Genomic DNA, 72,089 nt, shown 5'->3' on the forward strand with positions numbered 1-72,089 from the left:
AAAGTTAACGTATCTACATTGGTAAGGCTTTGACAGGTAACACATGCATATGCTGTATTCCAGCCCTGAAACTGAAAACCTTGAAAAACACCTGCAGACATACAAGCTAAAACTTGATGAGGAAGAAGTTAGCCAATGCTCATTACAGTGTTGTGACTGTCAGGCCTCACAGCCCATGCTAAAACATAGTAGGGCTGAGGGACCCTGTGGTCTAATACTGCACTCCTAAGGAGGACAGAAGAAAAAGTGACATAGTCCACTGTATCTGAGTTAAGAAAGGCTCTCACCATATTAGTTTGTTATTGACAAAGATGTCAGTTGGTCAAAACTTGTAGACCCCAGATTTTGTGGAACAGCTAACTATGACAGCGCTCAAAAGAAAAAAAAAATTAGGAAGAGCACAGTGTTCAATAGACTCTACTTACTATTACTGTGTGTTTTAGATGGTGAATTGCTATTGTTTGTAAGATGAAACAAACTGCTGGGGGGAAAAGAGGGTTTTATTTTTATGTTCTATATCTCTTTTCAAGGCTATTGTTAACGGATGGAGGCAACCAAGAACCATACTGTGAGGTATTGTGTGGCTGTGCTGTAAAATAAAAATTGAATTTGAATTCTTATAATACAAGAGATGAAAGGCATTACTGTGTTGATTTCTACATCAACTCCCGTAGTAATGAACAGTGGCAGTCCAGGCCCACTCACCAAACAAAGAATTGGGTTTGCATGATGAAGTGCTTCTTTCAAGAGAAAGAAAAATCAGATACGAGATTTTTACTTTCCAGTGCCACAGGACATTCGGTGTCTTACTAGTTCAACAGGTTTTACTCTCAGCTGCTTGTCAGGACCTGCATATTGCCTCCATTTTGTTTGGTAACTGTTTATAATTTAACCTGGGATCGGTCTCTTTTATTTGCAAATGGTCTCTGCCTTCTTCAATTTACAGTACTCTCCATAATTACATGTCTGTGAGTGTGTGTGATAATGCTTTATTTACCCATAGAATTATATCTTGCCAGCACAGAACTGTTCATCCATAACAACAGCAATGTCTGTGCGGTTTTTGTGAGGATGTCACTAAGGACCCTGAAAAATACCCCATGGTCAGTTTCTATGGGTTTCAGAATGCATGTGAGAGGCCAGGAGTCAAATCTTGGGCTTGCACATATTGTTTTATTCCAGTTGAGATCAACGGCAGATAGAGGTTTGGCCCCAGGTGTTTAAAGCCTTTCCTTCCTTTTTAACTACAGCTTGCCTTATCGGCCCCAAACTGTTTCAAGCTTGTCAGCTTTTAACTGTGGGAAACCGAGTGAGCAACCGACTGAAGCCCTGCCTGCTCATGGGAAGCTGCTGCTGCTGCTTTGAATGTGTGTCCATGCCGCTTGCGCCTCCGCTCTGCTTCCTTCTTGCAATACCCGTCAGCAGCAGATGTCTGCCAGAAAAGTCACCCCATCTTTAGAGCACCAAAACCACTTGGTAGATGCATGACAGCATTTGAGCTGAGGCGCCCAGGCTTTGGCATTTCTTTCTCAGCTGCTAAAAGCTTTCTTTGGAGCCTTCATCTATTTAATTTGTACCTTTATTTATTTATTACTGAGCTGTCTATGAGCAACTGGAAGAGACAAATCTCATTCTCCTGAGATTTTCAAACTTTTACAAAGTTTTAAGACAGAAGGTTCTGCAAGCCATAATCTTTCCTTTTTATATTTGTTTTAATTAATTCCTCATTTAGTATTTAATGTTAAAAATTCTCCCCTATAAAATCATTGTTCCAGTGGCATGTTTGCCCCAAACATTAATTCATTCATGTTTGTAGTATAGCTTTAGACAATGTGGAGGATTTTCAGTTCTTCTGTTATTTCTTCCACTTGATAATACTGAAGTAGCATCATTAGCACACTTTGGTCCTTCTTTTCCTACTACCTGCACTGACAAAATCAAGCACCCTAAAAATGTGTAAGGCCCCTGAAAAACAGGAATGGCTTAAAAAAGTAAGATATGTTTCTGTGTTTACAGGGGTGGGGTTGATATTTTAGAGTTTATCCTCACCACATTTTCAAGTTTTATTTATGCAATGCATGCTAGAAACCTTTTCTTTTCTAATGAGAGCTGAAATTCTCATGTCACTTAACTCCAGCAGTCATGAGTTTAAACCAATAAAAACCTCAATAAAAACCTCAATATGAAATTCTGACAACTGTCAGCAGCTCTCAAAGGTCAACAAGCAGAATTTTTCCTTAAAGACACATTAAAACCAAAGGACAATTCCTTTTATAGTTTATATTCAGGTTTGCCTTTTCCATTAAATAAAACACAAAACTGTCTTTTTGTAGCCTAGTGCTCCTAAATTTTAAAGATCTTCATCAAGGCAGGTTTAGTGTAATCCTGTCCTCTAGTCTGCCTTAGTCTCTTAGTTTATAGAGGAGTCTTCTGATTTGGTCAGATCTGGTCATTCCGATTTGGTATGTAATTTCTGTATTTCTGTACGAGTCATTTCTCCTGAGTATTACATGCTATTCTTTCAGTAAGAAAATATCTTTTTCTCTTCTCCTGTGCCCATTTACAGGTTAGAATGTTATAGTATTAAATAAAATGTCTGCTGTCCACAAGCATTATGTTTGCAACGTCACGCTGTACTAGGGGGATTCAGAGAGGTAATCACGTACTCAGACATCCACAGTAGTGTTTCTAGTTTACCACCACGAGTAGAAGCATTCATGTGTTGTAAACACGACCATGTCCCACCAAACTAACACAGGACACGAGGGGTAAGGAAAAGGATACAGTTTGATCTGGCTAAGATTGAAACCACCACAGTATTATTTCTTTGCAGAGTCATAATGCAATGCCTTTTTCTGTTCTTTCAGTAGGAAGACTGAAAGACTTGTGACCTTCTTGGGCTGTGTTTAATCATTCACATTTTAGAAAAGAGATTTTGGATTTTTTCCTTTGGTAAGGGCCTTTTCTAATTACCTGAGAACACAAATTCTACTCTGCCTTAGGAATGTTTAATGTTCCAGCTTGGAAAGCAAATTAAAGAAGAGATCCAAAGATGTAAAACTCACATTGGATAACAACAAAGAAAACAAATTCTTATAATACAAAATAAAGCCAGGGCATGAAGAAAGATAACAACACAGAAATATTGAGACTCACGTGATGCCAAATTATCAGCCACACTGCCCGCTCAACCAGAGACCCAATATAATGGCTCTTCACGGAAAGGACCAGAATTAATGTATATACAGCTCAACCCTCTGAAATACAGTGGTTGAAACAAATATAATTACGTAGGTAGAGGTTGCAGTAAGCCAACTCAAGCATCAAAAAAATTAAGGTAAAGAAAAAAAAAAGCTTGACACTTGACATGTCACTAAGGAGTGAGAAACTCTCTACAATATAGCAGTTCTCTGTACATGGAAACCTCACCTTCAGCGATCTTTATAGTCTATATGGTGTATATTATTTACATCTGATCACTCAGTTTAGTAAAACAAAAAAGCACCATCTGCCCAACCGCACTTTCCTTCCAGGAAATTGAAATGAGAACGGATGTTGTCTTTCGTGCTTATTTTCATTCTTTTTCATGTTTAACTCTTAGTACAGTCGGTATATGCTCAAAAAGAAATGTAAAGCAACATACTCCTTAGCCACTCTTTCACAGTACACACAAAAAAGGACAAAAAAAAAGGCACAGAAAGCATCAAAAAATCCAACCTGAAATAGATTCCCATACACAATTACGGCAATTAGAACAAGGGGACACTCATTGCCTATGCTCCTTGGCAGCTGTTTTTTCCTATAACAAATACAGACAGGCAGATAGAAAACAACAGCACAGGAGAACAGTCAATTAATCAGGGAGTTATCACTCCTTTGAACAAGATACATGCTCTACCTTTGAGATTTTAATTGTTAGAGGTAGCAGAGAACCCCATCTTCCCCATCTTTTCTTCAATTCCACAAATAAGCAGTGTTGTGTGCTTATGTACTTAAGTGCATATGTCCAAAAGGTGAAGAAGAAAGGCTTCCAGTTATATTTTAATATATATGCATGGTAGTATGGTTACATAGACCAAGCTGTTATAGTAGAATTTTTACTGCAATTCTCAGAAAATTCTTCAACATCTGCCTTTCCTTTTTTTTTTTCTTTTTTTTTTTAATGTTGTTATTCCTTGTGTAGTTAAAATTAAGGAGCAATGTGCCTATCAGGCATAAATAGTCAGGCTGCAGTCATATTCTCGAGGGAACGCTGTTCTTCCCATACTCATTTTACAGAAAGAGTCTGTATATATGCAGTTTAATCCTCAGTTTTGTCTGATCATCTGTGAGTGCCTGTGAAGTAAGGAGGAAGGATGATGAATTGCCTCTACACTCCTCACCACTCTGGGGTAGACAGAGACTAGATTTGGCACCCGGTTTAAATGAGGATACCCACAAATTTACTGAAAACTATGCAATAACTACAGCAGCTTACTCACGATTTGCTGCTCCACTGACTCACCAGCTGGCATGCTTTGCCTTTAATTGAGCCTCCACTCATGTTGGACATGACCTCGTCTTCACTAGAGGTTGAGGTTTTCACCTCTACTTGCCTACGTATTAAGTACACCTCCTAGTGGCTGTGGGATGGGAACCCAGAAATGGCTTAAGACCCAGCACAGAGTGAACAATAGCTGTGAAACAATGGGCATCTCCTGCCCCTCACCCTTCTGGATTGTCCACTTTTTTCTTGTGATAACATCTGATAGATGGTAAAGTTCAAGTTGCCATTCTCACTGTTTTTAGGGATTGGTTTCAATACCAAAAATGACCAACTAAAATGAGTATTCTAATTGCAGTCTCAAAAAGATTTGCACTGAACCCAAAAATTTCTCCCAGTAGTGGGACAGGAGGCCTTATTTGAGAACATGGTTCATTGGGTAGTCTGGCCTGCAAAAATTTGGGTTCAGGGCCTGTTTTGTCACAGCCATCCTCTATGTCACCAGACAATCCTTTTAAGGATTTTTTTTGCCTAAATGGTACAACACAGGTCCTGAAGAAATGCTTCAAGAAAACAAAAAGCCAAATATATTAACACAGGAACAAAACTGTATGCCCAAACCTAAAATCTATTTGGAAAATTTAAGTTCCTAAGTACTTTTGAGATGTAGGCTTCTAGGCCTTCATTTCCCATGTCTAAAATACAGATAATAGATGCTCTTCCTTACCCAGATGGCCTAAGGATATTCATTAATCACATTAAGATTGTGAGGTGCTCAGCTACTATAAATAGAAGGGTTGCATGAGCTCCAAGATGGTGGTTACCTAGGAGATACATGGATCAACACATATCTCTTTTGCCTTGCCATTCCTTGGGGATGGTATGGCCATGCTTTAACTGATCAGCAACTCCAGGTTTATTTACTGCTTTGGCCAGCACCAAAACCACAAATAGAACATGGCTACAGGAGAGGTAAAAGCTGTGTCTTCTACTTTGATGATTTCATCCCCTCCTCTCTTTTCCAGCAGTTTAGTAAGTTTCAACTCTGCATTATCAATTAATAGACTTTAAAATGCCTTTTTGGAAATTTTAACATTTTTATTTTTAATTAGAGTAGAGCAAAACAAAAAGCCTGCAAAACTACCTACTTCTGTGCTTCTCTTTAGCTCAGTGATAAACTACTCTGCTCATTTAAATCACTTTTGTGTAAAAAAAACAATGAACGCTAAGTGCTTTGCATGTGAAAGACCTCCTTGATGGAGAAGGAGCACACCAGAGAAGAGCAGAGGATGGAACTGCCTGTCTAATTGGAATGTACCACTGCACTGAGAATTGCTCACATCTATGGTATAGACCCTGAGCTGCTAACAGATATCCTTCTTTAGCTACAAGACTGTGCTTTTGGAGTAAAGAAGATCACAACTCCATCTGTACTGTTGCTGTGATGTACTGAGTGGGAGTTGTGTACAGGACAGTGAGAACTGTGAAGTTCGAAAGTGGCCATGGATTTATTATAAAGAGAACTCGAGCTGTTTGTTGGTTTGATGTTTTGGTGGGGGTTTTTTTGGGTTTGGTTTTTTTTTTTTGGAAAGCCTATGTTGAATGAAGCTTTTAAAGTTTTTGGTGTGTTTGGTTGAATATCTGCGAAATTGTATTCCATTTTCACCACCATTTTTACTTCTGCTAAACAGAAGCCCAATGACAAAAAAAACATGAAATGTGGCTTTTTTGGTGATATTTCTGACTAGAAAGGGAAAAATCTGGTGAGAAAGACCCATAATATGAGATTTTTTTATGCCAGTATTGCAAACCAATTTGGTATTGTTGCTCATTCCAGCCCTAAACTCTTCCTTTTGAAGCCTGACTAGTGTTGTTCCTAAAAGCAAAGGTAGATCCTAAAGAAATTCATTGAGACAGTCTGAAACTCCTTAGCTGAATTTTGTGGATGTTTCTAATGGAGACATTCAGAGAATCAAAGCCATTCTGAATGTTGATGAGGATTCGGACCTGGTTCCAATGTGATTTGCTCCTTATCGAAGAATGTAAGAAAGCACTTCTGGGCCACACCAGCAGCCTGTCCAGCCCAGCACTCTGTCCCCAGGCACAGAAGCCAGCATTGCTGTTTAGGAAAATCCCACAAACCTGGCTGCATTCTGCAATCCAGTCCCATCCACGGTGATTGGATTAAGGCTATTAGAGGGTGCACCTTAACTTAATCCTTTTAGCATCCCTTTATGGACCTGTGGTCCATGATAAAACAGCCAGATTTAAAGCCCCTTACAAAATGAAGTCCTCTAGGGGAAACACTGACAAGCTCCTTTAGTCTGTTAGCACTGTTGGGTGCTGCTTTAACAAAGGAACTCCAGTCGCACTGTGAAGCAAGAGCAATGCATGACTGCGATATCACTGTCATGTGAATGAGCTGTCCCAGTACTGCAGAGTCTGCTCTTTACTGTACGCAGAGACACATCAATACTGAATATAGTGTGTTAGCAAAACAGAATGGAAATCTTTTAGGTGAAGAATGGCTTCACTGATTGCTCTGCTCTACCAGAATGGGGTGTGTTTTCAGGCATTCTGATAAATGTGTGCTATTTTTCAGCCATTCAGTGTGAAATGCTGTAGGTTTCATATAAACTTTTATTGCTCACCACAGGCATGGAAGGATTGATTACATTGTTTGGGGATTTCCTAACTTCTGAGACAGCCTCTTTAGCCAGCCTTAACAGTGTAAGGAGGGAACAAAATGCTATGGTGCTGCTCCGTAGCCTGCTTTCTACCTTTGTATTTTTAGGATCAGCCCATCTGGTTTGGAACAGAGTAGGCAACAGCCAGCCTCATCCACATACCTTGTAAACATCTCCTATGCCTGAGGGCAGCTGGATTGTTAGTGTTGAGTATGTCAGTGTCCTACTACAGCTATAAGCAATAAGGGACAGAATTTAAGGTTTATTTCAAGTTACTTGTTAAGCTTTTGTCTAGCTGTGACCATTGCTGAAAAGGAAGCAAAATATTCACCTTGGAGTTGGGGTGCTCTTGGTATGTGAAGAAAATTTTGTTGCATCTGTGATGAAATCTACATAATGTAGGGGGAGCAAACAGCAGATAGTAATTTTCTCAAGCAAGCAGCATAATATGTTTGGGTGGGGGCCCCCCTGAATGGGCCAAACTCATGATGAGTCCTGACACCAAACTCTGAGTGGATTTGTGAAAAAAACTTTAGGGCTTTTAAAGCAGTTAGCAGATACCCCTCTCTCCAATTCTGGCTTAATGAACTAGTGAGGTTTCACCCACTCCTGAGAAGGCCTTTTGTATTTTCAGACTTAAGGATTACCAACACTCAGTTTTACCAGTTGTCAGGTCAGCCATTGAGCTGGGTATTTTGCTTTTCTTTTTATTAATTTTTGTTTTATCTGTGGGAACAAATAAAAAAAAAATAGTATGATCTAAAGTCTTGTGTTTTCTACTAGGACTAGTTATAGCCCTCACAAAGCCCCTGACCTGGATTTCAACTAACTTCTATCTTGAATCTATTCCAACTGTGCTATAGTTTCATGCAGGATTCTTGTCACCAGTATTCACTGTCTAAGTGGTGCCCTATTCTGTTCCTGATTACTGGACAAATGTCAGGAATATCTCCTGTAAAATGAATGTTGCTTTCATTGGTAAAAATCAAGTAAAAGGAGACTGGCGCCCTAGGCATTATGAACAATACAGGCTTTCAATAAATAAATAATTCAATTCAATTAAAACAAATGTCTGCCCTGATGTACCATAGTTTCTAATTTTTCTAATAAGCATTCTTGGGAGGTGTTTATGGGAAGTGATCCTCAATTAAAGCTTCAAGGAATGTTCTGCAAGAAAGCAGAACTTGTGGTGCCATCTTACTTTCATGTCAGGAAAGAGTCATGCAAAGCAGTTTCAAGAGAACTCCAGCTTGGAATAAGCCTTCAGGGTTTGTGCTGTGTGTGGAAAATGTTGGCTTGGGCAATGGGTATATATGGGAACCTGCTTCCTGGAAAGGTTCTGCTTAAAAAGAGATGATGGGGAAAGAACAAGATAAGGAACTAGGGAATGATGCAAATCCAGTGCTACCATGTCTACAGGTGGCCTTAGTTAGCCATGTGCAAAGATGCAGATGCACTAAAGTTGTTCATAGCAGCCTTGGCTAGCTCTGTGCTCTCCCAGACTCCTGTCAGGGAAGCTACAGATGCAGACACAGCCCAGTAGACAGCAACAAGCGGAGCCAACTGGCTCTGCAACTGCCTATTTAAGTCCCTGAGCCTAATGTTTCCTACTGGCTAGTTGCCTCTGGAGGTTTAGACACAGCCTCTGTGCACAGACATGGGCATAGAGTTTATCTCTGTCTACTGGCCTGGGAACAGGATTTTCTTCATACATTCCTGGCATCTTTATTACGTTCAGACTGAATCCTATACCCCTAACTCAATCCAAAAAGCAGGGGGAGAATATGACTCAACAGACTTGCATTAAAAACCCCTGGGGGAGGTTCACCGTTCTGTTTTTCTGCCTGAGCAGATATGTGGGAGGGCAACAATGTGTTGAAAAGTGAGAACATTTAGGGACAGAATCTTCCCAAGACTGAGTGCTCACACTGCCTACCAAAGCGGCTTGAGGGCAGAATCCGTCCCTTAAATATTGTCAGACATCTGAGCAAACAAAACAGTTTAGCTCAAACTGCCTCCGTTTTTTGTGCTCAGAAAGTGCTTAAAGATGTCAATATTTGAAAGTAAAACCTGGATGAGTGATCTGATCCTTACCCTCCCTTCCCTTTGAGGAGAGATTTATGGTCTCGCCTGAAACCAGCCATCAACTCAAACTGAGATTCACATGGTGCAAACTAGACCTGGACTGAAGCCTCAAAACTCAGATCTGGATCTAGATTTCAAATGGTGAGACTGGGACCAGGATAACAACCCACCTAACCAAACCCACATAAATCCATATCTCTCCCACATTTTTTCAAAACTCGCCAATACAGCAGATTGATTTCAGCTTATAGAAATGAATTTGAGCATTTTTCATGAGAGATTAATTTAACCTTGTCCCATCACTACTTACTCATCACACATTGTCTTACCCAGGTGTATGATCCTCTCTACAGAAGTTCTTCATAAAACCATAAAGGAAGTAGATCATCTGTATGATGTGCAGTGTGCTACAGCCAGCAAAAAGGGAAAAGAAGAAAGAGAAAGAAAGCAGAGATGCAAAGCAACCAGTGCTATTTCTTGCCATACAAAAGGTTGCCAAGTACTTTTCATTTACATAGATGACTTAATGATGATTGTATGATATTTAAAATTACTTCCACCCACCAGAGATGCATTAAAACTTTTATCAATATGTCTCCTTTACTATCTATTTGACTGTAAAAATGCAGAGATCATTGGGGAAACAAAAGAGCTTGCTGCCAGTCACCAAAAATCAACTCTGTGACCTTTCTAGATTAAAAAAAAAAAAAAAGAGGCAACAAAACCCTTTCTACTAGTATCAACATGATTTAAATTTACATGAACAAATAAGCTGTTTCACACAATGGAAACAAGTAATAAACTAGGACGAGAACTGTGACCAATCTGGGACCTCTTAAAGACCCCTCTGGACCTGGCAGGAGTCTGCTTTTTCTATCTCAGGGAGAACCCCCCGCACTGGTCTAATTACCTTTTTAAATTCATATCTAGAACCACAGGCTGCCTCATGGGATTAAGCACAGTATGCTTTGCAAATTGAAAATAAGATAGCTGTTAGGAACATATACTTGCCTCTATGATTACAGGAACAAACAATGGCAAAACATTAATTTACATCTATTATAATGGTGAAACAAAGCCCAGTATTTTCTTCATGTTATAAGCAAGAGGTAAATTTGCAAAGGTGAGATTCTAAAAGGTGTAGGCTCTAATGAGGAAGATTCTCTTGCAGAGCAGGTAACTGGCAGGGTGACATCAGCTCAAAGTTATGAGGATTCAGTATATCATTAAATTTATTTACCATAAAATGGATTGAGGTTTTTTTAAATAGTAGAACTATTCATAGGGAGACAAAGTTTGTATGTATCTGTGGGGTGGAAGGCATTTGTGTGGGGTGAAACAGTGCAGAGCGGTCGCAACAGTAATCCAGTCATGCCTGGGTCTAGGATTTTTAAAGGTGTTTTATCTGGTAGAAATGAATACAGCATTTACAAATTGAAAATAACTCTGTAAACTCAGATAAGATTGTCTTGGTAATATTTTACCAAGGAAGCAGCTCACCACTGCTTACTTTCAATTAGCCATCTAAATCACAGCCTATACAAAAAGCAATCCCTGCTGCCTTGCAATAAAAAAAAAAAAAAAAAGAAAGTTAGACTAGTTCCTAAGAGTTTTGATTCATGTTGCTGAATATGGAAGATCTGTAATCTTCTCCTTGGAGTCTATAGTCTAATGTAACTGCTTGAAAGTACTTTCCTTCTGCTGCTGGCAAAGATATTTTTTTCTGAAATGAATGGTGATTCATTATAGATAACCCTTCCCGATTAATTTTGTTTTGACTTTAACTTCTGAATAAGAATATAAGCAGTAAAGTAGCTTCTCCCCAGATAGTAACTATGCTGTTATTTTTGGACCATATTGTAGCTGATGTTGAGAAAAGCCTAAATTTAGAAGGGGAAAAAAAAGTTGATTGTCATCAGAAGTTTTAGCTGTAAGATAAAAGTGGCATTTTATTATTATTACTTGTCTGTGATGAATAATAAATAAGCAAGTTCCTTGGAATCAGTATTCAACTTCACTAGCTTCTGTCTACATAATCCACAGGACTAACACTCTCGGAGGGCTGGCAGGTCAAGCTGAAGAAGTTTAATTTGTGTCTACACATTTCCAGTGATCCACAGGTAAATTTGCTGGCAAATTTGAGGAGACCAAGTACGATGGCACAGGAGCCCTTGCTATGGTGGTGACGTTGTGATGATCTGAGGCTGCGTGCAAATAAACATGTTGACAATTTCAATGACATGAAAAGATAGTTAAGAGCCTGAAAAATAAACATAGTTGTCAATCCCTATATGTAGAGTTTTTTCAGCAGCTAAATCTGATTCATGGCTTTGTCAGTAAATCAGGCTGCCTTCCTTCTCTCTGCATATTTTTGACTAAGATTCTGTTTATGTTTGCCAGTATTTCAATTTTCTTGTGAGCTTTTTCTCATTTCTGTTGAGAAGCATTTAACCTGACCTTGCTGGCTGAATACTGACTTGAACCCATCTCCTGTTTTGTTGTGGGGTTTTCTTTTTTCTTTCTTTTGGACAGTGATTTTTTAAGACAGGGATGATGTCCAGACCATCTGATATGTCTGTTACCAGCAAAGATCCACCAGCTTCACCCACAAGGAGGAGTTTTCTTTCAAAGAAATATTAAAATTAAAAATTAACTGTGTGCCATTACACAATATTTATAACATCGTGTATATAAAGGCTTTTGGAAAGCTGGATGCTATCATATACACCTGAATGATTTTACTTGCCCTCATAAAAGGATGAACGGTGCATGCACCTCCCTGAAAGCAGTTAGCCCCAGGCAGGAAAGGAGTTTTTCACTCTCCATCATTCTCTTCTGTTTAATACAGATTTACTACTAGGTAAGCACATGCCCAGCGTTTTAAAGCTGGTAGAGTTCTTCTGAAGTCAAGGGGGTTGAAGTACTTTGGGATTACTCCATGCTGAAAAGTCAGGTTGATGTTTCACTGTCTTGTTGAAGAAAGATCTAATTATTGAAGCATAATTTGACAAGCAATTCGGTCACTTAGGACAAGGATGTGCCTACCATTTTTGTCTATGTTTGTCTATGGAATTTTTTGTTGCTTTATTTTATTTTTACATAAAAGATTATTTACAGTGATGAAATGGATATTTTAGCCTTAAACAAAATAGATTTTACCTAAATCTTTAGACTAAAAAAGAATCCAAAGTCCACAAAACTAAAAATTCCACTCCATCTGTGCTTTCCTTAGGATTTTGGCCTACCTGCATCATTTTGTTGCATCTTCTGCTGCAGGGGAACACATTGCTCAGCCTATGTTTGTAGTTTCTCCTCCTGCAAAGAAGCTCAGAACATCTGAAATATTACTGTGACACCTGCAGTGCAGCTTGCAATGTTTTACTCACTAGCACTGCCCATTTTCAGCCACAGTCATTGATCACAAGCAGTAGCAGTAAAGGGTCCAGTGTGAGCTAGAGGCAGGCTTCATCTGACCCTAACACATATGCATTGCTGCTTGCTCCCTACATTTCTTGTACAGTGCATGAGAACATTTTATAAAATCAGTGACAGTCAGGGGGAGCACCTGTAAAAATGCAGTAACAATTTATTTTATAAAGAATTTTTGGGAGCGTCATGAAAGACAGCAGCCTGTGAGCTGCAGGTGTTTGGGGGAAAAAAAAAAAGCCAAGTGTTCACTTATAGTATACACAGAGCTATGCCTGAATAACAGTTGATAAAATACTGGGAGGAACTAGGACTGATGAGTTGACCCAGGCTATTGCATTTGTAATATTTTTTCTTATGGACCAATCTGATTTCAGCTAATTTTTAATTTTTTTTAAGAGAACAGTTATTTGCTTTACAGTAAAATAGAAGCAGAATATTCTACATAAACCATAAGCTGAGCTATAGCACAGGCATCCAGCTGTGATCTTCCCTGTACCTGAGCAACGTCTCAGCAAACTCCCGTGTGTGTCTGGGTATGTATATGTATATATATGGACAGATTTGTACCAACTCCGCATTGTTACACTCGACTTACTCTTTTTTTTTAATTATGTAAAAAAATCACATTAAGCTGAATCTAATTACTGCAATGTATATTAGAAGCAGGGCACCATCAAAATTTTATTTAAATTAATCAGGTTTTGATTTAAGATATTAAATTCAAATTAATCATGTAAAAATGGAAATGATCCTTGACGTGCTTCCAGCTGTGACTTCAGTCTGTTTTCTCGTGTGAGTCACTTTCGGGATGTCTTGGGGGGAACATTACGAAAATTCACGCCGGTGCTATTTCAATTAGAGTTATTTAGCAGGACAGATGTAAAGAATACGGTATAATTAAGAAGGAGCTGATGACATGGCTACAGATTTTCAGGATCAAAAAAAAAAACTGTTAGTGAAAATTGACGACTGGTCATGTAGTCCAAGTTCAAATATGCTGGGGTTAAGCACTCATTAATGATGGAATGAGGTCTTTAGATAGACCGTTGGACTCCTTCTCTGGAGCAATCTGCAGAATTCTGCCCTGGAAATAACTTTGAAGCTTCATTAGCAAGCAGATGATACCTGATGATATAATTTTAAAATTCTTAAAATAATTTTCCTCCCCCTGGTGCCTAATCTTTTCTGGCCAGCTAACTTCAAAGGCCTTCAGAAAAACCTGGAAGTGGCATATAAATGCCCATATAAGCACACATGCACACAGAGATATGTGTATGCATACACTCAAAGCATTGTTAAACTCATGATGAATACGAGCTGCCAGGAATACTGTAATTTCTTCTAGCACTCTTTGAGCAGAATTAGAGTCTGTGCTACCTGCACGCTTCCTGACTGAAACCAATAAAGAGGATGGGGGCTTTCCCAAACAGAGACCTGACTTCATGTTTATTTATAACACTTTATATCATCAGTATTTCCATTGTGAAAAGTGAACTGCATGTTGTTGCTTTATTCAAGACTAGGGTGACACTAACATTTTTTCTCATGTGCACTGCTATACTATGCAGCATAAACTTTGGAAGGTATTTTACAAATTCTTTTACCTGAAACTAAATCTCTCAGGTAGAGCTCTCAGATTTTCCTACATGAAAAAAGATCAGAGAGACTACAATCCATTCCTTCTTGTAGTCATAGATCTCCTGAAAATATGTGTATTTAAACATGTTTCTTATGGTTGCTATCCAGGGCTCTCAGTATCTGTTCCCCTCCTACTGAGTAATAGTAAAAGCCAAGTTAAATTTAAAAAATGCACAGTACATACTGTACACCCATAATTATAGATTAAATATTGATCTCCATGGTGGGGTTTTGTGGGTTTTTTTCCATATCTCCTGCAATCTTTCTCTTCCCTTAGTCATGTCCCATTGTCACTTCCCTCTGCAAAGAAACATACAACTGAAAATACTTTCTACAACCAAACCCATTGGTTTTAACTAAAAAAAACCCACATGTAGTGAATGATAATAAAATAATTTAAATATCAAGTTCTGTATATCTGGCAACATTTTCAGGAGCAGATCTTAGAATTTGTAGCTTTATTTGCATGTTTGGGGATGCTGTACATGACAGCAAGGAGCCGTACCTGGAGGAGGAGCGATGCACCGGACCAAGAATGGCTGGCTATCCACAGCAGAAGGATATATAGCTATGGATATTTAAAAGCATATTACACTTACCATGGCTTTACTCATTATGCAGATTTCAAGGCAGGAAACTGTCTGCAAAATAGATATACAGTGGGAATATACTTTTTTGTTATTGTGGTAGTTGATCATGTTTTCATTACAGTTGGAGGAATAATATGATTCATTGATGGTTTCTGCTTCCCACTCATAAGATATAAACCTACATAATGATTGTTCTTTAATAGTATTTAAAGATATTTTTAAAACAAACTGTGTGGGAGTTTAACATAATAATGGTTTCAGTTTTTCAGGAAACACTTTTTGGAGAAGTGTATGACTGTTTAAATATTAAAAATGGCTCCTCATAAGAAACATGAATGTAGCAAGTAATTTGTGAGAAAGGATGTGATAAAAATATGCTCAATTTATGCATTTGTCCTTTTATTTATTTATTTATTTTTAATTTTGGCATAACAGCTGGAAAGAACATTTTTTTCCGTGGGCTAATCTGTTGCCTGGATGACTGAAATGCATTTTCCCATGAGACATACACAGGTTCATTTCCCATCTGGGTTTTTTCCCCCTCATGTTTCCTTGCTTGCCCCACCTCCTCTCCTCCAGGACCAGAGCTTATTAATAACAAACCATAGATTTCCATTGATATAACTCCACACACATCTAAGAGGTTATACCAAGCACAGCAGATTAGCACAAGAATGTTTGTTTACCCCTTTATCAGTCTTCCATCTAGGCCTGGGTGGGTGGGTTCCATGAACAACAGGGACTCATTTGTAGGATGAAGACACAGAGTTCAAGCTGGCTTCTCTGGCCAGTTAAGAACTGGGGTTGATGATCTCAGGAGGGAAAGCTCTGATTCCTGTTGAGTCCCTGAGAGGAAGGTAGTTGGGGAGCACAGAGGTGGTATGAGATGAGCACAGAAGTCCTCAGGGCAGTGGAGTCCCCATCCTTACCAGGGGATCTCGACCTTGTCTATATGGTAAGCATCGTATCCTTACTGATGCAGTCGGCACAGTCACACAGCCATTAAAAACGTGGCATTTGTCAGAGATATATTATACTTTGCCAGCAGTGTGGTGAGTACTGAGAGTCCAGACTGTAGGGAAGTTGTGTTTTAATGGGACTTTATCTGTCAATGCTCAATCCACACATCTTCCATGTATTTCTAGTGCTGTTCCAGGGTATTTGAGTAACTTTTCTCAGACATATGTGAAAGAAAGTCCATAGGAGGAATATGCCTTTCTTGTCTCTTTCAAGCCTAGAAACTTTGTAGCAGCAAAGGACTCTGTATTTCTCAGTGCATTCTGTACTCAGGCTCAGTTAAGCCTAGAACCAGTAATGTATACAAATAATATTGGTAATAAACAGCATTATTTCTGTACCTCTCCAAATTATCATGATTGCAACATCTTTATGGAAGCTCTGGAAATATTTCACAGATGAGGACTTTCTAAATCAGAGAGTAATTCAGCAGCTTGTCTGTCAACTTTAGATCAGTCTATAAGAGGGCATGGCTTAGATGTCTTAATTTTTGGAGTTACCTCTTAATTTTAAAACTATCATTATTAAAATGTGTTGGTTTAGCACATTTTTACTTTATTTATTTGTCTTTAGTCAAAAATCTATAAGCTACTGGATATTTCTTATTGGTTTATAACAATGTGACAGGTAAAACATAAGCTGCAAGGTGTCATGGGACTGGATCTGATATGAAACCTGGTTAGTATATAAAAAATTACATATGAAAGTTTGGTCTTTTTCAGCTAGAGCCTTCATTCTGTGGATGTGTTGAGGTGTTTCTCTCTAGAGGCCATTGCCAGAGGCACTTGACCTGGCTCAGCAGGAAAATCTGGTGTTCTGGGAGAATTCTTCTGAGAAAAATAGGTGCTGTAAAGGTGAAACCAATATTCTTACCAGTCCTGACCTTTTGGAGGCAGTTTTGTGCAGCACATTCCTTCTAAGGTAAGAAAGAAACTGAACATAACATGCAGGAGCAGACATGCTAATTTTCAAACTGCTTTTCCAGGCAACTGAACATGTCCCATGGGTTCCACCTAGGAGTTGAATGTTTATGGCTAACTTTGGAAAAATCTTTTTTAGGCTACTGAGGGATGAATATGCCTTTATAAATGTGTATTTTAGTGGTCCTGCAAAGCTCCCTCTACGAACTAATTAAAGAAATTTTCAGAGAAAAGGTCCTCACTTACCAGCTGTGAACACAGTGCCAATGGAAGAGCCTGGATGCGTCAGCAAAAAGGAAGCAATGGGCTAATTACATTGAAAGAAACCTGCACATTCAGCACACCTTAGCCATGTCTGCATGGAAAATTGACATAGCACAGTGCCCCAGCCACCCAAAATACTGAGCTTGATCGTTAATTACAAATCAGGTCCCTAATTCCAGCCCACTCTGCTCTAAGGAACAATAAGTATTGACACAGAGTAGAAGTCAATGCTGCAAGCCTTTCCACCATGGACAGCTAAACAGGCAATGTAGCCAATTTTTCAGGTTTCATCAGAAATCATGCCATTTTTGGAGCTGTTACTAACACCTGTAGGATTAAAAGGAACAAAACCTATTTTATTTTATTTTATTTTATTTTATTTTATTTTATTTTATTTTATTTTATTTTATTTTATTTTATTTTATTTTATTTGCATTTCTAGCTCTCCTGTTTGACAAAACAGGGAAAAATGAACCCTTAAAGATTCAGTACAATATCTTTTTTTAAGCCACTGTTTAAGATAAGCTTTAGAAATAATGTTATTTTACACCAGATTTTGGATTTTTAAATTTGGATGGCTGGAACTGTTGGACATAATATCTGAATGCAGTTCACACTCTTAGATCAGAGAATAAGTGTGGTACTGTATAAACATGAAAATTGCATTTAGGTGCCTTTAGATCTGATTCATGTAATTTATGTTAAATAGAAACTAAGAAAAAAATGTTGATGACCAAAAATGCTACATTACTATGCACATGAAAAGGTAAAAATCTTCAGATACTGTAAACTATATGACATAATTCCAACCTAGATGAAAGTACAAAACTAAACCCAATTTAATTCTGGAATACTCTTATTCATGAGAACACTTTGAGTACAATAGAATTGCACAGGATTTAGTTCTAGTATTGAGCTTTTTCAGACTAGAAAATCCCAAAGTGTACTCAAGTAACATTAGTAGACACTAATTCAGATGAGTCTTTAACAAGTTACTTCTTCAGTTTTTATGTTCCTTCAGATTTTTGGCCCTGATAGCAGGTAATTATGGAAACACTGCTAATCCTAATTTCTTACTGTAGGGGGAGAGATATATGAAATTCTTACTCTTTTAGGCAACTGTGAAGGGGGGTTAAGCAATCATTTGGAGCTGAAAAATGCAAGCAGATCGTGGGAAAAAAGGGATATCCTCTAGACTGCAAATAGTGACATGGAAAAGGGAAGCTTGGCTAGACTTACACAAACACATCAATGAAGGCAGATCATTGTATCTGTGCAGGGAAGCAACCACAATCAGAGCTTCAGTCTGAACTCGGAAATCTGTATTAATTTGCCCTCTAGATCAGAAATCACAAGGAATCATTTTCTTTTCTTCTTTCTTGTCTTTTTTACAGTACAGACCACGTGGTCTTTGAATTGTAAAAATCACCCATGTGTAATTTAAATTCATGCTAGTTTAGGCTCTGCTCCACTTTATTTTTAAAGATAATAATTCCTTGTCAGCTTCAAACTAAATATTGCAAGTCTTACCATTTTGCTGTGCAAAAGACACATCTCTAGAGTTGTTTTTTTTTTTTTTTCTGGATTTCCCATCCTTCCATTTCTGATGTGTTTACATGAGGATATTTTTAGGACATTATATTTTCCTAGTTTAGTAGCAGCACAGTCCTGTGAATAGCTTCACAATTCATTGGAACTCTACAGTATCTTAACCTGAGACTGCAGACTCCTAATTATAAACTAAGTATAAACTGCAGCCTTGTCAGAGTGATTTTATTATCCTGATTGCATCAATTTCAACCCTTTATGAGACTGCGTTATTTGGGACATCAGGAATCCAACAACTGAAAACAAGCAGAAGACAGCTGCTTTCAGCTCACAGAAGTCTCTGGATATATTTAGCAATTTAGTCTTCAAAGTAAGCTGTTTTGCTGGTACTATTGTAAGATGCATCACTTCTCAGTAGGGCCCACATGTTTGCCTTAATCTGATAGGGTTCTTCTTTTTGTTCTTAACCTACTTCCTTTCTGAGAGAGGTAAGGGAACTTTAGCAGCAGCAGTCAGTAGCAAATGAAGTGGGAGGAAGCAAAGAATAAAAAATAGGCTGGGATTTATAAAAAGAATGTAAAAATCTGTGATTATATAATGATGTACAGAAGATGCCAGCTACCAAAGAAAGCTATGGCATCACTGTTAACTTAGTGAGCTCCAAACTTCTCACTTGTCTGACATAAAGGCAGCTTCTGAAGTAGTTTGAAACCTGTAATCTTTAAGCTACAGGTTGAGAAATGATCCCAAGTACTCCAAGGCCAAACTGAAGAAAGCAAGCCTATTATCTGAGGTAAAGTTAACAACGCCAAGTTAAGTTTTATTTAGCCTCCTTGAATTAGAAAATGAAATTAGAAAACATGTAGATGTAGAGGTCAATGTGGAATGTGCCCTGGAGTTTTTTGAATTAAGAAAATAAACTAATGAAAAGTATTAACCAAAAGAATTAGTTGTGAATCAATGCTAAGTGGTGACTGAATTCTTACAGCAAACAAATTCAAACACCTAATGGTTGTTAGCAGGGGAAGCTGTCCTGATCTACAAAAAATGGATTTTTTTTTTTTCAGGTAAAACAATAAGAGGTAAAAAGCAGACCTGTATCTTTAACCAATTTCCCTGTTGCTTTGCAAGGACAGACTGTGGCAGCTGTGACCACTCGCTCCCCATCCTCCTGTTTTTCAGTGATGTGAAGCCAGTAGGGCTGCTGCACTGGGAGCCCTCCCGGCCACAGGTGAGGAGCCTCGCCATCTGCAATACTCAGTAGGCCAATCAAGCTGGCCCTGCGTGAGGTAAGATGGATAGTCTCCCCGTGTGCCCTGAGCTCCCTCTGAAATTTCAGCAGATCAATGTCACTGTGGCTTTTAATTACCCCTCTGCTTCATCATTATTTCATGGACTTTAATATGCCCTGCAGGACACAGCATCGCAGAGTATGGGTAAACAACCACCAAGCCTCGGTGCCTCTTGAGGTGCTACAGTCCCCCCCAGAGGGAAATGTCACAGTGTCGGACTCATTTCCCTGGGTAAGCTGACCTCAGGGTTTCCAGGCTGATTTCACCCTGAGCTGAGACACAAGGGCAGGCACTCATGCTGGGCTGAGAGCTCTTACATTTCATGTTAAAACTTGTTGCTGCCACCATGCGCAGGCAGAGATCAGTGGCCAGAGGGGCTTTTTGCACTTGGCCCTTGTTTTCTGAGGAGGAAACCAATCTATCCTCGCAGACCCCTAAGCATTTGAGCACAGTATAGCTCAGGCCCCACCTGTGGAAGACTCCGAAGGCATTCTGAGAGGTGCTCAAGCACAAACACAAGTATTCAGGGCCTTGCAAAATGAAACACATCCTGAAAGCTACCTGCAGCTCAGTCTGTTGGAGGGGTTGTTTTGACATGTTGGCAATCGTATCTGAGGGGTGCAGGGTGGGTTTAAAGAGAGAATACCCCCCTGTAACCTCTTGCTCTTCTCAACACCTGGTTATGAACAGTGCCATGTAAGATTTGGGCAGTTTTAGCTTATTGGTTATAGTTTGTTAACCAATCAGGTCATCAGGGAGACTGCACTTGTCTGGATGTGGGGAATAGAACTAAGGTGGGAGGAGGGATATATGATGAAAAATATCCAGTTTTGATTGTAATTCTTTAGAAAGCTAATTGCCTGAACCCACAGTTTTTGAGCACTGAAGAATGTTGATATCACTTTTGATGACTATTGGGGGAAAAATTAAAAAGCTGCAGCCTTTGCTAGATGACCGCCACAGTGCTTGCAATGTAGCATGCAGCAGCTTTCTGCTGTACAGCACTGAGCTCTGTGCATCAGCAGTGCAAATTCACCCTGAGGGGAAAGATCCACCTTCTCAGACCATCAACCCCAGCCTAGAAGCAATGCAGAGGGAAGGGGAGCAGAGGGAGACAGAAGAGACAAGGCAAACCACAGGTGTACAGTCTGTAAAAGCGAACAGACCTCAGAGAGAGCTGCCTGCAGCTCTCTGCATCAATCATTCATGGTACTTCCTCCCTGGCAGTGGAGAGAGGAGAGACTGTGACAGAGATGATGCTTCAACATATAAGTAACTGTAAGCACATGAGCAGTAGTCTTATTGGGAGTGCTCCAGTGTGGGTTTCCCAAGTACACATCACTGTTCCTGATCACCGCTCCTGCTGCTGGGTGCTCCTATGGACAGTGACATATGGCAGGGGAGGTGCTGCCCTCCCTTGTTCCTCAGACTAGCAATGGCAGTGCACAGTTGGCTGAAGTTCATGTAGAGGTGCCATGGTAGAAAATAGGTCTCAAAGCGTACTACTGATCAGGGGAGGGGTTTCCTTCCTCTCATGTCTTTCTATCCATCCTGCTGCATTCAAGAGATGGGTACAGCCACCAATTCAACAGACCTGTGACCAAGCATGGGAGCAGGTATTATGATGATGGCACTAATGTGAATGGGACCTCCCTGGTTAAATTTGTATCTGCCTAAGTGTAATAAAGCAGTATCTTTGTTAACAGGATGGAGTGGTTCTGATTCAGCTGTTGGACATACCATGCACAGGTTAATATACTCTTTTTCAGGGCAAGATGATATGAGCAGAATAAACTTTTATCAGCAAAAATTTAATCCAAGCCTTGACACTGGGACACTGTGCCCTTTCTTTCCCTCAAAATTTACTAGTTGAACAGACACCCTCTGACCTTCTTCCCTTGCTAAAAGCAATATCTGCCCTTGGGTAGTTGGCACCATCTGACATTGCTATGTGGAAAGCTGTGATAGGGACTAATATGAGAGTGGGATAAGTGAATTCCATATTCCTATTAGGAAAGGAAAAAATGAATATGTTTAGACTTTCTGAGAGAAAGGGACCGCCATTAATTATAGATACCTGAGGTGGATCTAACTTAATTTTACTGATACCAGGAGAATAAAACCAGGTAAAGATGGGATGACCTAGATGAACAGAGCAGGGAGTGGCTTTATGCTAATTGGGATGAGAGTATGTAGGCTAAAATTATCAAGTGAGGGCAGCTTAATTTTTTTTTTTTTGGAGAGGAGGTATTAATTAATGTGTTGTGGGCAGCACAAGTCGTTGACTCATTAAAGCCCTGTGTATCTGGCACTCGTTCCCAGAATGAAGATAACACATGCAGTGGACTTGTTCCACTGGGACTGCACATAAGGCTTTGATAACCACCGCCTGTTAGGATGAGATGTAGCCATGGTTAGACAGATAACTCCAAGAACCAGATCAAACTGTACTGCCCAAATCTGTGTCTCAGATACTTATCAACCATATCCCTCCATGTGGACCAGAAGTTATGCATATTTAAATTCAAGCTTCAAGCTGCTTTGATTGGATGTGAAGGTTCCTCATCCATGGGAATATATTGTCATGTTTTTCCCGGGTAATTAAAATCAAGTGGTCAGTTTAATGAAGACTGAGATATTGAGTTTGCTTTACTTTCAACTATTCTCATTTGAATTCTTGTTTAAATAAAAATGGGGCCATGGCTTTTTGTTTAACAGAAAAAAGAACTCTGAGGTTCCCAAAAGGACTGTCAGTAGCTTCACATTTTCTGAAAATTTGGCCTCTTATGGTTTTCTCCTACAAATATGAACTGCCTTTTAAAGTATCTTGGCAAGAGGCCATTTGCCAGCTTTGATCTGACTACTGATATGTAATTTAAACACACCCAAAGGTATAAAGCAGTTGGCCACTTCAGACAAGCTTTGCAAATGAAACTAAAACTACTGACAGCATTTTTAACTCTGAACTATGTATGTTGGGAGAGGAGGAGTCAGTAGGTAAAGGGCCATTGCCAACAAACACATTTTTGGAGGAAAATGTTGAAACTTGGATTTGAAGGACCACCAGAAAAAAGCAGACCTGAGAAAATAATCTGAATGTACAGTCAACTGTGACTCTGCTACAGGCTTTGAGTTCCCTGAGGGTTGCATCAGACAAAGTCAGTGAGAGTACTTTTATGAGAAAAGAAGGAAAAAGAATAAGAACAGGTATATATTTCCCTTCCTATCTCTTTCTTCCTCTTTCGTGGTGGATTATCTGCAAATGATTTGTGTTCCACTAAAAATGCATTGCAAAATTCTCCTGGTGTAGCAGGTTAATGCACAGCTGCTCTGTACCACCAAACACCACATCTCTTTGAGGCACGTGGAGGAGCCCCAGTCACACACAGGATCCAGCAAGCACTAGGGCTGCTGGAGAAGACAGCAGCTGCGTGTACACCCATGTTTTGAGAGCACTGTGGCTTGCATTGCAGCTTGAGCTCAGGAAGCACAGGTTTGGTTGCTTTCAGATGAAATTAAGCCAGAAATTGTACTCTAGAAGGACATCTAATGTACTCCACTTCTTGATGGGCATCTAGTCCATGGGATCATACTAGAACAAGTTTAAGTAACCCCATCAAAAGACATACAGCGTAGACATGGGGTGCTCAGCACCAATTGTTTCACTCTACATATTTACTCCTATGAGTCAACATATTGCAAATACACTCTAAGATAAAAAGACACATTGAGAGATGCTGTTAAAAATGTATATTGAAAGAACTCTATTTCCACAGGCATGTTATTATTTATAATTTGCACCGAAGCACTGTGTAGCAACCCCAAATCCCTCACTATGCAAGGTGCTCTACTAACAGAACAGGAAGATGGTCCCTTCCTCTAAAGAATTAAACCCTGGAAATAGTTTAGGATGGAGCTTTGCCTCCTGCTCCAGCCCACCGCATTCCTGGGTGATGTCCTGGCATAAGAAAGCTGTAAATTCAGTCATGCAATTTAGCTCTGGGAAGGAGGTGGGAAGAGGGAGAGGAGTGTAAGATTTCACAATGTTCACTTTTCCTTGTGTCTTTGCTGGGTTGAAATGGATGGAAAATACCCAATAGCCAGCAGAAAGTAAAGGCCGGGGCAATACAGTACTGAACCAGTATGTCGGTGATTTATGAACTTCTTGGGACACTGTGAGGAACTCCTTGGGACAAGTGAGTGACAGATTATCTGCTCACCTTTGGGATAGCTCATTTGCTTTTGTTCAAGCAGCATTTTTTCATTAGAACTGCAGGTCCTAATATTTCTCTGCTGAACTGAGCTACCTTACTGCTAAATAAATATGTCAGTCAGCAATGACACAAGCTGGCATCTTTGGTGGGAGGTATCTGTCTCGCTCCAAAGTGGAGTCTGAGGAGAGGGACGGTGGACATTTGGGAGGCAGCGATCCTACTGCAAATCAGAGAGCAAGTCAAACTGATAATGGGAATATACTGCAGAGCTATCTGGGGCTCCATTTGCCTTCATAGTGATGGAGCTGTGATTTCCGACTCCATGTAGTACTTTCCTAACTACTTTTTGCTTAAAGTTTGGAGAATTTTATGGTTCCCTCACTGGTGGTTAGTCCTTGGGCCTTCTCAGCCTTAAAAGCTGCATTATTCTTTTTCAGAAAAAAATCCCCACATATAAAGCAGCTTATATTGTTCCCTTTCACAGACATATTTGTCTTGATCCTTTAGTTGTTTATTTTGTGAGACAATCCCTTATGCTTTAGACATCTGACTTTATGTGACTGGACTGAGAGGATGGTGCAGGAGAAAACTGTGGAGCATGGTCTGGCATGCTCTGTCTGGGTCTAACAACCACTTCCACTAGTTATATTTTTATATTGTTTTAATTTGTACCATCGAGACAATAAAGTTAATGCCCACAGCAGAAATGGGAAGGATACACAGCAGCTAATATTGCCAGTTTCTTTGGAAAGAGTGTTTCAGAAATCACAATTCTACTGACTGACTTCAATGTGAATTAACAGTGAATATTCACAGCCAGGCATATTTTGTGAGCACAGAAACAAAATATGGGGATTAAAGCCCCGTACCCTATCTGACCTTGCAAAGCATCCAGTAACAGCAGTGAGGAAGAGCAAGAAAACATATTTCTTTCCCCAATACTGATTGCCTCAGTCTTGCCCTCCTAATAAGCATTTAAATAATGTAAATGTGAAGGGTGGTGCAGGAGAGAGAAGGGGGGGTGCACACAAACCTTTCTGACTTTTCTTTTTCCCCCTGAACACTGATGCCATTGCATAATTATATGGGTTGGCTTGAAAGAATGAAACCCAGTTCAAAATGTATGAGTTCATTTTTATGTTCTACTGAGAAAATTTATTCAGTGTGACTGCTCAGTAGCGAGAGCAGTAAAACACCTTAATCCCTGGTTGAAGAAAGGTAATACCTTGACAGATGTGTGCCTCCTACTTTCCTTGCGGCCATGTTTCAACAACAAACCTTTATTTCTGCTTCTCGGCTGTAGCAGGAAAAAAAAAAATGAGAGGAGCAATAAAGCAGTCAGACAAATCTCAGGAGCCAGGCGGCAATGCAATAGTAATGACAGATTTTTAATGTGGCAGGAGAGATTGACAGGAAAATGTCTTCAGAGCAAACGCACGCCAGATGGAATGAAAACGGTTTATTGGAGTATGGAGGTGCTGCTGAACTGAATAGAGGGCGGGTTTAAGGTGGGTGTTTTATCTGCTTCAAGTAAACAACAACAACCAAAAAAAAAAATCCAAACCCCAAAAAACCAACCTAAAAAAAACATTTTCCCACACCAAGGTATTGCCTTCGACCCGTCTTTGCACCAAGGGATCTTTTTTTTGTTTGTTTGTTTGTTTCTTTTTCCACAGTGCTGCACCAGAGAAAAACTTTAAAGTCAAAAGTTCAGTCATTACATGCACTACACAAAAGGAGAAGGCAAACTGGATTGGTCTGAGGTTTTTTTATTGTTTGCCTCTTTTCTCTCCTCTCCCCCCTTCCTCCTTAATCTAAAGGAATTTCTTGCTCAGTACGAACTGATAAAGATGTTTTGATGTGCTTTTAGATAAATCAGAATGATTTTTTTCCAAAAAGAGAAACAAAACAAAAAAAAATTCCAGCTGATTGAGTAGCTATCAAATCCAGGACAGATGAAGAAGCCTGCACTAAAAATCCTATAAAAGCCAATATAGCTGTTTCTATATCAAGAAGAACAACATCATTGTGTCTTTTTCAACTGAATAAACTTATACTTGCATGCTCTTAGTAATGATAATAAAGTCAAATTCAGCCCTACATCTCACATGAAAATGTAGCTCTGAAATATTTCATACCCCCATACAGAGCAAAGGCAGGGAAACAGCCATAAACGGGAAGAAACAGCACAAAAGAAAGGAAGAAAATACAACTCTAAACTGTGAATCTCTGTGACACCTTTTCATTATCAGCCTAGTCAATGAAGAATGCTACTAAGGAAAGGACAGAGTCATATTATTGAAACATGCTGGTTTTGGGTTTTTTGAAGGATGCACTTGTATAGTCTCTGTGGGTAGCTTTTTTATTTCACTACAGTTGCCATTATTAACACTCTGTAATTATATTTTATGTTCAGGGCTTGGATTAAGTGTTCTGCATGTATCATGTACATCTACACTGCTCTTTTTAGAGTTTATTCATGGCATTTTTGCCTTTTGCAAACACATCAGAAAGAAGTCACTGAGTTACCTCTTTTATTTGTATTATACTTTAAAACAAAACAAAACAACCTTTTTTGTCTTTGACAACCTGCTTCTTTTTTTGCTAAAGAATATTTATTTAGACAGTAAAAAGATGTTATGGTTCTTTCCACTAGTGGAAGTGTATGCACTGAATATGCTCCAATGTGATTTGTAGAAAATGGGGAAAATGCTCTGGAAAAGTAAGCAGAGAGTTTTGCCATGTCATTTCATCTGATAACTACAATACTCTGATAACAAAGCTTTAGGCAAAATGCTTAACACCAACAGGAAAAGTAACTGACAAAGCCTTTAATGATCCATTTATAGTTTATATTTTATAGATTTACTGATTAGTTTAAATACATGTTTTACATTTTTTTGTCATATTTTGTCCTATTTAGAATCCTGCTCTAAAGTTCTATTTAAGTCTCTTTTGTATTAGTCCTGGCTGAGCTATAAAGATATCTTGTGTAATTCTTATGGTGTTTGGGGTTTTGCTTCAGTTTCCTTAGCTTTTGGCCAAATATTGGCATACGGGCTATTCACCACAATGCAAGAGAAAACATTATTACATTTTAAAAATATGCCCTTAACTGGCTAAGTCATTTTTCAATATAAAGAACAACACAATGCTAAAGATAGTAAAGAAAAACATAGCAAATATTTATACTGCTGAAATTATCCTATTTCTTTGCACTCAAATGTAACTTGATTATCGGTGAACTTAACTTTTTCTAGTTGGGTTGAAGCTCTTTTGTAAGTCAGTCCTGCAAAAGATATCAGTTCAGTAGGAAGTGCATTTTAGAAAACAAGAAAGCCAAAGCCATTTTTCAGTTTATTTTAGTATCTGTTTTACTGTTTTAAAATACCCTCCCCCCCAATGCAAATTAAACTCAGAATGAAAAATAAAGCATTGTTGAATATAAAACTCGACACAACAGGATGGGATGGCTGCCATTCTGTCCTTAAACCACCTTTTTGCAATGCACATAATACAGAATATTAATCACTGTTCTAGGGCTGTGGCAGTATCCAGAGACACAATGACAAGTTAGGGACAGAACAACCAGCCTAACTGTGAATGGCATTATTTTATGCTGCACCAGAATGCTCATATCATTTAAAAATAGATTTTACTCTGTCATCAGCTTCATTCTAGTATCACTAGTAAACTGCAGTAGGTATAAAAGCTGCTATGGAAATTGTACAAACATAGACACCAAAGTTGCTATCGGTGGTGTATGATAGCTGGAGTTTTCATTTCAGAAGACACTAAATACTGACTTTCAACCTCAAATTGTATTCATTAGTAGCTTGATTTTTTTTTCTTTTTTATTCCTAAAATCATACCAAGTATATCAGCATGCTCTCATGCACCCCCACACTGTGGAATTTTGATAATGTATGTCCTAACCGCTTAATTGATTGATTAGCTTACTGCAGCTTTCTGAGGCACCAAATTTATCTTTAATAGCCGGAGTCAGGCACGGCAGGCAATCGAGGGGGGGGTCCCTTGGCGTCGATTTGCTCTTAACTGGAAAGTCATTACCACTTAATACATGTAGATTGTGTTGAAAGAAAATTATGTGTAATGAAATGAGGGAAAAATTAGTGGAGTGTTATGGGCGAAAGCAGATGTTACGGAGGAATTATGCTAGCAGAGATAATCACCTTCGCTAGCATTGTGTGTGCTGGGGTGTTAACTCAGGGAGAGAGTTGGTGAGAGAGCTAAATAAATGCATTGATTTACACAGATTCACTTTTCAAACTACAGTATATGACTGGCACACACATCTAAAAACACATACATACATATACACACGCATACAGATATGCTCAGGGCTCAACTTTTATATTTCTGGTGCTCACACCCCTTTATAAGCTATTTTCCAGCTACTCACACTATATTCAGAAGTCCTAGCTGGAAGCACAGGGAAGTAGCTGTTGATTTGCATAGTATCATGAAGATGAGAATAATATCCAAGGGCAGAAGTACTCATATAAGCATTAAGACGAGACCTTGTATGCTTCAAACTCTGGACAACCTCTCCGGAGAGAAAACTGATTAATACAAGAGAGGTCTTCGAGGGTAGCACCTGACATTTTAGAAGCTGTAAAAATGAAATAAATAGCAGAGATAGTTGCAAAAAATTATAGAGACAGAGTGAGTTGTCCCTTTACTTAAATAGCCTGTAAATAAAGGAGGTAGAAGAAAAAAAAAAGATGGTATCTTTCTTTTTAATGTAAGTTGGGAGCATGTTTTAAGGTAGTTTTTTGCAGACAGGCAATAATGAAAACATTCAAAATCAGGCCAGGGGAGAGAAGAGAGATGCCACAGATTTTATTTTGAACACATTTTAGAACTCTGTAAATTAATCTTTCACCTGTGGGCATCTCCCTGTCCTTTTCCAGCTATGACTGATATATATGCTTGATTATATTTCTTATATCCAGGCATGCAAGGTCACTATTAATTTTTATCTTGGCTTTATCTATTTCATATAATATGTGTTTGGATTTAGAATTATCTCTGCTTTATCACCCATTTCATAATAAAAAATGTGGTCTCAGGAAGATATTAGTTTGCAGATTTTACTATCGAAACCATTGATAATTAGGGTTTCCTCATATATCGTTCTGTTCCTTCGCTACTAAATGAGGCTTTTATGACTATAGTTATTGCCGGTGATAATAATACAAATTTTAAAAATTAAAAAAGAAAAAAAGACTCAAGGTCTTGTATTCCCAGTGTTACTGTTCAGAGATAGGAGGTTAGCAAGAGGACTGTCAATTTCCTTGTCACTGTATTAATGAGTCAAAGAAATGCAGCCAGCCCCTCATGAATCAATTGGAAAACTATGATGAATGTTTCAATAATTAAGAGAATAATTAAATTGCTGAATGTAGGATGGCCGTAAATGAAATAGCTGTTGTAATGGCAGCATATTGCTGTTTATAAATACAAAGAGCTACATTTAAATAATGCTGAGTCCAACTTCGATTTATCAGTCTGTCTTATCACTTTCTGACTGCCTGTGGGCCCGATCCTGAAAAAGCCCACCCCAAACAGAACGTACTTTGCGCCTCAGCCCTGTGCGCAGTGGCAGTACTCGTACACGCCGAGCTAAGCTCTTGCAGAAATCTGCTGCTGAATCAGAGCCTCTCTGTGTACCTACATGTCTCTCTACCTGCACACAGTAACATGGCCACCATTGTGGTGCTTCAGTGATAAGCAGCTAAACTTAAACAGATAACGAAGCCAGTGAATTCACAGTTAAAGCTCACACTCTGATGTAACACGCATGATGCTTGTGGAAATATTTTTAAAAGGTGATATGTGTTAAAGGTGAACTGTAAAGCTGAAGTGAAAATTATGTTAAGTTCAGAAATAAGTCTTGAATCTCTCAACTATCAGGCAAGTTGTACTGTAGCTTTCAAAATTCTCTTTTCTCCTGCACAATAATCTGGCAGTTCCTCCTTTGATAAGGACATTCCCAAACATAACATTGTGTGATATCACACATACCAGAACTTAGGATGCTAAAAGGGAGATATCCTAGAAAACTGCCCTTCAAACCAGCATGTCTCAGAGCAATGAACATGCTTAAAGAAATTATTTTTGGAAGAAACTGTATAAATCATTCCCAAAAAGAAAGCTTGAAAATATTTATAAATCTTGTGGGGAGTGGTGGTGTGAGGGAATGATAGGGGGAACGAATTAGCTAGTCTGTCACTGCTGTCCTTTGGCTGTTAGATCAACATGGTGAAGGAGAAGTCACTCACAAATAAGACAGGGTCATTTCAGGTGCAAAATTCACCTGATTGCATATAGTGGCCTTTCTGATTGAGTGTGCATAGACATCACTCATTGTCCCCTAATTGCTATAACTTAAGAGCTGAGTTTTGTTTTCCTGCCTACCAGTATCCCAATGTGCTTTCCACTGTCCCATCTTTTTCACTTCGCTGTTTCAGTGGTTTGTTTTTCTTTTTGTGTCTTTTTTTCCTATTCACCTCTTCACTTCACATGTTTCCTTCTCTTCCCTAAGGTCTTTCAACCTTATACCCATCTTCCACCAGTCTCTAACTTTCCTTGCAGGGGGAGACAGGTTTCATTTCCTTGTGGGAGAAAGATGAGGAAGGCAGTTTTCTATCTGTCTCTTTGTAGCACAGTCATCACACCAGCCACATTTTCACCGTCATCTACATACCTTCTGTTGATGAATTTATTCTTCCTGTCTCCTGCATTAGCATATCCCTGTGCATTCAGAAAGTCATCATTGATCCTCTCACATTTCTCATTTGCCTTTGGTCCTTTCCTATGTCTCTTCAACTGACCGAAGGCACCTCAAACAATCCCCTGAACCCTGTACCCCTGACATGTTTCTTTTCCATTTTCCTCTTCCACCTTGAATGCCTCTTTCCTACTCATCACATAAATATATGTTCTGGGGTATTTGAAAACCCAGCATTATGTACTTGGCACACTAGTGATTTGAGGTGGAACAGAGAATAAATATAGCCATAATATGCTTTAAAATAGGTGAATTAGTTGGGCAGGAGACTTTTAATGCTACATGGGTGGTCAGTAAAAAAGTAGCAATTACCATGAGATGGAATCTGATATATCACAGTTATTTCCTATTCTAGGCATAGGGCAATACCATGGTAACCCAGACTCCACTGTGTGGCAAGTGTTGTTAATTGTATAGCTTTTTAATGGAGATAATTATATTTCTCCTGTCTGAAATCAACATTTACTGGCAGTGACCAATGCCCAGAAGGATATTCTCAGAAGGATGTAGCGTGGTCTACAGTATGTACATTTAATCTTTCTTACTTATAGTAAGAATTTAATTCCATCAGTGGAACAGGTGAAAACTGTTCACCTTTCTGATAAATCCTGGTAAGTAATTAAAATATTAAAAGTTCAGGTGGATAGAAATTCACTCTCACTAGTATGTTAGTAATGCCACATATTGATAGGCCAAATCCGGGGAAAGGAAACTATCAAGCATATATTTGATAATTAATTAGACAGCTTAGTTTTTAAGAGTTGTTAATACAGCATCTTTCTTTGGTATGAAATTTAGTTTTCCTCAAACATTGGAATCAGCCACATGTATAATGAAGGTGACTTGAAATTTTCTTTTGCAAAATCTGCTACTAGAGGGTATTGCTTTGCCAGAATTTAACATTCAGGTCAGAAGTTTTCTACTATATGGATCTGTTTCAGGTGAATATTCAGTTCTGAGAATAAGATTAGGGAAAATATGTTGTTTGCCAATGTTTAAAAATCAATATACTTTTCAGCTGTTTCCTTAACAGATCTGCAGTTTGAAGTTGGATCTTGAAAACAGATCAACTCTTAAACTTCTGGGGGAAAAAAATCAAAAATTATGCTCATTCAAGACTTGTTATGGTTCTCAGAGTTTCTATGTGTCAGTCAGGTTGTATGGACACACCAGGTTGGAAGGTTGGAAGGAACAAGAGGAAACCTAATCCATCTACCTCTATTGAACCTGAACCTAAGTAAGCTAGGCCTGTGTTTCGATTTCACTGCACTGATTAGCAAAATAAGAGTAACTTTTGCTCAAATTTGTTTCCGTCCCATGCTTAACAACAGGCTGCACAGATCACAGTCCTCTGCTGTTTCTGGGTGGAGATCAGGACAGTTACAGACAATTACATTTTTGCGTGTTCAATCCCTGTATTTCCAAAACACGAGGGAATTGCAGCCTTGAAAATTAAATTGAGCAGAGACATTCTGAGGCACACCAATCAAAAACTAGGAAATGTCTGGATTAAAGCTGCCCTGGCAGCATAAGTTTCACCCTCGTGTTGTTATGTGCTGTAGCTGTTGATAGGACTGGATCCCATACTGTATCCCTGTCCTTCAGTTGTGCAGTGGTCACACTGGGAGGGAATGACAAGTCTCTGCTGTCTGTGAGGCAGGAGGCAAAGCAGGTCCACTTGGCTCAGGCACCAGAGTGCTTGGAAAATGCAATCTAACCCCATTGCTTGCAACCTTGACCTGTTACTGAGAGTGGCGTTCCAGTTTGCATAATGCAGGCAAGCAAAGCATAAATTGTATGGACACAAACTTAAAGAAGGAGAATAATTTTGGAGGGTTTTCTGGTTTTAGTTTTATATTGACAGGATAGGGAGTTTATCCAAGCACCCCTACTTCAATAACTACCAAAAATTTAGGTGCAAAACAAGTGCCAGGACTATGCTCAATGGACTGGCTTTCATTTCACGTCCCTTTATAATGAAGAAGCAATACTTCTTGCTGAAGTTGTCCACTCTTTTCCTCTCATCTTGTGAATCTCCCAAGACAAAACAGACCTAGCAGGAGGAGCCAGGTCCCCAAGTCAGCAAGCAAGGTCATCTGACTCATGCCCTGTGCATGAAAAGTGTTAGAGTTATAAATGCTTTGAAAAATCATGTCTTTCATCTCACAAACTGGGTAGGCAAAATGTAATGATTTTTCACATTTTTGTTTCAGTCTCCCAGGTGAAGAAAGAGTACTATCTCACTCCATGTAGTGAAGACCATTTTAATCAAGTCTGCAAAACACAAAGACACAAAGGTGATCTCACCACAGGAAAAAAAAACTGCAGGAATTTCAGTAATAATGGGTGTATGTATGTGTACAGAGCATAGCATCTGGGTGATACACAGTTTCTTATCCAAGATACTTGTTGCACAGTAGGACTTCTTAGGCTGGTGCCAGGCTAGATGTTTCAAATCAAAGTTATAGCCTGGTCTTGTGTTTCTTATTCTTCCGTGAAGTACGTTGACTTCAGCGGTAGATAACAATAGGAGGAGGATCACTAAGTCTTCAAAGCAAAAGGACCATGAGATAGGAATGAACAGAGACAGATTTTTCTCTAAGTGTGGTTAGTGCAAGCACTAGTGTAATTAGTCCCAGCCTTGGAAGTCCTCAAAGGACAGGTCACTCTGCTAGGGGCTGTGCATCAAAGATATAGGAGGTTGGCAGACTCTTGAATCAAGTAATACGATTTAGAGTGAAGGACATCTTTTCTGTCACCCACTGAAAGGACTGGAGTAGTTTAAACTAGATGCATAGTCAAGGTAGAGGAGCGTGGGGACATAACCCCTGTTTTCCCTAGAAAACCATGAAGAAATGTGTTCGGGGTACTTACTTTATGCCTCAGTAGCAGTCAGCAACTACAGTGAGGTTCTTGAGAGTAATGCCTCGCAGCTAGGAGGGAAAAATCACAGTGAAGGTGTATTTTTCTCATCTGTTAGCTCTTACACTCCATTATATATTTTCTATTATAATTTGGAGTGGAGGATCACAGAATAGAAAACTGCTGCATTTTAACAGCAAATGTTTGCTTTCAAAGAAATGTACCTCGCTTTACAGAAAGCCTGGGTAGAGTTTCAAAACTACTATTGTCCCTATAGCACCATATTATCTTTTTTATTTCTTAATTGAATCCTCATCCTAGAGGCAGGTGCTGAACGAACTAGACCTCCCAGGTACAACTGCAAAGTATTAAGCCTGGTTTTGAAAAATGGGAGCTAGTGATTTGGTACTCAAAGACTTTTACTTTAATACTGGTTTTTGGAGGGGAAGATTTGCTATTATTTCCTTCCCACGGTCACTCCATGAGAAGAAAGGAGCACAGAATGGAATGAAAGGAGAGCAGTGAGACAACAACATTTTTTTCTATAATCTACTATAGCCTGGGTACATGCTATTAAAAAAACACTTGTACATTCACTGGAATTTGGAAACAGATTCATATCAACCACACTGTCTTCTAGTTGTGCTTTCTTCCTAGGGACGTTTGTATGATTCAATTAATATTGTGGCTATTCACAGAGAATTTCAGAACAGTGTGCATAAGTATTGATGGAAATTGGATCTTAGATTCACACACATGAATATGTGTCCCAGAAGTTTTTGTACACTCAACGCATTGGAAAAATAAATCAACACCATGTGACTCATCAAAGCAGTTGTAACTAACACAGCTCAAGAAGTGATTGGTGAATGTTCACAGAGAAGTGTTTCTGCGCAATTAAAACTACTTAGAGAGAAAAAAGATCTTGTTGAATTCTTTTGCATAATAAACTCAAGGAAACCTCAGTCTGCCTATGGAGATCCCATGAGTAGAAAAAGGGCTAAACTTACTGACTAAACTATTCATTGTGAATTATTCCCTGTGCTCTAATGTCTGCACGGCATGGAAGCATGGTGCCAGGCCTGCTACACACTGTAATTTTACTCTTCTAGGAATAAAGTGGGAATATACTGCTGGGCATATTAAAGCACTCTACAGAGGACATTATATATATTTTCAACATGTGACCTGCCTTTGATATTTTGTGTTGAAAATGGGGAGTTATCAACCTTCAGAGAGAAAATATTAGCCCACAGCTAGTGAAATAATTTTTTTTAACTTTCTTTAAAATAATATTTGGTGCAAAAACTACATAATACTGAAATGTAGAATTTGAGAACTCAGAGGTCAACACAGTAAAACTCAGCCAGCTTGCTTTTACGTTTTTGAGCTGACCATGAGTTACAGTTACAGATTCCTTTAGCAAATTCCTGCCTAATTGTTATTTTCCCTTGATTAAATTGTCCTTTATAAGGACATCTGTTCTATTCCTTGCCAAGGTGTAAGATACAATCATATCTTAGAATTCATAAAGTACTTTGGACAACACAGTGATAAACATATTCTGCTGACAAATCCTGTAAAGGAGATGTTGTCCTCCAACCCTAGCTTTGAATACTTTGAAGTATTTCCTTTACAATTCATCCTTTTCCCCAGCCCACATGTCTTCAGACTCTGCACCTCCCTGGGACAGCTGCTTTGCTCCCCTTTGCTGAGAGCCATTGCCACACTCAGGATCAAGATTATGGTGGGTGGCTGAGCACCAGGGAAAGCATTTGTCAACATTTAGGGGCCAGTGTCTGAGCTGCAATCTGAACCATCCCTCTCTCAACTGGGGACAGCCCAAAAGCCAGTTAAAAGACGTGCATTAAATGGGGATGGTCACTAGAATTCCTCTTCCAGGGAGGAGAACTTGTCCTTCCCAAATCTTCTCAACATCAAGAAGTATATAAAACTCCACTACCCAGCTGCAGGTATACATGGACCAAATTACTGTCTGAGAGGACAGCAGCACGGAGTTGAAAAATCTCAAAGGGGTTCCTGTAGTCTGGGGAAGAAAAAACAAACCTAGACAGCAAGATCCAAGGATGTCCTTTAGTGTGAGAGAGAACTCTTTTGTAGAGATTGGAAAAGCAGTGACTTGATTTATAGAAATTAAATCTAGAAAAGAAATTGTGAGGAGCAGGTATGGTGCTAATATGCTCCAGCATCATGGAACAGAGTAATAATTCTGTATCGTGATAGAAAACAAGGGCTCAAAGAGGTTGCATTTTTGTTATACTGAGTTTATGACCAGACATCTGGCCAGTAATGTGAGGTGGATAGTATGAGATGAAAGGACTGGACAGAAGGTAGCAACCAAAGATAAAGAGATAAATGTAGGGAGCCATCAGCTTTGCGACAGTTGCTGAGAGTGAATTAAATCATGGAGGAGTAAAACCCAGCAGGAGATGGGGAAGCACTGACAGAAAATGGGAAGGCAGGGAGAGTGCTGAAGAAATGGTTGGAACATTTGTTGGAAAAAACCCAACCATCAAGTTGTGGAAACCCACGGTGGGGAAAGGGAGAGTTGTGGGAGATGGGATGATTTGCTCTCATCTTCTGAGGGCTCCGCATTCCCATGAATGCTCCCAGCTTTGCATAAATTCACACACAAAGCATCAGGAGTACATTAGCCTGAACTGGAAGGGAACCGCAATGTGTGTGTGTGTGTGTGTGTATGTGGGTAACAATTAAAGACCATTGTTGTGCAGCTAAAGCGTATGGAAGATTGATTATAAATAGACAGAGATAGGTTTGCTGAAGTGGCTAATGCAATAGCGATCCTGAGGGGATGGACAGCAGCTGCAGGCAAGCCCAGGACAGGGTGCGTAAAGCAGGGAAGGTACTATTCCTCCTGCCTGGCTCAGCACAGACACTAGCCACAGCCTCTTCTTCGAAATAGGAAGCAGGGAGTGAAAAAGACATAAAATATGGACCTCTGAAGGCAAAATAAGCTGTGGCTGTGTACATTGTGATATTGACAATGACATCCTGGCTCACACTCCTTAAGAGCTTTACCAGTATAACCATCAGGGCTTTAGCCATTACAGGGTAAAGCTAGCATCACCCTGGGTAGCATCAGAAGAGACTGCTACCAGGAGGACCACCACTATTATTACTAGCTGCAATAAAAAAAGCACTTCTTAAAATGTTTTTTCTACCTAATTGTCAAAACTGAATAATATTATCAGCTTTTTTATCCTTTGAGTATTTTTCTAATAAGAAAGCGCAGAGATGCACTGCAAATAAAAGCAGAAGATTTGAGGATGCAAAGCAATCATGCAAAATGACTTTCATATCAGTTTGATAAGCAGCTGAAATTTAATAACTACATCTCTCCTATGGTGCTGGATGAAAGTTTAATACTTTATGCTTTTGCTTCTTTCTTCCGCACGATGCTTATTCAGAATCATAACTTTTCCTTTTATAGTCACAGAAATGCTAGGTGCAGTGGATTAATCGAAGCCTTAGGAGGCTTCAGCCTGGTCCAGACTATAGTGACTTATAATCAAACCCTAGGAGAAGACTGTCAGGGGTCATAAGGGAAATGATCAGAGATCCAAATGTGAAAGTAATATTTACTGAGGATAATACACACAAATCTTGCTGTCCCAATAGGCAAGATGGAAGGCCAGTCTCTCAAAACCCAATTCCAGGAGATGCTGGATGCAGAAGGGGAAGAAAGGAAGGAGAAGGTAAAAATACCTCTCAGAATTTGGCCCATATATTTTAGCTGAAAATGTGACACAAAGCTACAGGATGAGAAGCTTTCAGAGCAAATTAAAGGCAAATTAAAACAATAAATAAAAAAAATTCAGGGGGGTGGGGACGGGACACGGGGGGACGGGGACAGGGACAGTTGCCCTCCCCTGTCATTTGCAAGCCAACACCAGGTGTTAGGTGCAGAGGGTTTTCCACCAGTGACACAGCCGTCAGCCCGAAGGCAGTTGCCCTGCCTTTGAGACCAGCACGGGGTTAAAATAGCTGCACCGGGAACCTCGACCCGTCTCTGACAAGTTTTTTCCAATATAAGTCTTGAGATGGGTGGTGGGCTGGGGGGTGCGGGTCGGGAGCAGAGACAGGAGGGGAGGTAGGGCAGGGGCAGAGGACGGGGGCCGGTGAGGAGGCAGGGGCAGAGGACAGGGGCCGGTGAGGAGGCAGGGGCAGGCAGGCAGGAGGCGAGGGCTCGCAAGGGGCGAGCAGGCTCCTGCCAGACGTAAGGCAGAGAGACAGAGAGGGGCAGGAGGCAGGGGACTGGCCAGGGGGCAGGCAGGATGCAGGCAGGCAGGGGGCAGGAAGCACGGGGCGGGCAGGCAGGGGGGCGAGGTGCCGGCTGCTCTGCTCCAGCAGTGCCCCCTTCTGCTGGCTGCCGAGGAAGCAGTCGCAAGCCCGGCTCCAAGCAGCTGCGCATCTTTCGCATCCCGCCGGCTAGGAGGGTGGCTCTTGCAACAGGGGATATGTTGAGCGTGGTTGGGGATTAGCAAAGAGGATTTCAGAATCAAAAAGTAGACGGCCGTTTACAGGCAGATGCTGGGAAGTCTCCGGATTCACTGGTGGACGGGTGCGTGGATTCGGTTTACAGTGTGTGTGCACACTACAGAAACAGATAATAAAAAGAACACAAATGAAAGAACATCTGATCTAGTCATCAGATCTAACTACAGCACTTTAATAGGAATTGCAACTCCAGATGTTGTCTTAAGAAAATGAATCAATTAGGCAAATGAGGAATCCCTTCATAAATCATAGCAGGAGAAGATAAAGTCCAGTAGCTGCAGACTATTGTTTAAATGTCCTAATGGCATTCATTCTTCTCATGTACCTGTAAGCCTTACTGAAAGGCTCCTCATCATTTAAGTTGTTGTTTACCTTCCTGAATACTGGTTTGATTTGAAAAAGTGTTCTAAATGTTCAAAACCTTTTACCCTGAAAATAATAATACATCAGCCTTTAGGAGTTGAACCCAGCAGAAACTGGTGTCACTATTCATAAAATAATTGAGTTTACACAAAAAGTGATTTCTGTAATAGCCCCCTTTTTACAAGTATGTACATTTTATTTAAAATTACTGACTCAAAAAGCAAGGTAGGAAAAAAATCACCTCCAACAACTTCCTGTAATTGCGAATTATTGTGAGGGAAACAGAAGGAAAAGATTTTGAAATTATGAGCCATTATGCTTGAGAGAGAGAGAGAGAGAGAGAGTAAGTGAGAGAGAGGGAGAGAGAGGCAGTGGGAAAAAAAGACATCTCGGCTTCATGAAACACAGCTGACAAGCTCGACTAAATTACCCCCGGACCATTACAAAAATCACTTAATTGCCAACCATTTTGTTAGGTCAATTGACTCTAATTGAAAAAATAACAAAAAGCTTATTATGCTGCAAATGCGGCCGTGGAAAATGAGTCTTCTGTTAGGAGGAAACAATAATTCTAAATTTCAGCTGCTGCTAACACTACAAAGTTCAGTGTTTTCTTCTGATAGAATCTACTGTGCAGGAGAAAGTGAATATGCTCCAATTGATTGATATTTCTTTTAATGCTGCCCTCCTTCCCCCCTCCCCGTTCTTCGTACTCTCACCCCCTCCAGCCGACCCACCCACCCCACTCAGTTTTATTTCCCTTCCTTGTTGTTCGTGGCTCTTCTTTCTGTGGCAGGGTCGACATCAGTTTTTGTTCCTAAGGGGTTGTGGCTCACTGGTGTGTAAGGCTGCCGTGATTCCTCTTTTCAGCGTCTTCACAGTAACCTCCAGACCCAGCATTTTTCTGAACCAAATGCAGGTGGGGGTTAAGGAGGAGCACCTCGCTAAAACTCCTGGCCCCTTTCACTCCCCTCTTTCCCTCACCCGCAGCAATTTCCTTTAAAGCCTGATAACAGAGAATTGTTTACATATTTTCAGCAACTAAATACCTTAGAAATGGTCCCCCAAATGTACGTTAAAAAGCACAAACCCTGACTGGCATATAGGATTGTAATTAAAACTCTGTCTATGCAGGGAAAGGCTTATTTATAACAATACAATTTTTAGGAGTGTGTGCATGAATTTGTTCATTTCAAAAGAAGATAAACCGGCTGGAGCTCTCTTATTGTCCCAATTACAGATTTGAATAGTGGAGGTTCATAATGGGATTGATTCTGCTCTGTGAAAAGTAATTATTTGTCCATAAAACCAGGAGGCTGCAGAAATGAACTCGGATGGCAACAGCCTTTTGTTCAGCTCCTTTGCAATGGAGAGGTAGGGAAATTGAAGAAAGTTCTCAGTAGCCCAGTGCATGATTAAATATTTCCATAACCGTTTCTATACGTTTACCTCTTGCTTTGTGCTCTGCAAATTCCTTTTCAGGATTTATCCTTTCAGGGAAACTGCCTGACTGGGTTGCACTTTTACAAGGCCCAAAACTCTTGAGCCGACTACATTGAAATCAGGAACAAAACCCAATGCAATACAGCAGGATGCTCCTTTACAGTATTTTAGAAAAAAAAAAAAAAAAAGAAAAAAATAGTAAAAGCAACAGGAAAAAAAAAAAGAACTTTGTGCTCATGCATGTGAGTGTGTGTGTGTGTGTTTTCACTGTGCCTTTCTTAGCTTAGGTAGATCTTCCAGTGCTTTACAAAGCAGCGAGTTAAATATTGGTGGCATGGTGCCTGTGTAGGCAAACGGCACAGCCATTATGTGCTCAGCATACGTTTTTATTGTTTCTTTATATAGAACCCAATATCACTTACACAGAGGGGGATATAACAAATATATCAGACCATGAAGCACACATATGTGCTGTTTCTTTCTGAGCATCCGCAGCTGTATATAATCAATGGAACATTCCTTTGGAGTGCACCACAGGTCAGCAGGAACCTTGACACACGGCTGAATTTATGAGTGATCATATTGTTTTAAATATGCATCACTTAGATTTCTACAGGTGTTTAAAGATTTGCCCCAACATTCCTTTTTTTTTCTTTTTTTTCCCTCTCTTTTATAAAAGAACATTCACACGGAAACACTGAGATTGTATAATTAAGGCTGCTAAAATTCAGATGCTAAAATTGATATAATTCACCATAGCTGACAACAGACAATATTATATCATCTCTAAGAAAAAAAAAAACAACACTCAAAATCTAAAAATAACCCCAAAATTTGCCTGGGTGAAATATTACTTGTAGTCAAGGATCACAAAACCTTGAAATTCTCCAAGCCTTGGTGGATATGGGGGACTTTGTGAACATTAAAAAAAATCCCAAACAAACAAACAGACAAACAAATCTGTTTTTACCCTGAAAAATACACATCTGTAATTTGGTCTAAATATATATATCAAAAATAAAGAAAAGTCACATTACAGACACTCTATTTGCAACATGTGACTTAAAATCAAGCATTATTAATTATCTTCTTCCTTTATAGTAGAAAAGATATAAAATTAAACAGATAAAATCTTAAGAGAAAGCGATGTGCATGTATTGAGGAAAGACAATGAGGCTTCACAGACCGAAGAGAACCAATTCCTTTCAAATAAGTGGGAAAGCCCTACAGAGAGAAATAAAAGTGAGGAATGGTGAATTCTGTAACACTTGCCAGACCAATGAGCTTCATCAATTAATCACAGCAAAATAATCACCACCTACATTAAAGAATAATACATGAAAAGGACAGGGCATAGCTTTAACTTATTCAGAAAGGGCTGACTCCCTAATCCCTCTGAGTCTTGACATGTTAACTGGGTAGCGACTAATTAGATGTCAAAAATTCATAAGCACTCTTTAATATTGCATATATCTGCGGCAGACATTTCAATATGAGAGTTGTATACACAGAAGTCACTATAGCATTAAAACACAGCAGGGTGGGAGAAATAAAAGGAAAACAATAAAAACAATGGCCCTTAAAAACCCAAGAGAATGCCTCCTTTGGAAGTGTGTACTTTCTTATTCAGAAAAGGTATCACCTTAATAAGAATTATAGGCAAAGAGGTTTCACTGTTCCATGCTGTGTGGACGAAAAGAGGGAGAAAAGACTGACTTATCAAAGGCACTGGCAGGTAAATAGTAATTTACTATGCATGCACAATGAACATTACACAGTGCCTTGACACAGGGCGATAATGAAAGACATGCTATTGTGGCATCCATCGAGGGAATTTTTTTTCTTCATTCTTCCTTCCCCTGTCTCTCTCGAGCAAAGAAGCAGTGATGTTTCCTGGCAGCTGCCTCCTGTTTCAAGCCATTTCACATAATATAGGAAGAACCTGAAGTTTAGTGTATTAAGTAAGTGAGTTAGTTTGCTGGTTTGGTGATATATACATTGCTTGTGCGTGAACTTATATTTCAGATGCAGGAGTCTGTATTTTTATGGAACAAGCCTTTTCCCGTCTGAAGAATTATATGAACCTGATATATAATGCAAGGCAGCGAGATTAAAAACAATGCATCACATAATACACTGTTTTATGACTTGCATCCTTTAATTGTAGCTCTCAGGAATAAAAAGAGAGGAATGTGCTCTTGTTTATAATGCAGAATTACCATTCTCTCGTTTGACTAACAATGTGTACTGTACAGGGCTAGTAGTCTGTGGAGATTCCTCTATTTTCCTCTTTACCGAGCAGCAAAGTTAAATCTCACTTTTGCAGTCTTTGTAACTAGCTTACAGCCAGGAAGTCTTCAAATTTAAACTGTGTGCAATATAGGAGGCCGTGATGGGAATCCTCCTATAGCTGCTGCTGTTTAAATGTGACACGGCTGCAACTGCAATGGTTTAATTATTTTTAAAGTGTAAAGTCTTGCAACACGATGATATAAGGTAAGCAGCCTCCTGCAGAGAAAAATTATTAGATTTGTACGTCTCACTGGAGTAACATCTAAAAGACAATGTGGCTCTACTTGTACCTTGCAGTATGTGTAATAATGATGTTTGCATGCATCAGCTGATTAGTACCTTCATAAGCTGACATCTCTCACTGTGATGGCAACTTCTGGATTGATGTATTATTACAAGAATAAGAATGAGATGTGATTTAATGATTGCTGACCATGTTAGACTGAATGGTCAATTGTTACCTGGTTATACCTGGCCTTTCCTTTGAGAGTCACTAGTTTAATTTTGTTTCTAAAAGGCCTTTTATGATCAACACTGAAACGGTAATTAACCACATACATTTGTCATTAATGCACTCTTCACACCTCTTTCTTGCAATTGTAAACGTGTCACCTAGCACTTATGTTTTTCCCTCCTTTTCCATGTCCTGAGTGTTTGAGGGTGTTTTGTGGGCACACACTTTGTGGTTTTAGGCTAGAATTGCCAACAAACAAAATATTAAAGAGTAAGGACTGATCAGTGATTCCAATCAGAAAGTGACTATTTGCAGTGTTAGTAGTTTTTACCTCTCTTTCATCCCTCTTGTCATGTTTATGCCTGCTGTATAATAATATTAATGTGGCAATGCTCTGTGCTGTGGCATACTTCGCCAGCTAGACTGTCCCAAGGAAGCTGCACATTCTCTACCTGCCTTTCCTAGACAATGAGGGCAGAACCAGGTCACCTGGATGAGACCTGGTTAATTGTATCAAATTTCCATAAGGACTCTGAAGATGTGAGGATAGTTTCTTTGTAGGCACAATGGTCTATTTGTTCTGTATGACCTGGGGTTGGTGTGTTCAGGAGGAGAATGGGCTTGCATACTCCAGCCAGTTTGCATGTGCAGCACACTTGTGTCCAAACACCAATCAACTTGCACACATTGTAGGTGTGATTTTGCGATTTGATCAAAACCAGCATCCTACTCACATCACACACATTTCATAAATTATTCTTAATATCCAGTATTTACATAATGAAAGCTGTGGGCTTGGGAGCTTTTTGGTTGGGTGTGGGGAGGGAAAGAGAAGGAAGAGAAGGGAGCTCCTTCCAAAGACATACCCACTCTGAAAAATGCTGTTGAATATCTGTCTCTTATTGTTGTTGGCAAAATTAATGTCTCTCAGTGGGGTAAGGCTTCTGCCTAGATATTACATGAGTTCAGTGCACCTAAATAAACAGTTTAACTAATGCCTAATTTAAAAGCTGAAAATAAAGTCATGTAAATATCCTTCATTCACTTACATGATTCAGATCTCTCCAAGGGCCACTGATAACAACTAAATGCTCGCTTATTAAAAAAAAAAATAAGATGCCCAGGAGGATCTTAAGTTTTCCTGAGAAATCAAAATTTCCAATAAGACTGCATTACCAAGTGTACCGAAATCCAAAACAAACATATAAAAGGAGTCATGGTCCTACCTAGAGCTTTACTGCCAAACCCAGTAAAACTGCTAACTAAAGCTAGCACATTAGGGCTGGTGATTGTGTGACCTTAAAACAGGCTTTCAGAACTGTGGTGGAGAAGAAGTCAGAATCTGTGTTATTGATCAACAGTTGAACATCCCTTAGACATGCCATGCTGCTGTGCACCGGCAACTTATGAGCTGGTAAATTTAGAATTCTGTCTACAAAATGCTCTAAGCCTGAAAAATGAAGTCGTGCCAGGTAAAGGTCATGTTCAGCAAATGTATGTGGGGGGTTGTGTGGCTTTTTAGGGTTTCTTTTTCTTTTAAGTATAAAAAAGATATAATGGGGTGAGGGGGTGGGGTGGGGTGTGGGGGGATGTGGGAAGAATGTACAGAGCTGTGGTTCTGCTCAGGCCAGATACAGCCAGTAAGTTTCATAGAGAGTTAAGAAAGGTGGCGGATGTGTGCATGGAGGAATAGAAATGTACCAGAAAAGTGCAAGCTCAGCCAAGACTGGAAGAGTATCTGCTGACATTATAGTCTTTTCATGACTTCATACTGCTTATTTAACATCTAGAAAGAGAGGACGAGTAAAACAGAAACCAAACCAGAAGAAAGTCCCTTGCACTACACGTTCCTTGTACTAGTGAAATCAGCAAATGTGAATGACCGCTGGAAAAATGAGTATCTGTGAGCTCCTAAAGCAAAAGCAACACTGGTCTAGGCCATTTTTTTGCTCCTTCTGTCATTTGTTACAAATGCCCTCCTGGGCCGAGATAGAGCTGACTGATGCCACAACACTTCAGAAGCTCAAATTGTTGAGAAAGCTGAGAGGAACAAATGGGAATCGGCAGAACGCATCACCAAAAGGACAAATAACAGATGGACAAACATAATTCCAAAGCAAATGCCAAATACTGGAAGGAACAACAGAGTTGGGTAACATACTGGAAGGGAGGCAAAATAGTTAGATTCAGAGGACCAGCACAAATGCCAAAAGGCCTTCAACAGCAGAGAAAAGGTGATTCTGAATAAGGAAAAGAGAAGCTGCTCTAAAATTTAAGGGTCTTTGTAGCAGAAAATATTTCTATGTAAGTTTTTGTTCTCCTATCTTAATTATTTTCATAGTACAGTGTGTTTTAGGGTACTGTGGTTTGCACACTGGAGCCAAATGAGGACATGTTGAATACAAAAAAGGACTAAATTGGGATGGCCAGAATCAAGTTTAATCATTTGAACGCCTGCAATGACCTCAACAATACGTTCATCTGTGATCCAATGGACATTACCTTGGGTACAGCTCACACTGTTAAAAGAAACCAAGTCTGCTAAACCACCACCTTTGAGCTTCACCCTGGTGTTAAAATGCTGCTCATACAGATTTGTTAAAGTTGTCAACTGTAAGGTGTTCTCACTCAAAAATGCATTCAGGACCCTGATTAGTTGTGCCACAAATTACTAATACAGTCATATGAGTTAAACACAGAACCGGTGTTCTTGTAATGAACTATTGTTTACCTTGCTGCCACAAGCCAAAGAATTGGTTGTGCAGAAACATAATATAGTCTGTAGTTCTGTTGCAGCAATATTAACCAAGGGAGAGAGTTTGGTCCTTTTTCTACCCACTGTTGAGATCAATTATATTACCTATGTGGTTGAAAGCACAACAGCATACTGTTATTGCTCTTTAACCAAAGCTTATGGTGCTAAATTTCTGACTACACTTAGTAAACAGTGTGAAAAACCCAAGATCTCCTGTTTTTCCTCTTCTTGCTGCCAATGCTTTCTGGATGTCATTAAGGACAAGAAGTACACATGAAGCAACTAATATACAATACCTACGAGATGATTTTATTTTTGTTTAAAAATGTGGTAGATTTCTTGCTGACCCTGTCAACAACTAGGAGTAGCTAATTTGCTAGCTCAATGACTCATCGTCAGTTCAGTTTACATGTAACTGGCAAAGGTCAGCCATGAGAAAAAGTATTTGATTTCGGTACCTAATTCAAGAAGGTGTGATATTTCTATGTTTTTTTGACTGCTTAATGTAAATCCCTCTAACTGCAGAACCTGTCTGCTGAATAGTTCTAGGTTCACTGGTTCACTTTAAATTAGATTTGAGAATCATTAAGTCAGCTTCCTGAAAGCGTCTGACCCATGTACAGTACAAATGTAACGTTGGACAAGGGGTTCTGCAGTTACAGGTCAGGTATTTCCATTGGGTTCTGCTGTTTGGGTTCAGGGGATGAACTTTCTGAGTAATACAGCACAGTTTCAGGCCTCAGCTGTGCTGCTGGGGGTCACTGTTCTTGGTCAGGTTGCCATGGGGAAGGGATAAGGGAAAAGTGGACTTTTGTGCTTCCTTCCATTTGATTGCACAGCTTGCTGCTTAGCACAGGGCAGTCTGACGGGAAGTGGCTGTGAGGAAGCCCACACTTGTTCCAGTTCATCTATCACAACAAGAGTTATTCTGGAGTGAAAGAAAACAACCTAAGGGATGCAGAAATTTTAAAAGATCAGAATCAGAGCATGTACATGCTCATAGAGGAAAAACTCTCTTGTAAAACACTGTGAAGTGTGAGAAACATAGCGTTGGGTGGTTTAGGGGTGTTGTTCTGTCCTGTTTAGATTGTGGTGTTTTTTCCTTCTCAGCATATCAGATTTAAGTTGTCACCATAGAAGCAGCTAGTATGCAAATGCCAGGACTAGCAGGAATGGTTTTGGTGCTGATGCCTCCCTGCTTTGCCACTTGCATAAAGCCTTCCAGCGCAGGGAAGGGGACACAGCCTCTGGCCAGACCAGGATGCTGTTGCTGATCACGTTCTAGTAATATAAAGCTTTATTGAGAGTGTAGGTCAGTAAGAGACGATGATCTGTGTGCATAAATACTGACATGTTTTAATAGGAAGGAATCATTTATGAAAAAGAAGAAAGATGTTGATGAATTAATGAAAAGATAAGTCCTCTGCTGACACTGATGAGCATAGCTTCTACTAGCTTGTGAAAGCTGGATCCTTAACTTGTCAGTAAATTGAAAGAATTGCATCCCCTGTAATAGTAGTGTAAGCTATTAAAGGTCTACTTGTCCAGAAGAATGTGTTCCTCACTGACTCCCACTCCCTTGGCATCATACTCTGCACTTTGAGAGGTGAGGACTGAAAACAGTGAACAACAGAATATTTTATGTCTAAAGGAGGAAGAATATGATCCTAGTTGTGACTAAAGTACCCTACATAGGATGGACAGCAAGAATTTCCAAAGGTGGGGTAGTATTAACCACCAGTAGCTACTATATTAACTAGATTCTGCTGTATTTAAGAGCCTTCACAGAATTATTCTGCTAAATAGTTATCTGTGTTTGGCAGGAGACTCACTCTATTTACTGGACAAAGGTTGAAACTAGTTCAAATTGATTTTAGGATCCTTCTTGTCCTTCTCTTATGTCACATGAATATTTTATGTATATACTTTGGCATACTTTAGGTGAATCTGGGAACCGCGTTTTAGCCAAGTGTGGAATCGAGTTTTCCACCTTGAAGAGTAAAGTAGGGACTTTCAGCTAACTGAAAGGCAAAAATCTGTCATGCCTCTCTATAAAGTTAGTGATGGTGTCAGCATAACAGTTACTGTGATTGCCGTTACAAATGTACCACCCTGCATTTCACCCACACCTGTATTTCCTTGTTCTCAGAATAGGAAATAACTGCCATCACCTAGAGGTTTAAACTGGGAAGTGAAAAAACAGCATTGCTTCTGAATCCCACGATCTGCCTCCACCCCCTGAACATACACCCACCCACAGACAGACCCAGCAAAGAGCAGCTCAGAGCATCTCTTGTTCATGTGGCTGTTCTGAAGTCAAACTGTGCCTAGGCTGACAGCTATGAGCTCAGCACTGAGTAAAAAGCAGTGAGGATACTCCACATTGAGTCAAATTATATGCCCTGTCCTAGGGTTCAAGATTGTTTGATTTAAATACGATACACAAAATTTGGCACCCATTTATAATGCACCAAAATTATATTCTTCTGAGAAGATCCCAGTTCACATAGCAGACTTTAACGTTCACCTTTCTGCTCCTTTTCTGTACAAAGTTTTGACATTGTTGGAAGACAAGGAGGACTTGTGATTTTAAAGAGAAAAAATATACAATTTATATTTTGATAGTATTTTACTGATTTTCATTTCTATATGAATTATCTCTAAAAGATTCTGCACAAATTATCTCAAATGATGCTTGCTTTATGATCTTGAGATCAGAATAACAAACCTATCTGGAAGGGCGTTTGGGAGGTCTCTGTCCTGGATGAAGGCACAGGGCTGTGTCAGCCTGTGACCTATAACAGGGTCCAAAGTCAGTAAGGCTTTTGCCCATTGGTCTCCCAAGGCTTAAGAAGCCTACAGGATCATGCCATTTATGCCTTATATTCTCCCTGCAAGTAACCTTTTAATGCAATTTCAGTAAATTAAATGAAGGTCCTAAAGTGCTCAGATACATTAATTCTTGGCAAGTTTTGTGATATTAGTGGCCAAAAGGAGTGTTTGGGCTGCAGGAAGGGCAGTGCCCTGAGCTCCCATGTTCTCCTGGTCAGGCAGCTCATGCACACTGGCTGGCCAAAAGGCATGTGTACGGCTGAGGCATGCTTTTGTCATCTAATGACATGAGCTGTGAAGGAAGCAATGATAATGTTTATTTAGGAGAAAAGATCAAGACACGTGATGAAGAACTGAAAACATACTAATATAGCCACTAGGAGGAAAAGGGAGACAGTGGTCGCTGCAGCAGAACCACAGAAATAAAAAGGATAATTTTGTAGGAATCACACACTGTAGGTCCATTGCTCATGGAAGAACTTACTTCATTTTGGCAGGTAGTCCTTAACTCTACCAACTGTCTTGCTGGAGACCTACTGGTTTGGGTTTTCTTTCCTGGAGCCCTTATCCTTTGTAATTCCAACACAGGACTTAAGCGTTGACTTCAAATCCTGCACATATCCACTGACGTTTTTTCCCTTTACGGAACTTACAGATGGAGAAAGGAGCCCCACTGCACAGAAGATTTGAATAGATGGATAAGTACAAGTGAAAGTATTTGCATAAGGAAAAGAATTATATTTTATAACTCAACATGAGAAGCATAGATTGCTTTGCACATACTTATTAAGATTAGTCTATAAGAATTCATTACTGGCATCTTACTGGAGAAATTAGTTATTTCTTTTTCAGTCAAAGATAACGCATAAAACTTTGTTTGTACAGCAGACAATTAAGATGGAGGTTATTTCCTAACACTAATGAAAGTTCTCCCTTAGAACCATTGCAAATTTCTATGGACCTCTAACCTGTCATTTTCTTCTGTTTGGTTCATTGTATTTTGCAACAAAGAAAAACTGTACCCGGCTGTGCACAGAAAGAAAAAAACCCCACCTTTTCCAGACAAAAGCAGCAAAGCTCTTTTGTTACAAAAAATAGCACAACTTCAGAAAAGATATTTCCTAACAGAGATCACTTGGCTATTTGACTGTTTTCAGCAAGCAGAGGGTTAAGCCCAGCTGAGAATGCCAGACATACCTGTATTCATTCCATTTTGAATAAAGTGACAAATTCCTATTCTTGGTCACTGGAGCACAAAATTAGCCCTGTGCTTCAGTGAAAGGTCAACATGGGAAGAAATAAACAGGAGGTGAGAGGTCACAACCTGTGTATAGAACAGCAAAAAATGGCTGAATAAAAAAAACTTTAATTCCACCATATATTGTACTTTCCATATAGACAGGTCCCATTGGAAATGTAAAACAGTCCTAGAGTGTTGTTCTGGAAAAATGAAAAACAAAATGTGATAATATATATTTATTTATATTGCTATTTTTGTGTAGGCACCATTGGTTTAGTATATTTTAAATAACTCCTGTATGTACATATTTACTCATACGATCCATGATTCAACGGATCTAGGAGAGGCTTAACTGATGAGGCCCAGTTACTGTCCATCAGGACAGTTTACTGTCCATCTTTTGGTTGCATCTTCAGTGCTTACTAAAACCCTAGAGACATCAGACACTGGCAGCATTGAAAAAAGGCAAAAACCCCCAATTTTAAGTTCTTGTATTCATGTTTGTACCCAGTCTTTGGCACTGATGGACTGAAACTCTATCCCATGTGGGTCTGTCTAGTCCTGGGGTAGGAAAGCAGTCTTGTGTGTCCTAGGTAGAGGTAGTGGAGGTGTGAGCAGCAGCAGCAAGCAGAAGATCCCAGAATGTAAATAAATTAATATTTTACTCAGTCCAAACCAGTGTTAAGTGACACACTGGGAGCTGTGATTGTGAAGAAGAGAGCAAAGCTTCCTCAGAGCTCAGCTCACCTAGAAGAGATTGCAGATACTGCTGAAATCAGTTCTCAAGTACCCTACCGACACAGGTCTGGGAGGATATCAATGTCCATTTATTTCTTTGGAATTTTGATTGCCGATTAAAGTGTTACAGAAAAAAAGCCTTCTCCATGCGTGCATATGGTTGACAGAAGGGACAAATAAGAAAGAACAGCTCTGCCAGAAATAGTTGTCTCTTTAGCAAATAATGCAAAATCAAGGTGTTGAACCAAAGAACACCTCCATGGATAAGGCAATATTGATTTGTAGAGTATTTGGCTTTGTAAAAAGAAAAACACTGAAGAAGGCAGGAGACTCATTGTTCAATCTGCAGTTCTTGACAAAATGAGATTTTTTCTTTTCTTCTCTGTAAACGTGGCTTTTATGAAATAAACCTTTATCATAAACCACCAATTCCCTGCAATCAAAACTCTAAGCAGTAAAAGATTGATTTTGACTAATTTCCTGTTTCCCAAAAAATTAGGAACAAATGGAACAAAAATGATCAAAACAACCTGTTTCAATGTTTTGAAATTCAAGATTCCCTTTTTAATTTGAAGCTACTTTTTATTTAGCAAGGTAAGTATACTTACATGAGAGAAGTGAAAAATGATGAAGACAAAAACTTTTGAAGATAATGAAATGTGTATCAACTTACTCATCTCTCTTCCAAAATTTGGATTTTTATTTACAAAATATATTCATCATAGCACCAGAAAATGTCTGCAGAAGGGGAAAGTGCATCCTGCCCAGGATGAAATTTTCTTGCACCTGAATATCTTGAGTAAGCCATATATCTTCATATTGCATTTTATGGGCTTACCCAAGGAGATTACAAGTAACAAAACCATGCAATCGGATTTTTATTTCTCTATCTATTTATTTATTTATTTGTTGCATTAGTTTTATTTCTCCCATTTTGTCTGGTGTCTTACCATTGATTTGATAATTTGATCATGTTCTTTTATTCTGAAATGGATATTTGCCTTCTGTTTGCTTTGTTTTCCTTTCTAGGACTTGCTTGTGGTTTTGGCTTAATATGTCTCATATTAGCAGCAGAGTTTTACAGTGTTATGCCAGTTGGCACTTCGAATTTCAGCAGGTTGAAGAGCAGTATGAGGTCTTGTGTGGAAAATACCCACCCAAATTAACCAGTTACAGTCCTTTACAACTATATGTACCTATTAGCTACTACACATCAGGAAACAGAATGGTTCTGATGGACCACTGATGGCTATCCAGTTGTTCCCAAACACTATGAGCCAAGTTCATTTCTGTTGCAGCTCAGACAGTAACTATCCCAGTCAGACATCTGTCAAAACCTAGAAAAAAATAGATGGTTGAATTTTGCATTACTACTTAATATTAATTCTGTTTTCATGCTGTGATGAGGTATAGGATGCTTTTGAAATCAAACCATAGTATTTATTGTGATGTTCGGAGAAACAAAACCAATCATCCAATTCATCCCATTTCTTCATGGTAAGTACAGATAAATGAAAGTAAATTATGGCTCATGCCAAGAAGCCCAAGTGATTCAATATAATTCTTCAGTGAGATTCAAATGAATGGATTTCTTTGGGTGAGAAAGAAGATAGAGTCACGTATATCTTCTGTATATTGATGTTGTCTGACTGTTTCTATCAAGTCAGTTTTCCTATGGCTGCAGAGTGGATGACACCGTGTCTGTGTGACACTGATGCTCAGAATATAGTGAATAGATGTTTACTTTTTACAAGGCTGAAATGATGGAAACAGAGCAGAGGGAAAAGGATCCAGAATAGTTGTTTAAGTTTGGTCTGACATGCCTAGTTCAGAAACCCTGGTGTCCCATTTGTACATGGAACTGAGAAATTATTTTAGTTCTCAAACTCTCTAGCTCCAAGGCAGTGGCTTGGATGAAAAATTTCTCTTTTTCCCTGTCAGTACTTGAAGAAACTTTCTACAAAGCTATATCCAACTTTGATACAGCTGTCCACGATTTGACTCTTGGAAACTGAAATATTTTCTCTGTTGTTGAAGATTGACACTGTATGGAAACCACAGAGAATGCAGGAGACGGTTGTTCAACTAAAGGTTCATGATTTTTGGTTCAGTTCTCAGCATTTCAGTGAGATTCCTGCTGTATGGCAGCTCTTATACAGAAAGAGGCTAATAGCATCTTAACATGCCAAGGACAGAAATATGTTTGTCAGGGACCAAACTGTGGCTTGTTTGTTGTCAGCAAGGAGTGGAGCTGCAGTGCTGTGAGGTTTGAGCTACCCCGCAGTCCCATGAGACAGGATGGGCTACAAATCCTCCAGCACATCCCTTCCTTACATCTCTGTTGCCTATGCATGGTAATGGATATCTTACAAAAAAAAAAAATCAAAATAAGGTATTACATAAGAACAAATCCTGATATCATGAGTCAGTTGTTCGTCTGTCTGCATTCAACAGTCTGACAGTTGATCATCACTGAAATCCTGGAATAAGGTCATGTTATGTAAATAAAATGGTATTCTTTGCTCCAGTCATATTGATGTATGACTGATTTCATTGAGCCTTGAAAGGAGATGGGTATAAGGGAGAGAATGATATTGCAGTCAGACTCTGAGGTAATTTTCCAGTGGTGTATTGTAGGTAGCAACATTCAGGTAACAGTCCTTAGCCTGGTGTTCACAAAGCCAAAGGTCTATTACTTTAAAGACGTCACCAATTTATTTGAATTTAACATGCAGACAAAAATAAAATAATATTTTTAATGGAATAGTAATTTAATATATATGGAACCAAAATTTAGTTTTAATGGCAAAATTACATTTTATTGAAGTTGACTAGAGAAAAGAGGCCAAAGTTCACTGCATTGCTTGAGCTGACATGTCTTGTGTCACCCTTCTGCACCCGTATCTGATGCATAGTGTTTAAATGTTAGTATTTTCACTATATTAAGAGTTATTTATTACAAATATTTATGGATTTAGAGGGAGAGAAAGACTTTAGAGTACCATAAAAGTGATCAAATAATAAATGACGTGTAAACTTTTTATATAACAATAATATTTTTATTCTTATTTTATGCATTCTTTACCCTAATAGTAAAAACTACTGATTGTATCAAACTGGAAGTGTTGATACACCAGTATCTGCTTTTAACAAAGGTATAGGTATTGATTATCAATTATCAGAAATTGTTTCTAATAAGACTGGGGAAGGGACAGAGAAAAACTGTTCAGGAAAAGCTGACACAATGTTCTGTGAATTATCAGTATTTTTAATATTTTTTTATTACATCTGCCTTGGATGATATGAAAAAAGGTGTCAAGAACATAATTGCTAAATACACCTAAGATACAAACCCTTTTGTTGTTCTTTTAATCTTTTGAGGGAAGAATATTATTTCCTTGGAAGTTTTTTGCCCTTTCCTACAAATAACAAGTAAAATTAACGAACAGCTCAATTATTTCGTTAATGAGGTAGCTCCCCTCCCCACTGGCATGATTTCAGTTTTGGGTTTTTTTTTTCTTCAAATGTCTTCTATTCTACTATCAATCAAATATCTTTTCAGTGCATAATCAGGAAATCCTAATAGAAGGAAAAACAAGTTGGAGCTGATGTCAACTACAGTGGCTTACTTATAACCACTGCCTGTCATACATGCAGCCGTACTAGTGATTACAGGTTGACTAAGGAAATAGAAAAGTACTTTCAAAGCAAGGTAGTAATGGAGGAGCCAAAGTTGAGGACTTTTATGAATATTTAATCATTTATTCTATATAAGTTAATTACACAACATTTTAATGCATTGTCCTATCCCAGCTGTGTCTTTAATGAACTCTGCTTCATAGCTTTTAAGAAAATCCTCGCACTAAATTTGCCAAAATGATGCCTTAAGTTATCTTCTTCATTCACATTAAGCACTTTAATGAGTGTCTGCATTTTCAGAAGTGGTCTTTCCACTGACTTGAAGGAGAAAAAGCAGTGTTATATGATTTAAGTGGCAATCACAGACTAGCAGTAATAATTAGCCAATAGTCAGTGTGAATAGTTCAGAGGCAATTGACAGAGTGAAATTTGTTTGTTTAAACTATTCTTTGAGAACCTGGAACTAAGAAAGTGACACAAATAGAAGATAAAAATGTAGAGATAAATTAAAAATCTATGCTCACTTACTAGCTCATTCACAAAAAGTATTTTGATAGTCCATAACTAATGTCAAACAGTGCCGAGGATGGAATTTATTCTTTGAAGGAAAATGACTTCAAAATGAAGTTGTCAGTACATTCTACACTAGTTCTGTTTCCTGAGAAATGCATACATATATAATTTCCTGAAGCATGTACTGAAATGGTCCTGCCTGCAAGTGACCTATGTATAGCTGATGATGGAACAGTCAACATTTAGGAAGAATGATTGGAGACTACTGGCAGGAAAAAAGTTAAGAAATGGTCAGTGTTTCTGCCCAAGCTTTAAGAAGCCTCTGAAGGTATCTCCTACAAAAGTTAGGCAAATGACGGATTCTTTGTTTTAACTCTTTCTTGAATTGCCCAGCAATACTGAGCTCTGGCGACTCAGGTTAAAGTACCCTCGTTCAGAACCAAAGGAACAGAAACACTGAGATGGATGTTAGCTGAATATTTATGTCACTGCTTTTTACAGTACTGAACTTTATCAATAACGGAACAGAACACGACAACTTATTGAGTAAAAGGCAATATTTGCGAATTAAAAATACTCTGTGCATGTGTTAAAACTAATAATGACAATAAAATTGTGGTCTTTGCTGTCTAAAAGACACTAAAGCTTACACAAATTTTCTAACTTGCATTTTAAATCACATCCAAATAGTTTTGTAGAACTTTCCATATCTCAACTATTTTCCAGCAAAGTAATCAATAGGTAAAATTAGGGAAAAAACCTAACTGAACTTTGTTCAGTCTTTCACAAACTGCAGCTTCATATTTCTTGTGATCTTTTTCTTCCTCATTTCTTCCATTTTCATTGCATTTTCACCCAGTTTTCTTACTGTTTTCCTACTTTACAATAAAACTAAGTAATTAGAATCATTAAAAGGAAGAAGAAAATACTTTTCAGCTAAAAAGAAAAAGAGTGAAAAATACGATTACCAAAAGTATCATTTTCAGTTTCAGTAATCTTAAACATTTTATTGAATTTACAATCAAATACTTTTTTTTTTTTTGCATTAACTCTAACACTGGCTTTTTCCTGATACAGATTCTCCCAGGCTCATCAGATACATTATTAAATCAAAAGATTCAACTAGATCTGAAATCCTCCAGCTGCTTCTAGAAATTAATTTTCCAGAATATTTACCTTAATCTCCCCGTTTCTCTGGAACTAGATTGAGTACTGAGTAGGTGACCATTTATTTCTCATTCACAGGAAGATAACACAGGAAATTTGCCTTTTTGCAGGAAGGAAACAAATTTGACAAACATACAAACAAGCAAAGAACAAACAAAACAACGTCTCATGGTTCACATCCAATATCTCTACAAATCCGTTTATCCAAGAAGAAGAATACTAATTCATACTAGACATTTTGGCCTGAAACTGTCTAAATACATCTTATATCTAACGACAAGATACTGTGCTTGTCCCCGCTGAAAAATATCTTTCTCTACATCATACCTTTGTTCTGAAGAAATGCTCTTTACCCTAACTTTATCTTGGGAGGAAAAAGTTTGAGAAAATATTTTGCTTCTTGTGATTCTGTCATACATTGGTTCATCAAGTGAGGAAAACAAGAAAGGGAATGATTATATGTGTATTTCAAGTATTTCTGGAAATCAGATCAAGCACACACCTTGTAAAATACAGAATAAGGACTACTCATTTTTAAGGAAGAAAGTGTGCAAGAAAGCAAGCCATCTTTATCAGATTTCTGTGATATGACAAAAATTAAAGGAAGGGTAATATCTCATTTAATCATTCTCTTAAATTCTGGTTTAGTACACAAAAATTTGAATTAACACCATAAAATAACACTATGGATTATTTATGTATTGCATATGGACCCTATTCAGCTTGGTAGAAGGCCCACAAACAAGTACAGCTCAAAAAAGGCAGGCTTCTTGTATATGTTGATTCACTAGCAAAGTTATTGAATTCAGTGGCAATGCCATGCATACAAAACAATATGTTAAAAATAGCAAGAATTACTTTTTTTTTTTTTTTTAAATGATTCAGTAACCACAAATAAGCCATCATTACTGGTGAAATGAATCAAACAGCCTCTGGCCACAATCTTCAAGGGACATATCAGCAGGTAAAATCCACCCTACCTAAAATAAAGGGGCCTGATTTTCACCCATAATGAAAACATACACAATATGAAAAGAAAGTATTTGGACCTCTTGCTGTGGGACCTGTCTTCTGATGATCCAATAGCCTGAACTTTAAAAACCCTCTAAAGAAAGCCTTAAGATGAAAGCATAATCTTTTTTATTGTTTCTGTGAATACCTATAAAGTTACATAAAACACTTTAGAAACAATTTTATTATACATTCATTGCAGGGAAAATAGTATCTGGAAAAAGCTTCAAGCTCACCTCCACTTTACATTTTAATAGGGTTTATCTCTGTGAATTTCAAAATTAAGAAAACTTGAGAAAATTCATGGCCATTAAGCATGATAGCAGAGTTGCCAGAAAAATGGTTTTGTAACAATTGGAAATTAGTGTTTTTCCCTAAAATTGAGTCCAGCATGTATTTCTTTCAACAACATGACACATGGAAACTTTTTATTTCTGAGAGTAGCTTTCAGAGGTCCCTATTTTAAAGCATGAATGGAAAGGATACATTAAAGACAAGTTGAAATTATTTAATAGAAATTAGAGTTTTGTGTTTGTGATGAGATTAAATACATATTTTTGTCCACTTTAAGATTTTTGGGATTAGTCTTGTTTTCCTATTGAATTTTCACACTGTCTATCAATGACCTGTGAATAAAATTTTGAATAAGTAGTAACTGCAGTTTAGGAAGATGTTTGTACTTTTTCTTTCACTCATGCAGGATGTATAGCTGGATAAAAATAAGTAGTGCTGGTAGTGGTAAATAACAATAAACAGTCATAGCTGTTATTCATTGTTCTTTCTCATGCCCACAATTGAGTATTAAGATACTAAAGCATACATTCACAAAAATTACTTTCAGGTAGATAACATACAAATTGATCATAGATGTTCATGATCTTTCCTACTGTACAGCCATGCAGCTCCGCTGAACTCAAAAGAATGTACTCCAAAGAACAGTTTGGCCCAATCCATACAGAATATCTTAATTGCTTTGAAAGTGACCTCTAAAAAGGGGGAAAAATGTAGCTACTCTTACTACTTCTGAGGCAAATATCAGTAATATGGTTGAGGGTTTTTTTCTTAGCCTTTCTTCCCTTTTAAAAATTATGGAAAGATGAAAGACTCCACATAAACAAGAAATAAGGTAAGGTGAGGTGCAGATAGGCAGGGACTGAATGTTAATAATGTAGAGCTGTGGACTCTGGAGAATAGTCATTCCTTTTCTGATTGAAGATGAGGTGCCAGAGGTGGTTTGTTATGGTGCTCTCTCATAGCTGTAATGAAAGAGAGAGATAAAGATATATATACGTTAGTAAGAGCAACAACTGGAATACATTAACGAGGAGAGGTGATTGACCCAAGAGGTATAATAGATAGTCTCTGTTTTCCCTAAAAGAGGCTAGATTTTGATAACTTACTAAAATGTTGTCTAGGTAAAATTATATGCAAAACCTGTGTGCCCTCAAGTGTGCAATTAATATTTTCATAGGGACTGTGAAAACATATGGGGCTAAAGGGATGGCAAAAATTAGGCATCTATGACCCTACAGTGTGTCTCCACACTAGAATGGCTTCAAAACTATGAGATCATCTGAATCCTTCACATAAAGACATTTTATATCGTTCCAAAAACAGCCTTAGGGGTTTTTTTTGAGCAGTAGTGGAAATACACTTTTATAATAAGCAATATCAAACATCTGTGATGGGAAACATACTGGAGGCATCAGATCCAGAAGCATCTAAGATGGATGACAGCCAAGTGAAATGGGTCTACTTCCCCTCTCTCCTCCTAGTCTTTCTTTCTCCCCCATGCAAAATGTATCAAGAGATTTTGTTGAGATTTTTCCTGTTGGATATTGTTCAGTTGTGTATCAGTGAATTGTGGCATAAATAACTGAGGAATCATAGAACTGAATTCCATTCAGATCAAAAAGTGAAAAATTTAGCTTATCAACTTTGCCAGTTTATCAAGAGCTGATTAAGGAATAAATTGTCCCATAAACCATCAGTATACTAGGGAATGCCTTGGGTCTAGGATTAGTTCTGGGTAAATTGGGTTTGTGTCTCAGTGTTCTCCATTGCTGTAACTAGATCTATCAATGTATATGCTGTCTTTGCAGCATGAATTATCTCATATCTCTATCCATATGGACATCATCCCTTGGATACCAAAATATTTTTCTACTATTTCTACCACCATTAGCAGGAATATCAATAAATATTTTTAACATTTGTGCTATAGTGCTAGATTGTGCTATAATAGTTCATGTTCAGTAAATTATCAGACTCCAAGCAATTATGACACACAGTACAAGTTGTAGACCATAGTCCTTGAGAATGGCCTCATCTTATCATGTGTACTTGTTGCTACAGGCAGAACTCCAGATGTGGGTGCTTTCCAGGAGTCTTTAGAAAAAGCAGAATTTGATAGTTTACAATTCATTGTGTGTAAGGCCTTTCTGAGTGTCATATAAAAACTAGTGATAAAAATTCCAAAGGATCTCAGCTGAATGTCAGACCCAGCATGTAGTCGATAAGGCTCAGTTATTCAGTACAGACACAGCATGGCAAAGCTATGAAGACATTGCTCATTTCAGCTTCTATTGCCAAGGTTGGGTGCTTGACAACTCAATCATCAAAGGATGAAAATGGAAGAAGATATCTGAATCACTGTCTTCTGATGAGAAAGATACTCTGAATGATTCCTTTGTTCCTTCCTTTCAATAGGAAGCTGTAGGGAAAGGATTGAGTAGAGCTTTAAACCCCAATGTGGTGCCCTAGTACGACACAGGTCAATACGCAGTTACTTCAGCAACAGCAGCAATGACCATGCTGTCTTCCCAAGAGAAATTCAGACACCTCTCTTACCTCTGTGTAATCTTTCTCCAACTATTCTCCTCCTGCATATTCCGTCCTCTACTGCAGTCTACTAAATACCCACCTACAGAGTGCATATTTTCCATGTGCCGTGTAAGCAACCCTTCTCTTAGGCAGAGATTTTCTCACTCAGCACTTCCTCCTCAAATTCTTTTGGTGTCAGGCTCCCACCCACCTCAGTGACTGAAGATAACTATCATCCTGCTATTCAAATCAATGCAAGTAGATACATACCCTTTTTCCCTTGTTTTCTCACATTTTTGACTTAATTAGTTGGGGCAGGAGAATAAAGACAAGCAAGTAGCACTTGGGCCCATTGCTCTTCGAAGTGAGTTCTACTGCTTCAGTAATGGCATGTGCATCTTATCCCCAATGAAACGTGATCAACTCTTTCTGGAGACAAGTGACATCTATGTATGTTGAATTATCTTTATTTCTGCCTGAAAACATATGACTGAGTATTGGGCTCATCCTTGAAAAAAAAGAAAGCTGGGTTTCTCAGATGGGACAGATAATCATCATTCAATCTGATCCTATTACAGTGCAAAGAAGGTTGAGACCCGTTAAGCTACTTACAGTACAGAAGCTGTGGGGATTATTGCCAAAGGAAGCGATTGTGTAAACCAGTATGGAGGAGATGTTAAACTGGACCTGTAGAAAGGTTGTTCCATTCTGATGTGAAATAGTTTCTAGTTCCCATTAAATGACATGTGTGTAGGTCCCTGTCACACAATTTTCTTTTAATGCTTACTGGCAGAATAAAGACTCACCATAGTTGTAAGCCAAGAGTTGAAATTCTCATTAACTGTCAACAGAAAACTCTCCAAAATACACTTTTGTCTAGGTGTAGCCACAGTCTGATGGCTGAAAGTGACTTCAGGCTGTCCTATGCAATAATTCATTGTGGGGCAAGAATTTGACTTGGCTTTTCCATTATAGACCATACTGTCATCTTGCTCCTACTTATTTGAAATTCTATGTGTACCACTTATTTAAATGGAGATACTTGAAATTTATGCTTGTATACACATTAGCACAATCCAAGCTGCTAAGTTTTGTGCAGCTTTACTTCGCTGTCCCAAGGTCTGGCCAACCACAGTGCACTGATGATGGCATTAGAAGTTGGAAAACTAGCTATTTTGCTATTTCAGGCTTTATATGGGAGTAAGTACAACTATCAGAGCCACCACTTACACCGCAGTATTATTTTTATTTGTACCATTATGCAGCAGTTGCTACTCTTGTGGAACCGTTTAAGAAAAGGCCACACGTTTCATATGATAACTGCAATGCCCTAGGCACAAAATGGCAGAGTTAAGGGTGCTTTAATGTTTCCTTAACATTACTTCAGCATATTCAGACCCCAAGCATTATTTTCTAATCAAATGCAATACTGCAGAACATGAGAGTGTCTGCGCTTTCCTTCTATCAGTCAGTGCACAAACTGAGAACATTCAAGTCCTGTTTTCAAATAGAGATGCATTAGTGGGAAATAGAAGCTGATTGCCCTGTTGTCCTGTGAAGCCATCAAAAGCTGATGAAGTATTTTTCAGTCATCCATGGAGCTGACATGCTCTGGATCCCAGTGCATTAAATAAATCTAATTATGACACTTTAATAAAATATGTTAAAGGCGTTTATTTGAGGCCAAAGTCTGGAAGCAACACAGAACATGTTCCAACAATAAAGCTCCTACACCTGGATGTTAACCTCTTCAATACCCTATGGACATATGGCTTCAGTCCAGAAAAGCAGCACCTGTAGTTCTCAGTGAATGTCTGCCATACGTCCTCATATTGCAGAGAAGTTGAATATGACACGTTTAGAAAGTAGGCAAGCACACTGACTCCAAACACGCAGTTTCCTGGTGCTGCAAGATCAGTGAGCCAGTAGAGATAATAAAAAATTGTTCACTCGCAGCTTGCTAGATTAGAGAACAGGGTTTGGATTCAGCCTGTTCATGTCCTTTATTATTTGCTGTTCTCAAATACTCATGTGAGCAAAGCTATGTTCCTAGAAACATCCACAAACAGCAGATTTGAGCACTTGCCAGATGAATATAATCGGAAAACAAAACCTGTTTTCTGATAAAATGGCATTCATTTTGGGAGAAAGCAATCACTTGTAAAGAACAGACCATCAATATGGGAACAAATATAACACCACGTGACTGGTCACAACACTCAGCTAGCGAATCCTAACTACAGAATGATCAACATAATGCTTCTGCTTTGGTTTGTCCAAGGCTTAATTGAGCTGTCTGTAAATGAGGAGGAAGAATGAAGCTATGGTCTTCCCTGTGCTGTTCTCCAGGAAAGGAATTCTGTGAAATATTCTTGAACAAGACCAGGGTTCAGCCAGTGGAATACTGGATTGTCTAACACGAAAAAACATTGTCCGTGTGAGTCTGGATTACTCGACAAAGTTTATTGTAATTGCATAGTTGTCATGCCACAAGCACATAACAATTTTGGGTTTGAAAGTATGGGGGTACAAGATGGGGGATTTATACAGATTGTTCCTGTCATAGGGTTAGAGGGAACTGAAATTTAGAAAACGAATGTGCAGTTAAAAATCTCATATAAAATGTAAAGAAAAATATTTTTATTGTGCTTTTTCTGTGCCAATATCACAAAGTAATTATACAAATGCTTATGCATTTCACTGCCCTGCTGCTTTACAAAAAGCAGTGTGACAATTTACCAACAACAATTAACATCTTTAAATCTGCTTACTTCTATTTATGAGTAAAAGATGTCATTCATGGCTTTGGATTCTTTTTTTCCGTCTGTTATATACTAGTGTTTTCTTCTGTTTCTATTTGAGATGGACATTGCTGTACCTTTAAATACAAAAATATATATATATATTAATATTCTCAAAAAAATACGAAGCCTTGTTTGCAATCAATGCATATTCCCCTTTTGTGTAAGAATAACAGATGTTGATAGAAATAGCCATTGGGTTTGTAAAGAACCCATTTCATGTGTCAGAATAGTTGTGCCTCTTCTAGATGAAATGTCAAAAGCAGGCAGATATCTCAATGTGAAATGACCTTAAGAAAAACCCGACCTCGCCAAAGATGACCTTTTTCCAGCAAGAAACATTAAAATTACAACCATATTTGATGCTTCAGCTTCAAAAACAATATGTATTTCTTTTTTAGTATTTTTCTGTCTTGGCATCCTACGTATTTTAAATAAAGATGTACAGTAGTCCACTTTATACCGTTTCTGTTGAGCTGATTTATGGTCATGGGTTTGTTTTATAAATGTATTCATACACAGGGACATGCATAACAATATTTTCATAAATATAGATATACATACAGACACATACATAAATAGAATTATATACATTCATAAAGGATCAAACAAAATTATCCTAATTTCTCAAGGGGCCTAACATTTTTTTGTGTCCTTATTACATTAGTAGAATGCATTACTTCCTATAACTGAATTAAATCTTTTCACAGTATCTTCCTTTTCTGAATTTTTAACAAATCCCTATGGCCTCACTTTCTTCAAGGAAAATGTATGTCTTATCAAAGTGTTAATCAAACTGAAGTATCCAAGGTGGTTATAAAGTAGCATTGGAGAAGTATTCACATAAAATAGTGTATGTGTGTGCATGTGCCAGGGCTGATTAGTGGCATGCGTTTTTTTCCTTTAAACAAGGAAAACAAGAAACATAACCCAAAAAGATCCTTTGCTGAGGACTGGGGATGTAAAATTTCTCTTGTGAGTGACGCAGAATCTCTGTCTCAACTTTTGTTCTAAAGTTCACAGTGATCCGAAATTAAAGGCTGAAGTTCCTATACACCAGAGATCTTCTGGAAGGCACCAGATGTTCTGAAATTTCTCATCTGTGTGTAGGATGATGAATGAAATACACAGGGGTTTTGGAGGTCAACGGTGTTAAAAGTTTATCCAAAGTCTGCCCATACAAGCCAAACCTTTCTCACAGCCCCTCCTTAGCTGAGCTCTACCTCCAACTGCCTTGTTCCCCAGTTCCCTCTTTCCCTACCCACAATATGCATTCCATCCTTCTGTTCCCACCTGAAGCCGGGTGGAGTGCCCAACATATCCTCTCAAAAGCTATGCTGGGAAAGGACAAGCACAATCTCAGGAGATGTTTTATGAGATGGTTACAGAACAATCTTTTTTCTCCCTTTTTTCTCCCTTTTCTGTCATCTCCTGGCAGAGATACAGAAGAAGAAAAGTTGCTTCTACTCCTCTTTTTAGGTGAGCCCATCTCCAGCCTATTTCAGACAAAACATCTATTCTGAAATCATTAAACCAAATTACTAACATGGCTACAAATGAAACTTTCTCTTCTCACATTTGTTTAATGGCAGGCACTGCTACACACAGAATTTCTCTTGCTGTACTTACTTTCAGGTCTCAGTCAATAGCCATTATATTTCATACTGACTGTGTTACTACCTAAGAAACCATCCATGACTGCTAAACTTGAATTTCTCTATTTAATGCATAGTGTCTGCTTTGGTAGGTTCCATTGCTCTCGGTCTCTTAACTTGGCACAGAAAACATCCATTAATGTCTTCTACAGGGAAAAAAAAATGCTGCCAGAATTTATATTTGATTGTTTCTCTTCATCTCTGAAGGTCTTTATGGTACTCAGCTATTTCTTGCATAAAGACACATTCCCATTTTGATTGGGACTGTTCTTAGCAAATAATTAATTCAGCATTTCAGAGTAGAGGTTGTTAAAAATGTCATTTACTGGGAAAATTTAGGCCTCTCAGTGAATAATCAATCCCAGAATATACGAGCAAAAGGACCTGTCCTTTGGCCTGGAGAGAACAGGTGAGATGTAAGCAGTCAGGGTGTGCCTGGGCAGAGAGGAGGATGGAGAAGGAGACAGTCAGGGCAAGAAACTTGAGGCCACAGTAGTATCCTTGCAGAATCAGTTTGTTTTCTGCCTAGTTTCACTTCTCTGATTGGATAATTGGCTCTTTTTTTTTTAAAAAAAAAAAAAAAGAGGGAATTCAAGGGACTCTCAAGAGGACAATGAGACACTTCTGTTGCAAACTTTAATGTCCTAGAATCACATGGTACTAGTACATATGACTCTTTCTCTCTACTCACCAGATACTCATCACCTTTCGCTTTTGATTTCCTTATTACTCTTATCATTACTGACTTGCATTTCACCAACATAAGTGATGGCCTGATTTGGTTAGGTTGTTTAGGAAGCCTTTCTTCTTTTAAAGGATGCCTTTTTAGCCTCAATAAAGCCCCTTACTTCTCTGTTTAACCACAGTTTTATTTTCACCATTTTACTTTGTTTTTGTTCTCAATGATACACAAACCATCTGTGCCTCTAACACAATGTTCTTGAATAGCCTCCAGGCTGTTTCTGTGGTTTTAAAGTTTTTACTTTGCCCTTCAGCCTGCTGTTAACCATTTTCCTCATAGTTTTAAAATCTGCCCTTTTAAAGTTTGTCACTTTGTTACTCCTGGGGGGAATTGCCTTCTATTATGATACAAAACCTAATTGTCCAATGATTGCTGTTACCCAGTGGAGCTCAATTTTGTAGAACTAGAAAGCCCTTGAACTTGAGACACTTAAATTAAGCCCATTTTTAGGGATCAATCAATCCAGTTTGATGAAGACTGTATCTAAATTTCCATGGACTTCGTAGCCACTCAAGAACTCACAGAAAATGCCTACTTGCTAACAGTGACAGCATTTTGCCTTTCTGTCAACCCTGGTATCTCAATAATTTTATTAGACCAAAGGAGAAAGACTTGCCTAATAACAATATTTAAGCCAGAACCTAAGAGGTTTGAGTTTTGAGGTTTGAACTTTTCATACTGCCAGGGCTTCTGTGGGTGATTTTGAGCAAGCAATCACTTTGTGCCTGGGTATCAGTATGATACCACTTACCTGAGTGAGGTGACTCCTGGAGTGAACCCTAATATGCTCCACTGACTTTGCTCCTCATTGTCATGTATCCACTGAAGGCAGCCTCATCTTACCCAAACTCAGTGTCCCTACAAAATCCAGTTGCTCCGTCAGTAAGCAACATTTAGACCTTAATGTGAAGGATCATGAGAAACACTGTAAGGAGGACTCTGTTGCCTACGAACCTCCAGCCCCATAACCACATGGTAATAACAAAAGCCACAGCTGGAGGTTGTCAGATCAGACCCCAAATAGAGTGGCATACAGAACACCATGTATTCAAACACAGGGCTTTCCTGCCAGTTTTTCATACCACAGCAATTTGGTTTTAGCCCAGAACTGGTTTTCAGAATTGAAAAAGTGAAGTGGCCACAGAGCCTGCTCACAGCAGCAAAGTACAAGAACAGACCCCACCATGGGCTTGGGACAGTGGCAGTGCCCTGACTCTCTGAGAAGTGTGAGTTCTTTCCAGAATCAGAAGTCATAAAAGTCCTGTTACCATTAGGGTCTCCTCATCTCTTGGTATCGTGTAAACTGTTCCCCAAATATATATTTTTTTTCATGGTACAAATATATTGCTTCACTAAATCATGTTGCAATAAGCAGTAAGAACTGAACATTGCAGCAATTAAACCCTTCTTTTCCTACTGGCTCCAAGTTTTAAACCTTGTAACAGCAGGTTTTGTCACTTTCTCCCCATTTTCTTTGGATATTTAAGAGTGTTTCTTTTTTCCTCTGGATGACTAGCTGGGTTAGGGCATGTGATGCTTCTAATTATTACTCTGCTATCAGATAAGTATGAATTGACTGAGAGTAGTAGATTTAAGCAGGAGCGCTGGCCTACAAACTCCACTGATTCACATTTCCTTAAAAAAGGCAATAGGAACATGTATACATGTGTGAATAACAGTTACCATCATAAATATAACTTTCCAGATCAGATTCAGGATAAATAGGTCCTGCTAGTTCTCCTTTGACATTCAGCAGTTATTAATAGCAAGATCCAAGGGGTAAGAAGAAGGAAGCTTCTTTGCTTCCTGAGGATCTCTGGCAGACATAAGGATGTGAAACAGGAATGGCATGTAACCTCAAAATATACAGAAAATTGACTACTAGTGAATGTTAAGGTATAAGCCACTTCTGTCCTCAAAATCATGTTATGTGTCTGGGATAAGGCAGCAAGGACCTCTATTTAGTTTTTAGGAGGGTGGCAGAAGGCAGAGCTAGAATGGGAGAGATGAGGTGGTCAATGAGACATAGTCTAGCTGGAGGCCTGTATCTGGTGGAGTCCCTCAGGGCTTGCTACTGGGACCTGTACTACTCAGTATATTCATCAATGACCTGGGTGAGGGAACAGAATGCACTGTCAGCAGGTTTGCTGATGTCACAAAACTGGGAGGAGTGGCTGACATACCAGAAGGCTATGCTGTCATTCAGTGACACCTAGACAGGATGGAGAGCCGATCAGGGAGAAATTTAATGAAATATAACAAGGGCAAGTGTAGAGTCTTGCATCTGGGGAAGAACAACCCCATCAACCCGTTTGGGTTCCCAAACCCAGATCTGTTAGAGAACATTATAGGGGAAAGTGACCTGGGGGGTCTTTGTGGACAGCACAATGACCAAAAGCCAGCAATGTCCCTCATGGCCAAGCAGGCAAATGGCATCCTGAGCTGTATTATAAAGGGTATGATTAGTAGGTTGAGGGAGAATTTACTGGAGAAAGACATTCAGGGGTCAATATTAGCCAGAAAGGAAAGATGGGACTGAAATGAGAGAATTAATGGAAGGAGAAATTAAATGCCATTACCTAATGAGGGAAAATGACAACCAAAAATAAAGAGAATAGAGTTGTTATAGCTGATATATTATCAACAACTTTCTCAAACCCATACATAAATGTGCCTGTACTGATGTGCAGCCTGTGGGGTGGGTGGAGGGGGTGGTTGGGAGTGGGAAGGGCATGTGTGAGTGTGTGTGTGTGTGTGTGTGTGCACACATACCTTTCTACCTGGCTTTCTAATGGTACTCTAGGATGAAAGAAGATAGGAAAGCTATTGTTAAATATCTGTTTTAGTTGTTTTCTAGTGATTTCCAGCAATGTTCCTGATAGATTTTATGCCAACTATTCTGACTAGATCAAAGTATCATATACTTAATATGTGAAGAGGACGGTGCACTTAAGATCTGGAGAAGCAAATGCTTAAGAATATGTGGGAGAAAAGGAAGGGCAAAAGAGGAAGAAAATGGTAGGTGTGATGTCAAGAGCAGATGGAAAGAGGATCTGTACTCCTTTTTTACAGGCAGGCAATCATTTACAGAATTAAAGAGTTAGTTTCAGCTACTTTTCTATGCAATATTCAGAAGAAAGCAAACAATGCCTTAATCTTCAACAGAAATTCCCTGAAAAAGCTGTAGCACTACCATACTCCAAAGTAAGTGTCACCTTGTGTTGTTTCTGGACGTTTCTCTTCCAGGGCAGGTCTTACTGTAGATCTGTGTAAGCAAACCAAGTTATAAATATAAAAAATTTGTATTCCACATGACTGACCTTGTCCGCTCTCTGAAGTCAACTTAGGAGTTGCTGAATATCTGTGGCTCCTGGCACAATGAGTCGTTGGTGTCAGGAGCACCCATTGATATTGAAAGAAGCAACAATGATATCGTCATACAGTGGAGGAAGAACGGAGAAAACAACTGAAAAAGCAAGAGGAAGACTCTAAATATAGCAAATATATACTTAGACCACCATCACATTATTTATATCACATCATGCTTTTCTTCTGAAGTTTTATATAATAATAACTTCCTTAGGTTGGGATTTCTAATCTGTTCTGCTCCATTGCACAGTTTTATCCACCCTGAACTCTTGAAAGTATCTCTGATGCCCTTAATGTCTAGCATAATTCTCCATTTCCTTGAGACATAGTCAAACTTCTTCTCCAGTCTATAGTAAAGGACTATTTTATCCAAATGATTTATGGTTTCCCACCCTGACTCTGTAGTCAGTTATATCAGACCTCTCTCAAATTTTGTTTTAAGGTGCTGATGTTAATGCAAAGACATTTTTATATTTTTATTTTACAGCTAATAGTGAAATTGCTATTAGCCTATTTTAGGTGAAACTCTGAGGACCTTTGTTCTCTACTCTGAAGATCAGGTGCTAGTGATGTGACCTTGGGTAAATTATTTAACCTCTCTGGATTCTAGGCTGGATTTTTATATTGCCAGGGCAACTTCAGTGAAATCTATGGAATTTCAACAGCAAGAAAGAAAGTTGAAGGGTGGAGCCTTGCTCCCCTGTACTTAATTTTGCGTAAATAAAGTAGTTGTCATCATTGTTTCTTTCCATGTTTAATTTCCTTAAAAATGTTGAAATCTTCCTGTGAAAAGTACTGATACAAATCACTATATAGCTTATTGTTTCTGGAAAGTCATTTCCTTGTTCTTACAGTTTTCCTAGCAATAACGTCCTGGAAAACCAGCACAATTCAAAACAGTGTCCTGATACCAACATACCACCAGTGCCTGAGTTTCCTTAAGGACAACATTCAGGGAGGACAGAACAACAGCAAGGCACTCAATACATTGAACTCTTCAGTACTCTGTGATTGCATATTACTGCATCATATGCGATCCATGCTGGGGCAGACTAGATTCATCTTCTGTCACGCCACCTTGTCCACTAGTACCAAATCTTCAACCCTTACAAAGAAATGAAAAATGAATAGCTTTGCCTTGCATTTATTAACTGTAGCATGACATGATGGAGTGAAAATACCTTCATGATTTCATGAAAGTAGAGAATTAAGTGCTCTAGCTGTTAGGAATTTGAAAATAAGAGCAAAAGTAGTATTTTCTTTACTTAATCCTAGGCCATTTTTTTTAAAGGAAAATATTTCCTTCATTTCATCAGACCAGTGCAGTGACAGTCACATATACAGAACTGGAAGATGGGTTTAGATTTGGTTTGTTGAGGGACAAAGGATACACTGAATATCTGGTGATAATGTGGAAACAAGCTGGTCGGGTGGACATAGTCAGCCAAAAAGATGATTGAGATTCCAATTTGAACTTCTGTTTTCTTTTCTGAAAGACTAGCCAATTTTTCAGTTATATAGAAATAAAGAAAAATAAAAGGGGGTGGGATCTGGAAAAAACTTTGAAAATTTTATTTGGTTTAATTTATTTTATCTCAAATGAAGCCACTGAAAAACCCTTTACCTCTGAAATCATGAAGTGAACACTTGGAAGCTGTGAAATTTTTTGTTTGTTTGTTTGTTTGTTTGTGGTTGAGATACTTTTTTCCTAAAGATGCCTAAATTATATCCAAGGAAAGCCAAGCTGCATTTTAAAAAAAATGTGAACAGCAGCCTTTCAAATTTATTCAGACTAATGAGCTAGTCTAAATTTTGAGAATACTAATTCACAGAAGTCGGTTCTGTGGTGGGAGAAACACAACAAGGTTGTCACAGCCTGTGAACAAAGTGAATTGGTTATATGACTGACAGTAAAGATTTCTTTTAACATCAGTAAAAGGAGGCTGAAGTGACAGGTAAGAGGACAGATGCAGAATTCTGCAGCACTCTGAGAGTTTGTGTACTATCACTAAGGGACAAGTTGACTTGATACCAACTTAATAGGCTCAGCAGGGGCTAACGGCAGAGGGATGGAGACTGTAAATGGGTGTAATAGGGCATCTATACTGTATCAACATAAGCGTGAAAATTATCTACCTGGTTTTGGCTGAGGAAATTAATCACATTACATTTAAAGTCAAGCTTGTCTTTTAATCTAGGACCTGTTCAGTATACAATATTTCACAGGAAACATGCACATAATTTTAGTCACTTTTACTCATCTCAGAAATGAATTTAGCATCATCACAAGGCAGCTTAAATTCAACATCATATCTGAGTAAATGAAATACTGGAGCAAAACTATAAATAGGAATCTTGAAACCAAAGGGGTATAAGCAGGCATACAGCATTTAACATGCCATATAATCTGCTAGCAAGAATGCCTATGCAAGAAAAGGCGAAGCTTCCACCCTTGTCTTGTGCATGGCAGGTCCAGTCTAACGAGCCTGTAAGAGTCTTGGCTACTGTATTCAGCACCAGATGAATTAAGACAGGAGATGCCTTGCCATCAGAAATAATTCTACAGCGGGAAGAAATCCTGCTGTGCTGAAAGTTGACCTCTTGGACAAACACGCTGTAATAAAAAGTGCTATTTGCTACGAGCGCGTTGGGAGTTTTAAATCATCAAACTAAAGTACCCCAGGCTCTGACAGTAAAATTTTCATTCAAAGAAGGGCTCAGCTTCACAACACAATAAATTATATATGACTAGGACATATAAAACATTTAAAGATATACAGAAATTCACTGTATTTGTGTTCAGTAGATGAGTTCAGCTCTTGAAGTACTTTTTTATGTCAATCTTGCCTATTCAGATGAAGGAAGGGGGAGCCTTATTCTCAAAACAAGCAGAAGCAATACGAACCGTCCATTTTCCACCAAGTGTCTGAATTTAATTGGTGTATGGGGCTTATATTGTATGGTGTGCAACTGTACGCAGAGAATGGTATCCACCTCTATGGGGAGATTTCATTGCCCACTGTAATAAAAGATGAAGGATGTCCAGAAATTTTTAGAAAAATATCATCATCATCATCATCATAAATCATAATGATGCACAGGGTTTGGGATGTTCCTTGGTGGGATACACAGAAGGAAATGGTTCCCGAGCACCTGTCCCAGTGAATTCCTAGTGAAGCACATTTTAGGCATAACTGCTAAGGGGAACAGACTGCAGAACTCACTGAACTGTCACACAACCACTGTCCTCAGCATAGGAGAAAAAACCCCTAACATATCTCATGCTTCTTCCACTACACATGAAAAAAAAATTAATAATTCAGGTTATCTGATGCAGCAGCTTTGGGGAAATGTTTCCTCTGATCCCCATGATAACAACAGGGACCAGAATCCCCCATCATCTTGGCATGGCCGGAAATAATTGCTGCTAATTTCTGGGGAGGTTAGGAGAAAAAGATGAGGAAATAAAAAAGATTGAGATCAGGGAAGGGTCAGAAATAAATTAAATGTAGCAAATATGGGGCCAGTTCTTCACACACTGGCAAAACTTTCCTGGAGAAAAAAACAACAACATTTGGACAATAGACTCTTTTAGAGGCTAGATGAGCTCATGACTTGGTTATAAATCAAGGGCGAGGTCCCTCTCCACTACAAGTTCATGCATGGCATGTCTACATAAGGAAAGGCAGAAGAAACTTCTAGCCATCTCACATCATGTGATCCAGAGGCAGATAGGACTATAATGTGTTTTTCTGTGCAGGACACACTTGCTGTTGAGTTCGCAGCTGGAAACGTACCCAAACAAAAATCTTCAGATACACTCTGTCCCTCTCTGCTGGAAGCAAGGAAATACAGTAAAATGGTTTGGGG

The sequence above is a fragment of the Gallinula chloropus genome (assembly GCF_964237585.1).
Source record: "Gallinula chloropus genome assembly, chromosome: 14".
Classification (NCBI taxonomy): Eukaryota; Metazoa; Chordata; class Aves; order Gruiformes; family Rallidae; genus Gallinula; species Gallinula chloropus.